The 72,089-nt window shown below is 44.1% G+C and overlaps 2 protein-coding genes and 1 long non-coding RNA gene across 3 annotated transcripts; 1 reads left to right on the top strand and 2 right to left on the bottom strand.

Moving 5' to 3' along the window:
• Window positions 1-3,914: 3,914 nt before the first annotated feature.
• Window positions 3,915-7,032, bottom strand: LOC141026070 (uncharacterized). Its single transcript, XM_073502026.1, has 3 exons — window positions 6,108-7,032; window positions 4,704-4,978; window positions 3,915-4,499 (listed from the first exon to the last, which is right to left on the bottom strand). The coding sequence occupies exons 1-3, from the start codon at window positions 7,030-7,032 to the stop codon at window positions 3,915-3,917; spliced, it is 1,785 nt and encodes a 594-aa protein (XP_073358127.1).
• Window positions 7,033-7,751: 719 nt separating this feature from the next.
• LOC120965855 (uncharacterized) lies at window positions 7,752-10,080 on the bottom strand. The gene is made up of 4 exons (XR_005758852.3): window positions 9,809-10,080; window positions 9,502-9,717; window positions 8,984-9,043; window positions 7,752-7,984 (listed from the first exon to the last, which is right to left on the bottom strand). It is a non-coding gene; the product is annotated as an uncharacterized lncRNA (long non-coding RNA).
• Window positions 10,081-29,751: 19,671 nt separating this feature from the next.
• LOC109753837 (uncharacterized) lies at window positions 29,752-32,473 on the top strand. The gene is made up of 3 exons (XM_020312761.4): window positions 29,752-30,073; window positions 30,352-30,481; window positions 31,624-32,473. Exons 1-3 carry the CDS (start codon window positions 29,767-29,769, stop codon window positions 32,243-32,245), a joined length of 1,059 nt encoding a protein of 352 aa, XP_020168350.2. The 5' UTR covers window positions 29,752-29,766; the 3' UTR covers window positions 32,246-32,473.
• Window positions 32,474-72,089: the final 39,616 nt, after the last annotated feature.

The raw sequence follows: 72,089 nt of genomic DNA on the forward strand, positions 1-72,089 counted from the left end.
AAACAGCGGAAAGTAGCAGAAAATAACAATGAGTCCCATCATAGCCCACTGGCGATGCTGAGTGCAGACTCGCGACCCTAACGGTACCTTACTCTTCGTCTGAATATCCTGCAACATGAGACGTTGCAGCCATATAGGTCAATACTTGGAATGTATTGGCAAGTTACACAGGAGTAATAATATAGCAGACCTACATGTGTATGCATAATATAACAAAAGGAAGGCCTGAGGGTTTATTTTTGCAGAAAGCTGATTTTGTCCTCATAACTACCTAATAGTCAAATTTTTATTTAGTTCTTTTATTACTACAATTATATACACAAGGTTGAGTTGGCAAAATCAACTCCAACCTACCCTTTATTAAGTTGCCCAACAAATTTATTAAGTGTCACATCTGTCAAGATCATCCAACAACTGTAATGGCATAGTCGCTCAAATTTACCCATAACCAGGGGCACGGCTAAGATTAGTTTTAATACTCTGCAAAGTTTAGTACGCTTTACCCACTGGACCCTATCCGAAGATTGAGACGAAGTCTTTCAGAAGAGGTTCCCTTAACCACCTGACGGCCACATCCCACCTATAAATGCTACATCTGTCGACACTGTCTGTGCCAGGGTTCCAACAACTGATCAACTAAGCCAGAGCCCATATAGCCAGTGGCCGCACATGGAAGCTCTAGTCACTAAGTCTGTCTGATCTTTTTGAACCTGGGCGGCATTCCACTTAGGGTGCACTCTCATGAGCGCATGGCCTTAGAAAAGGTGCAAGACCCCATGATGCCTTCCCTCAACACCAAGCAATACCACTTCCGCCCAGAGGTGAGTTAAATCCTGAGTTACTACTCAATTGATATATATAATCCTCACATAAACTCAATGAAAACACGAACCACCCCCCGTCTACAAAGCATAGCAAACTACAACTACCACGATTTGCAAAAGACGGGAAGATAGCTCAACAGCACAGCCAACATATATAATACTCCTATACAAGCATATATTCATAGTGTGATATAACTACATGCATAGAAAACAATAGGTAAAGGATGATCAACATGTAACTTGCCTTGGTTCTGGTTCAGAAAGTCACACTCCTGACAATAGCTCGTGTCGCACTCCGGACAATCTACACGTTTCACACAATTCAACAAATCAATCACCGGAACACGAAAAGAACCAAAACAAAACCAACAGCAAGGAAACCATTTTTAAAACTCAACAACAGAAGCTTAACAGCACCTAAATTGCACTACGGTCACAACGCAAAAAGAAACAATCGATTCCGATGAACGGTTTGAAAGTTACGGCCTCCGGAAGATTTGATTCAAATATGAACGAATCCAAATTTGAAAGGTGTAGACATGTGCAAAGTTGGTGCTGTGATAATGTGCTGATTTTTGTGAGTGCACAGGAAAAAGAATTACCTAAATTGGATTTATAGAATAGGAGTTATAGCTAATTGAAGTTAGAATTGAAAACTGAAAAAGAACAAAAAGAAACAGAATTCTCCTGGTCGGTTACTGTAGCAGCTCATGTAGCAACTGCCATGGGGCAGTTCTTGATTGGTCGGGCGTGTGTGCTCACCCAAATCAGAGCAAAACGATGGCGGTCTCGGGCGTTGGCGGCGGCGCTCCTCCGGTGGGTCTCCAGCGAAGGCGAGGTGACGGGCGGAGGCGGCGTGGAGTGGCGGAGGTGGTGGTGGTGCTCAACGGCGGCGGGGTGTCCTCTTCGGGCGGCGATGACGACGTGAACAACGGCTGTGCTTCGGCGGCGGCAGACGAGCTTGTCCCTCCCGCGATGCTGCGTTCTCGGCCACGAGAAAGTGTTAGACAAGAGAGGCTTTGAGAGGGGATTCGAACGGAGCAGGCGGCGTGCCTCTGCGAGTTCTTACGGCGACGGCAGCGTCCGGCGGACTTGGAGCTCCTCCGGCGAGATCCGTTTCGCCCTAGCTGCTCGTCTGGACGAGGAAAGGACGGAGAAGGGGCTGCGGTAGGGTTCTTCGGGGTCCTGGGCTCGCGCGTGATGTCCCTGGCTCGCACGGGATCGACCAGGCGCCGGATCGATCCGGGTCGGCCTCGGCGTGCGTGCGCGCGTGCGGCGCGCGGTGTCCGGCTCGGTGGAGGGGATGAGCAGGGCGCGGGACCCGCTATCGGCGGCTAGAGGCGAAGGGTGGATTGGGCGCGGGTCGGGTGCGAGCGAGCGGGCATACCGCTTCGCTAGGTTTAGCGGGCTGCGGCTGTTGCGCACTGGGCCGCGGGCGGTGGGCCGGTTGGCTGGTTGGCTGGCAGGCTGGCCGGCTGGCTCTGTTTTGTTTTTAATCAAAAACTACAGCAGCAGAACAAAATAAATAAAATAAAACACACAATATAAATTCTAAATAAAAATACCTAGACACACAGTCAAAAATAGCCCTACAGCTATAAACTACAGGAACACTTGTTCCAATACTAATGCAGTTTTTGTAAAATAATTTTGATGCAAAAGGCCACACAAACAGTAAAATAACACACAATTAAAATATTTTTGAGATTGCAAAAAAATTACCATAACATATTAGATGAACTGGAAATAATATTCTGCACATTATGAACATTTTTAAACAGGGGAGAAGTCACGTTATCTCCACTCCAATAAATTGCCTTTGTTGCATAATGATTTGAATATTGCAGAAAGACAAATAATGCAATAAAAATATGATATGCATATGAATGATCTAATAACATCCTAATTTAGGAAAATTGGGATGTTACAAACCTACCCCCCTTAAGATGAATCTCGCCCTCGAGATTCGGGCTGGCTAGCAAATAGGTGTGGGTGATCCTGCCTGAGATCTTCCTCTTGTTCCCAGGTAGCTTCCTCCTCTGTGTGATGATCCCACTGAACCTTGCATAACTTAATTGTCTTGGTGCGAGTAACTCTCTCTGCTATCTCCAGAATCTTACAAGGCTTCTCCTCATATGTCAAATCACTCTCCAACTGAATTGCCTCAAGTGGCACTGTGTCCCACAATGGAACATCCATCATCTCTGCATGGCACTTCTTCAACTGAGATACATGAAACACATCATGAACTCGTGACAAGGATTCTGGCAACTCCAGCTGATAAGCTACCTCTCCTCTACGCTCCAAGATCTTGTAAGGCCCCACAAAACGTGGTGCTAACTTACCTTTGATTCCAAACCTCTTAATTCCACGAAGTGGTGAAACTCGAAGATATGCACGGTCTCCTACCTCATATGTCACCTCCTTACGTTTTGCATCCGCATAACTCTTCTGCCTGGACTGTGCTATCTTCAGCCTGTAACGAATCAACTTGACCTTCTCCTCAGCATCCCTGATCAAGTGTGGTCCAAAGAATTGATGTTCTCCAACCTCATCCCACATCAACGGTGTCCTGCACTTTCTGCCATACAATACCTCAAACGGTGCCATCTTCAGACTAGCCTGATAACTGTTATTATATGAGAACTCTGCATAAGGTAAATTATCATCCCAACTGGACCCATAGTCCAAAGCACAAGCTCTCAACATATCCTCCAAAATCTGATTTACCCTCTCTGTCCGCCCATCTGTCTGTGGATGGAAAGTTGTACTGAACTCCATCCTGGTGCCCAAGGATTCATGCAACTGACGCCAAAATTTGGATGTGAACTGAGTACCTCTATCAGACACTACCTTCCTTGGAACTCCATGCAGACAAACAATTTTAGACATATAAATTTTTGCTAGCTGAGCACTGGTATAAGTAGTCTTTACCGGGATGAAGTGAGCAACTTTAGTCAAACGATCAACAACTACCCAAATAGAATCATAACCTGACCGATTCCTGGGTAAACATGTAATGAAGTCCATACCAATCTCATCCCACTTCCAATCAGGTATAGGCAATAGCTGTAACAAACCTGCTGGTCTCTAATGTTCTGCTTTAACTCTCTGGCACACATCACATGTTGCAATATATCCAGCAATTTCCCTCTTCAGGCTAGGCCACCAAAATCTTTCCCTCAAATCCAAATACATATTAGTATTACCTGGGTGAATAGAATAAGGTGAATCATGCACCTCCTGAAGAATTAACTTCCTGATATCCGCATCTTGAGGTACACAAATACGCTTCTCAAACCATATGGCTCCATGTTCATCCTCGTGGAAACCTTCTGCCTTACCTTTAACCATGTTCTCTTTTATCTCAGCGATCTCCTTATCACCCTTTTGAGCTCCTCTGATCCTGTCAAGCAAAGTAGGCTTTACCTCAACTATTGCTAAATATCCCTTAGGAACCATCTCCAACCTGAGATTCCTGAACTGTTCACATAACTCGGGTGGCATATTATCAATATTAATTGCATTAGCATGGCTCCTACGACTCAATGCATCAGCAACAACATTAGCCTTACCAGGATGATACTGCACATTCAAATCATAATCTTTAATAAGCTCCAACCATCTCCTCTGCCTGAGGTTCAAATCCTTCTGAGTAAAAATATACTTCAAGCTCTAATGATCAGTAAATATATCACAATGATTACCAATAAGATATGGCCTCCAAGTTTTCAATGCATGCACAACTGAGGCTAACTCCAAATCATGTGTAGGATAATTATGCTCATGATTCTTAAGCTGACGTGAAGCATATGAAACAACTTTACCTTCCTGCATCAAAACACTCCCAAGTCCTTGACGAGAAGCATCACAATATACCTGGAAGTCCTTATGTATATCCGGCAGAGTTAAGACTGGTGTTGTAACCAACCGCTGCTTCAATTCCTGAAAGCTGGCTTCACATTCATCAGTCCAAACAAACTTCTTCTCCTTCAACAATTCAGTCATAGGCTTTGCAATCTTAGAAAAGTTCTCAATAAACCTCCTGTAATAACCTGCAAGGCCCAAAAAGCTGCAAATCTCTCCAACTGTCGTGGGTGTCTCCCACTCTGTAACTGCAGCAACCTTAGATGGATCAACTGCAACTCCATTACCTGACACAACATGTCCAAGGAATGCTACCTCATCCACCCAAAACTCACATTTGCTAAACTGGTGTACAGCTGATGTTCCCTCAATTTCTCCAATACCAAACGCAGATGCACCTCATGCTCTTTCGTATTCTTGGAGAACACCAATATATCATCAATGAAAACAACCACAAATTTATCCAAGAACTCCATAAACACCTTGTTCATCATATTCATGAAGTATGCAGGAGCGTTAGTCAATCCAAATGACATAACAGTATATTCATTCAACCCATACCTCGTAGTAAAAGCAGTCTTGAGAATATCTTGCTCACGAATCTTTAATTGATGATAACCAGAACGAAGATCAATCTTAGAAAACACAGTAGCTCCTTCCAACTGGTCAAACAGATCATTTATCATAGGCAAAGGATACTTATTCTTAATGGTTACCTCATTCAGAGAACGATAATCAACACACATCCTCAAGGTTCCATCCTTTTTCTCCACAAAACAAACTGGAGCTCCCCAAGGTGATGAACTTGGGCGAATAAATCCTTGTGCCTGCAATTCTCTATCTGCTTCTTCAATTCCTCCAACTCTTGAGGAGGCATTCTATACGGTCTCTTTGCAATAGGTCTAGTGTTTGGTATTAAATCAATAAGAAACTCAATATCTCTATCTGGTGGCATACCTGGCAACTCCTCTGGAAACACATCTGGATAATCTCTCACAACTGGCACCTCTTCCAGGCTACCCCCCTTAAGAGAGTTCACCTGCACCTGATTACGCTTATACTTACACACATATTAGATCCTCTTCCCTCCTGGTGCACTGAGAGTGATAGACCGACTGCCACAATCAATACGACCTTTATATAACTGCAACCAATCCATACCCAAAATAATATCCAGACCTTGTGACTTTAATATAATCAAATCTGTAGGAAACTCATGCTTCCCAATAGACAACGTCAACTGATGACAACCAACACCTGCTATCATCTCAGCCCCTGGGGAACTCACTCTAATAGGCATACTAAGTGTTTTGGTTGGCAATCCATGTTTATCAACAAATACCCTCGAAATGAATGAATGCGATGCACCAGTATCAAAAAGAACAACTAGAGGTACTGAATTAATCAAGAACTTACCAATCACTGCATCAGGTTCATTGTAAACCTCCTCCACATTAACATGATTTACATGACCCTTTTGGAAGGGGTTTGGCTTGCTGGATCCTGAGTTCTTCGCCCCTGGGCAATCTGTGGCATAGTGCCCCATAGCCTTACACCTGAAGCACTGCACCTGACTCAAATCCCTTGGCGCACGTGTAACCTGGTGGTTCTGGTTATTGTTCCCTCCATTGCCATTACCATTACCTCTGCCATTGCCATTGTTACTCTTGTGCCCATTATGATGATGGTGGCCATTATGGTTGTGGCCATTCCCTCCATGATGATTATGATCATTACCTCCATTACCATGATATGAAGTGCGTGGCATCTGCTGTGGTCCTGAATTATACATGTTATTGTTGTTGTACTTCCTCTTGCGATTCTCTATGGCCTGTTGCTTTCCCTCCAGCACAATAGCCTTATCAATCAGCTCCTGACAATTCCTAAAAGTGGCCACTATCAACTGAAGGCTCAACTCATCATTAAGGCCCTCCAAGAATTTCTCCTGCCTAGCTGCATCAGTGTTAACATCATTAGGAGCATAACGTGCAAGATTATTAAATTCCTCCACATACGCATTAACTATGCGACCTCCCTGGCGCAAACTGCGGAACTCCTTCTTTTTCAGACTCATAGCACCAGCAGACACATGTGCAGCACGAAAAGCATCCTGAAACTGAGGCCATGCGATAGTAGCAATGGGATAAGTGACCAAGTAGTTGTCCCACCAAGCTGCAGCAGGACCCTCCAACAAATGTGAGGCAAACCTCACCCTCTCTGCATCTGTGCATCCAACCGTCTCCAGGTTCCTATTGACTGCACGGAGCCAGTCATCAGCCACAATAGGTTCAGGGGAACTGGAGAACCTCTGAGGATTCAACCTCAAGAACCCGGTAAGCATATCCACAGGTGGCGGTGGCGGTGGATTGTTGTTGTTATTGTTGTTGTTATTGTTGTTGTTCTGGTTCTGGACAAGCAACTGGATCAACTGAGCCTGTCCCTGAAGCAACTGCTGCATCTATGGCGGTACATCATTGCCATTGTTGTCTCCTCCTGCAGCATTACGCCTATTATCACGCCTCGGCGGCATCTGGTGGGCAAGCATAGAAGAGTTATAGATATAATAGGGCCAAACGCTATGTATATATAAATATATTCTACCCATATGCATAATATGATCAAGCCAACAAAACACAACAACGAATAACACCAACAAACAAACAAACAACAAACAACATAATATAGTATTATATATATAGTTGAATATTTTCGACAAGATGTAATTTAACAAACAACTAACAATCAAGCAAACAATCTAGTATCTTCATACCACGAAAGTGGGGATAATCAGATACGCTAACATGATAACGTTGCAATATAAAACAAACATGAATGGTGGTCTCAACACTAGTTCCTACTTAACTATTCAAGATACTTGAGGGGTTAACTAATAAACAGTAAGAAGTATACCTAGTTTATAAAATAATTTTCACTCCTATGGTTTTCTAATCCATTTTCTAGGGTCACGTCCTACAGTCAACACACTGCTCTGATACCATCTGTAATGACCAAACCTTGAAGGATTTGAGTCTCTGTGCTTACCGTGCTAGTCCCTGGATCGAACTCGCTAGCACACATAGAATAGATGAATACCAGAATAGCAAGTGCATCATTTATTACAACGTATGATCCAGAATGTATAAAATAAAACAATCTGCATAGCACTTGGCTAGCTTTATTCAATCAAACAGTGGAAAGTAGCAGAAAATAACAATGAGTCCCATCATAGCCCACTGGCGATGCTGAGTGCAGACTCGCGACCCTAACGGTACCTTACTCTTCGTCTGAATATCCTGCAACATGAGACGTTGCAGCCATATAGGTCAATACTTGGAATGTATTGGCAAGTTACACAGGAGTAATAATATAGCAGACCTACATGTGTATGCATAATATAACAAAAGGAAGACTTGAGGGTTTATTTTTGCAGAAAGCTGATTTTGTCCTCATAACTACCTAATAGTCAAATTTTTATTTAGTTCTTTTATTACTACAATTATATACACAAGGTTGAGTTGGCAAAATCAACTCCAACCTACCCTTTATTAAGTTGCCCAACAAATTTATTAAGTGTCACATCTGTCAAGACCATCCAACAACTGTAATGGCATAGTCGCTCAAATTTACCCATAACCGGGGGCACGGTAATCATGATTAGTTTTAATACTTTGCAGAGTTTAGTACGCTTTACCCACTGGACCCAATCCGAAGATTGAGACGAAGTCTTGCAGAAGAGGTTCCTTAACCACCTGACGGCCACATCCCACCTATAAATGCTACATCTGTCAACACTGTTTGGGCCAGGGTTCCAACAACTGATCAACTAAGCCAGAGCCCATATAGCCAGTGGCCGCACATGGAAGCTACTAGTCACTAAGTCTGTCTGATCTTTTTGAACCTGGGCGGCATTCCACTTAGGGTGCACTCTCATGAGCGCATGGCTTTAGAAAAGGTGCAAGACCCCATGATGCCTTCCCTCAACACCAAGCAATACCACTTCCGCCCAGAGGTGAGTTAAATCCTGAGTTACTACTCAATTGATATATATATATATATATATATATATATATATATATATATATATAATCCTCACATAAACTCAATGAAAACATGAACCACCCCTCATCTACAAAGCATAGCAAACTATAACTACCACGATTTGCAAAAGACAGGAAGATAGCTCAACAGCATGGCCAACATATATAATACTCCTATACATGCATATATTCATAGTGTGATATAACTACATGCATAGAAAACAATAGGTAAAGGATGATCAACATGTAACTTGCCTTGGTTCTGGTTCAGAAAGTCACACTCCTGACAATAGCTCGTGTCGCACTCCGGACAATCTACACGTTTCACACAATTCAAAAAATCAATCACCGGAACACGAAAAGAACCAAAACAAAACCAACAGCAAGGAAACCATTTTTAAAACTCAACAACAGAAGCTTAACAGCACCTAAATTGCACTACGGTCACAACGCAAAAAGAAACAATCGATTCCGATGAACGGTTTGAAAGTTACGGCCTCCGGAAGATTTGATTCAAATCCGAACGAATCCAAATTTGAAAGGTGTAGACATGTGCAAAGTTGGTGCTGTGATAATGTGCTGATTTTTGTGAGTGCACATGAAAAAGAATTACCTGAATTGGATTTATAGAATATGAGTTATAGCTAATTGAAGTTAGAATTGAAAACTGAAAAAGAACAAAAAGAAACAAAATTCTCCTGGTCGGTTACTGTAGCAGCTCATGTAGCAACTGCCACATGGCAGTTCTTGATTGGCCGGGCGTGTGTGCTCACCCAAAACAGAGGAAAACGACGGTGGTCTCGGGCGTTGGCGGCGGCGCTCCTCCGGTGGGTCTCCGGCGAAGGCGAGGTGACGGGCGGAGGCGGCGTGGAGTGGCGGAGGTGGTGGTGGTGCTCAACGGCGGCGGGGCGTCCTCTGCGGGCGGTGATGACGACGTGAACAGCGGCTGTGCTCCGGCGGCGGCGGACGAGCTTGTCCCTCCTGCGATGCTGCGTTCTCGGCCACGAGAAAGTGTCAGACGAGAGAGGCTTTGAGAGGGGATTCGAACGAAGCAGGCGGCGTGGCTCTGCAAGTTCTTACGGCGACGGCAGCGTCCGGCGGACTTGGAGCTCCTCCGGCGAGATCCGTTTCGCCCTAGCTGCTGCGGACGAGGAAAGGACGGAGAAGGGGCTGCGGTAGGGTTCTTCGGGGTCCTGGGCTCGCGCATGATGTCCCTGGCTCGCACGGGATCGACCAGGCGCCGGATCGATCCGGGTCGGCCTCGGCGTGCGTGCGCGCGTGCGACGCGCGGTGTCCAGCTCGGTGGAGGGGATGAGCAGGGCGCGGGACCCGCTATCGGCGGCTTGAGGCGAAGGGTGGATCGGGCGCGGGTCGGGTGCGAGCGAGCGGGCGTACCGCTTCGCTAGGTTTAGCGGGCTGCGGCTGTTGCGCACTGGGCCGCGGGCGGTGGGCCGGTTGGCTGGCTAGCCGGCTGGCTCTGTTTTGTTTTTAATCAAAAACTACAGCAGTAGAACAAAATAAATAAAATAAAACACACAATATAAATTCTAAATAAAAATACCTAGACACACAGTCAAAAATAGCCCTACAGCTATAAACTACAGGAACACTTGTTCCAATACTAATGCAGTTTTTGTAAAATAATTTTGATGCAAAAGGCCACACAAACAGTAAAATAACACACAATTAAAATATTTTTGAGATTGCAAAAAAATTACCATAACATATTAGATGAACTGGAAATAATATTCTGCACATTATGAACATTTTTAAACAGGGGAGAAGTCACGTTATCTCCACTCCAATAAATTGCCTTTGTTGCATAATGATTTGAATATTGCAGAAAGACAAATAATGCAATAAAAATATGATATGCATATGAATGATCTAATAACATCCTAATTTAGGAAAATTGGGATGTTACAGCCTTGTTGATTTAGACAGAGCTGGGGGGCGTTGTTGCCAATGAAAGCATGAATCAATTTTAATTTAACACCTTCTCACAACTTTGTCTTCAGTTGTGATGTAAATATTAGCTCTGATCTGCTAATCATTGAGATGCATTAGCAAGGAAGTTAGTTTTTTATTGTTTCCGAAAGAGTATCGATGGCAAGACACACGAAACAAAAGCTGAAAGCTCAGAGCATTGTACAATTTCATGTCGCTGGAAAATTATTTGTATAGTACATCAATTATGTAAACAAATGCTGGAAGCTTGATAGCATTGCCAGAAGCCTCTTCGGCATCGGGTCCATGTGCCATGCACAAAATTATACTCCTCCGTTCCAAAATATTTGTCTTTTTACAAATTTCAAATGGGCATATTTTAGAGTGTAGATTCACTCATTTTGCTTCGTATGGAGTTGAAATCTCTAGAAAGACAAATACTCCAGAGTATATTTAAGAACCGAGGGAGTAGTGCACAACCGCATGGGAGACTCAGCCCGGTCGTTGCGCCGCATTAATAGTGAGTAATGAGCAGCCAAATCATAAGCCCCACCTTTCCCACCGTAAGTTGCTCGGAAGAAGCAACCATCAATACGCTCTTCTTTGAATCTGCTCATACTACTCCATCCGTCACTGTTTATAGAGCGCGCTTCAAAAAAAATCTCTGGGACCAAGGCGACTAACGATCGGCGTGAAAAATAGCATTGGTAGTTATAGCACGGCGTCTATTACTAGAGGAAATAATGCGTACACACATGCATGCAGTGCTTCCACCCCGGGTACACACATGCATGCACTTACTCCACTCCGTAGTACATCGAGAGAAAATTGTGGACTTGATTGCGGTTACCACGCCCTAATTAATTGAGCATTAAACCAAACGCGTCTGAAGTCTCTCTGGTGGTGGAAATGCATGGAGAGAAATGCATCAGAATGAAGCGCGCCCTGTAAACTGTGACGGAGGGAGGAGTGTATGAAGGTGCAAAACCAAGTACGCATATGGCCAGTTGGTCAACGCACTTCCTCTTGGCATATCACTGACATGTGGGACCGGAGTGTGAGCAAACCGATCTCAATTGACGGCAAAATGGCCAACCCGTCGTTCCTTGAGATAGACGAGGAGCGAGAACACACAGACGGGCTCGCACGGAGGAAAAGATATATTCGAGCATGGTTGATCAATATCATCATTACATGTTCGATGTTTTTAATACTACTATTGGGCTGCCGTTTTCGGACCTTCTCCCGAATAAATGTGTACTTTATCAGAGATTATAATAAAATAAGAGTACAGACACTCCACCATGTGGTTCTAGTAGTAGTACTACTCGTACTACTAAACCTTGTGCTCGGCTCTTCGCCTCTTCGTGAAGTCGAACAATGATGGTACTCCGCATGTTGGGTACTACAGTGTATGCCTCTGGCAATCTGACACCGAATGAACTGATGCATGTCCACCGCCTGGGCGAGGGTAGGTTGCGTTAGTCAAAAGGCGTAAGCGAGCTTCACCTTGTCATGCAAGTTTCTCCTCATTCTGCGAGTTGACGAGACACACCAAAAAGTAGTCCTAGTCCATACTCCCTCCTTTCCGGTTAATATGGCTTAATCTTTTTTGCGGGTAAATGAGAGAGATTTATTCATATATATATAAGCATTTTTAGGACGATCATCCAAGAGACTGGTCACTAGGAAGCGAGGTACCCCACAAAAAAATAAGAAGGAAGCGAGGTGTTTCATCAAGCCGGCTCTCGGCCACATTCGGTTTATCACATTTTTAAAATATAATAAGAGTGCAGACGCTCCTCCATCCGGTTCCTAGTACAGCAGTATAGTACATACCTCTATAGTAGTAGTACTAGTACTAGTAAACTTTGCGCTTGGTTGTTCGCCTCTTCGGGAAGTCGAACAATAATAGTACTAGTATAGCTTCTGGCAATCTAACACCGAATTAACTGTTGCACGTCCACCGCCTAAGCGAGGGAGAGCTTGCATTAGTCAAAAGTTTCTCCTTGTCCTACGAGCCACTGCACGCAAGCTTCTCCCGTCCTGCAAGCTTCTCCTCGTTCGCCAAGTTGACGGGACACAGCAAAGTAATGCTAGTCCATACTGTCTCCTTTCCGGTTAATATGGCTTAATTTCAGACAAGATAAATACACTGTCTGTCACTGTATATTTGTAAACATATGGTCAGTGGACTTCATAATACGCTCATTGCGCTCAATATATACATTTTCCGGTGTTTATATGGTCACTAGCTCACCCTAGTTGAGTATGTGTGTGCATGCATGTGTAGGTTGAGCACTTGAGCGTGACCGTGTGTGTTCCATCGTGTGCTCGGACATGCATGCATTAGGGCGTCGCACGCGTTTTTGCGTCCATGTGTACGTGTGACTGTTGCATGCATGCACAAGGTTGTAGTCCCTCACATTCACATGTTCATAAGTCAATGCTTTGTCAAAACGTTGCATGCAAGGTTTGATCATTCGTTGTTCACGCATGCATTCCCGATATTAATACGTTGGTAAAACCAATTTCTTGAGGAAAACGAGCCCATGAATTGAGTATAAAGGGGACCAATAAGCCAGGACAGAGGGAGTACCAGTAGTGAACCGGAAGGAGGGAGTAGGTACTAGTAGTACTACGTAACAACGTGCAGTAACAAAATTCCTCTATGCGCATCCTGTCTACGTGTCATGCAAGAAAATAGAGACAAGTACAAGTGAGACTCAGGAATGATCATATATGTAGGGGCTGTACTGTAGGGGCCACTAAGGAGCAGTCAAATCACACAGTAAGTTAGTCGAAAGAAGCAACCATCATTTCACTCTTCAATGACACGTACGCAATATAAAATGGTTGATGTGGAGAGAAAAAGAAAACCACTATATATACACTAGCAGGATCCTAAGCTACAAGCCTGCTTGCTTGGGTTGCTCTCTTCACAAGCATAGAACGACGGTGGCCACACCGCTAGTCACATATCCGGCCTGACCCCGCCGACGGGGGAAGGGAACAATGTTCTGCATAGACGCGGTCGACATCGGCGAGGGAGAAAACCCACAGTCGGTGCATCCCAATCGAGGCTCCCCGCGGTATGGGCTGATGCCGCGTCCCAAACACCCTTCTAGCTATAGCCTGACATCCCAGGTAGTACATCTTCCTTTTGGAGCCGGCTTGCTCCACTGCCGCAGCTCCCCACGTAGCTCCATCTCCATGTCGATCTTTCTCTACTTCTACCGGCTTCTATTTGTGATGAGTTTATTCTCATGAACTAGTGCCAGTACTATTATTCTAATCACACTTCTTCAATATCTTTGCCATCAGGGATGCTCAGCTCGATTTTAGTGGAACTGCATAAAAGCATCGTATGATCCGAGGGTGCCAGCCGTCTGTCCTTCGACAGGTTCTACCTAGCCAGGAAATTAAATCATGTTTAGGGTTTAGGGTTTAAGTCATAGTGACCCCATCAGTAGTTTTTCTTTTGTACACGCTCTCACAACTTTTGTCTTTAGTTGTGAAGTAAATATTGGCTATGATCTGTGAATCATTGAGATGCATCAGCATGCGCGTTAGTTTTCCTTTGTATTTGATGGAATGTTGTAACGGGGAAACCTTGGAGTAGGAATGAAAATGGAGTGGAAAGTTTCCGTTTTCTCCGGAGAAAAAATGGAAACGGAGAGAAACCAACGTTTCGTTTCGTTGGATCGCACCATCGAGCAAAACCAACGTTTAAATCACGTCTGTCGCGTTCGTGTCTCACCCTCCTCCATGGCTCCACCCCACACGATTGCTCTGTATGCCACTCACCACAAAACGAGTATATGATAACTTTCTCGCCTGCTTGTCGATGGATCGTGCCATGGAGTACTAGCACTACTGGAAGAGATTGACGAGTTGGGGGAGGATAGCTAGCTGTAGCATGGACTCCCAAGAACTTTTTACATGCATGTTGTGGCTGGCTATTTCAACCTTTGAACGTGAAGCAGTCGCGTGCACCGGGAAGCGGCGCGGGCGACGCTCTCTCGTCCGGCGCGCCGCTTCAATGCCGGCGCCAGTGAGAGGTCACGTCCGCTCTGGCCGGGCATGAATGCGGCACTGACCATTTCGGGCGGGAAGCACACGCGGGTGATGAAGAGGGTTCGGGTTGGTCAGGAGCGGGCGTGGCAGTGATCCGAACGCCCGCAAACAAGAGATTATGTACGTTAATATTGTTGTGTGTATAATTAACAACGTAAATAATGTGCCAGTTGGACAAATATGATTGGAGATGGAGATGGAGATGGAGATGGAATTTCACGTAAACACGGATATGCATGTCTATGTCTATGTGTGTGTGCTCGACGACTCTCGCGACCTGGAAGCGGGGGTGTGTTTTTGATCGAGTTTTCTTTATTGGTACGTTAAAAAAAATTGTCCGCCAGTTTTCGTTTCTTTTTTCCGGGAACACGCGTATTCTATTTAAAACCACTGCTATGGAGAGATTTTTTTACTCCATTGTATATATAGCCTCTTGTTTGATAGGGTTTCTCGCCTCTCGCTCTCTCACCCTCTCCATATCAAAACAAGATGACAGTGTCCACTATATCTCTCTCCTCACCGATGGTCACAGATCCGGCCGAATCCTGTCCGCTGCGGGAGGTGAGGAGGTGCAGCGTTGACGTTGTCGCCGTCGGTGATGGAGGAAGCCGATGCGCACCGTCCTCTCGGGGTAGGCGCTGGCGTGGATGAAGGTCCTCCGCGCCCTTGTTCGCTGCCTTCGTGTGGGCAGATCCCGCCTTCCCGCCTAAGCGACATCTCGCCCACCTGAGGTATAACTTCTTGTACTGGTCCAGCTCCCCAGGTCGTTGCATGCGGGTTTTCTTCTATGCGACTACTCCCCAGCTTCCCATGTACAGTAGTTAGGGTTCTTCAGCTGGTCCAACATCACCTACTATTATAGAGGAAATGCCACTCGAAAAGTTGTCCTGGTTTATGCCTCGGTGGAGGTATATATGTTCTTTCAACAAAAAGTACATGGTGGTTGTGCGGTCATTGTCCATATGCTCCTATTGCTGCTGCTAATCTAATACTATCACTGGTTAAATGAAGAAATGCTTTTTTTCTCGGGTATCCTGGTTTAGTTCCCATCAAGATAATCATGATGCTTCTGTTTGTTGGTGTACTTTTCATTAATTCTTATTGACAATTGAGATGTCGCTATTAATCTTGTACCACTGCCAAAACAAAGTAACAACACTATATCCCTTTTTATATTTTTGCAAACAGCGATGTGTATCTCCATACCCGGGCATGTCTTCCTCAATTTTAGTGGAACTGCACAAAATTGGATGGCCATTGTTGTTCCGCCTCACTGTCCTCTGACACGTGGTTCTTCCTTCCTCGACCTTGATTACTGAGAAGAAACAGACCACGGTGAGGATTTGTCGAACTTCATAGGTGCCTTACCCAAACTTGATGCCAAATGGATGATGCATCACCACGATGACTTATCGATGCTCATGGTTGCACCTCATGGTTGCATCGGCTGGTGAAGCTGATCGTTTTCCACGAAAAACAAGTTGTCTTCCATCAGTGCTCTTTTCTTGTTACCCACAAAGATGATATCCTTCATCAGTTCACCTTGGTTGCGTTGGAGACGCAGTCGTCTTTCATGTTGGTGCAATTTTATCACACAATTGGCCATGAACCAAATGTTTCCTCGAAGAAGGATCTACGTTGGTACTAAGAGCATAAGTTTTGTATTGATTTCTAAGCCTTCTCACAACTTTGTCTTCAGCTCCCCTGTAATTTTATTTGTCCAGCTGTTAACTTTGATTAAGAAAATGGTGTGGACTAAAAACCCGGATGGACGTAGTAGCCATCCATTTTTATTTACTCTGCATATTAGATTTGACTGAAGTCAAACTTTGTAAAGTTTGACCAAGTTTAGGCCGAACACAACAAACCATAATTATTGAGAGAAGGCAAACTGTACATACTCTCAAACCTTTCTGATAATTGAAATTAAAATTCTTTATTTGTACACACTCTCACACATTTCCGATAATTTGGCGCATGTGTGGTTGTTCACTTAAGGGAGGGTAGTGTACCGCACGTGAAGGACAGGAAGTGCGACCAGGATGCGTGGATCGTTAGTTCATCGGAAGTAGTAGTTTTCTTCACTTTTTTTTAGAACAGTAGTTTTCTTCACTGGTACGTTAAATAAAGAGTTTCGTTTCATACTTACACAATTTAAAATGATTGTTATGGAGAGAATAAGAAAACCACTCCACTAGTATACACGAGTACTATATGGACGCAGCTTCATTGACTTAGTGCACCTGCCTTTGGGTGTGTGACAGGTGGGCCCAAAATGTGGCTGGCCCACCTGTCATACAGCCAAAGGCAGGTGCAGTTAAGGCACCGGAGCTCAGTCCATAATACAGTATATATGTAGTACACTATATAAGCTGGAGCCTCAGCGCTTGTTCGCTAGGGTTTGCACTCTCCACACTCTCGCGGCACTACATATATATATATATATACACGCTGGAGGCTCAGCGTTCCTTTGCTAGGGTTTGCTATATTCACAGTCTCTCACCCTCTTCACCAGATCTAAACAAGACTGCGTTGGCCTCTGTCTCTCTCTCCCCCCTCACAGCTGGTGAAGGAGGCGTCTGGATCCCGTCGCATCGGGAAGGGGAGGAGGTGCAGCGTTCACTCTATCGCCTTCGGTGAGGGAGGCAATCCACTGCCAGCTGCGCTGTTCTCTTTCACCCAACGCCTGTGTGGGAGGGCCACCGACCCCTTCTTCCTCGCTGTCGTATGTAGTGTGGGCAGATCCGGCCTCCCGCCGCATGCCTTGCCACATCCCGACGACCCTAAGGTATAAGTTTCTTTGAAACCGTCATTGCTCTAGCTGCATGCGGATCTTTTTCGATCCTGTAGTCGAATCTAGGTCTTGGTTCAAAGAGGAAAGAAGGGTGCGGTGGGGTGGAGCATGAATCTAGGACGTGGTTCAATGAGGAAAGGAGGGAGGGAAAGTAGTACAGACTGGCTATCTAGCCGCTTTGTTGGTTGAAAAGGGAAAAAGGGGGTAACCCAGTACACACATCTGTAAGGAACCGATATCTTTGTTGAAAAGGGAAAGAAACAGGGGGTCGGATAGTTTGTGCAGGACTAGATTTGCTGCCCTCACATAGGAAAAAGGTTCAAAGAGAAAAAATATGGGACCAACGCAGATATGCTGCTTGGCTACATACTCTGCATCACCCATTTATACGTGTGGACGCACATGGTGCTAGCATGTCCCATGTCCCATACAACTATTTTGCTGTTGTTAATCTAAGAATGCTACTGGAAAATTGAAGCAATGCCACTGTTAAAAGTAAATTACATTTTTAACGAATGTTGTTTTAAGAGAATGTCTCTGTTAATACAAATCAATGCAACCATTTTAGAAATGCTACTGTCCTACTTTGTTTTCCATCAAGATAAGTTAGATGCTTCTTTTTGTTGCCGTTTGTTTCATCCTCCTTTATTGGCCAGTAATTGTTTCCTTTTTTGCCTCTGTTGAAACAGGGATATCTATTCAACTTGTTGCTATAGCGAACTTAAATGTCACACCGGCGACTTTGCTTGATTTCAGTGAAACTGCACAAAACGAGATTGGATTTCCTATTTGTGTTGGTAGATTCATACGTGATCTTGTGTGCGTCATGACAGGTTGGTACTTGCCTTCATCCACATGATCGTGCAGTGTGCTTTGAGATGCTGTGCTACTTGTATTGGTACTGTTTTAAATAAATGTTGAATTGAAGCTATTGTATTGCTCTCTTTTCCCGTTAAGTAGTGAACAAAAATGGTACCAACCCAGACATGATGCTTGTTGCTTTGTTACAACAAACTCTGCATCACCCCCTTTATAAGTAGATGGAAGCACATGGTGTTGTTGCGACCACTCTCCCCTGGAACTGTTTATGCTTTTTGTTAATCTAATGCCGCTGGTAAAATTAAGCAATGCCACTCTCAAAATTAACTATTGAATCTTAGTTCAAAACTGCAACACTTGTTAGGGATTGGCGGAATTACCATTTTTGTGGCCGCATGTTTCATCCTCCTTTATTGGCCCGTAATTGATTCCTTTTTTGCCTCTGTTTAAATAGAGATATCTATTCAACTTGTTGCTATTGCGACATTTTGCTTCGCTACGCGAAATACTTTTGTTTTAAGAGTGTTTTGTGTAGTTCAACTTGAATGTCACACCGGCGACTTTGCTTAATTTTGGTGGAACTGCACAAAAGGAGATCATGGATTTTCACATATGTGTTGGGATTTCTTTCAAGTCCTCCTCGCGAGTTGTTTCAAATCTTGGTCAAGAAAGGTCAATGCCGACTTTCATCCACATGATGTTGCAGTGTGCTTTGAGATGTTGTGCTACTTGTATTGGTACTGTTTTGGATAAATGTTGAATTGAAGCTATTGAACTGTTGTCTTTTACCATTATGTGGGCAAAAATTGTTCCAACCCACACATGATGCATGTTTCTTTGTTATAACAAAACTCTGCATCACCCCCTTTATAAGTAGATGGAAGCACATGGTGTTGTTGCGCCCACTCTCCCTGGAACTGTTTATGCTTTTTGTTAATCTAATGCCGCTGGTAAAATTAAGCAATGCCACTCTCAGAATTAACTACTGAATCTTAGTTCAAAACTGCAACACTTGTTAGGGATTGGCGGGATTACCATTTTTGTGGCCGCATGTTTCATCCTCCTTTATTGGCCAGTAATTGATTCCTTTTTTGCCTCTGTTAAAACAGGGATATCTGTTCTACTTGTTGCTATTGCGACATTTTACTTTGCTTAATTTTGGTGGAACTGCACAAAATGAGACTGGATTTCCATATATGTGTTGAGATCTCTCTCAGGTCTTCCTCACGAGTTGTTTCAAATCTTGGTCTTGAAAGGTCAGTACCGACTTTCCTCAGAATTAACTACTGAATCTTAGTTCAAAACTGCAACACTTGTTAGGGATCGGCGAGAGTACCATTTCTGTTAGGGATCGGCCGGAGTACATGTTTAAGAAATGTATTGTTCAGATAATGTCTCTATTATTATATATCAGTTATAGTGTTTTACAAATGGTACTATCATGCTTTGTAGTTCTTTCTACATGTTTAACTAAGGTATTGTTAAGATAATGTCTCTGTTAAAATGAATCAGTCGCATTGTTTTAGGAATGGTACTTTCATGCTTTGTCGTTCTTTATACATGTCGAAACAAGGCATTGTTAAAATAATGTCTCAGATAATATGAATGAATCACACTGATTGATAGTTGCTACTCTCCTACTTTGTTTTCCATTAAGATAAGGTAGATCAGTAGATATTTTTCTTCTGGGAGTACAAGTCATCAACCGTTATTTCTCAGTAATTGTTTCCCTTATACCTATTGTTGCTTATAGGGATATCAAAATTAAAGCTCGATTTTATTCCGACTTTGATTTTAGTTGAACTGCACAAAAGGAGCCAATGTGTCTAAGGCAAACTGCTGCATTAGTGGGTCTAGTTGGTCTTACCACTTTGCAGAAAGAAGCAGTCGCTGTTTGCGCTACATTACAGAAGGAATGATCGAGAAGCTTTACAGAGTATTAGTAGACGCTGGTGACATGACTAGTCTGCAGAGAGCATAGGCAACTCTACAACACGTGGAGTGCACTGGGCAAAAAGTGCCCAAACAAGTACAAGAAGCCAGGACAGGACTCCAAGTCTGTCAATGTCATTCTAAGCAACAATGATGGGGCATCTGGATATGGTAATATGTTTACCGTACTTTCAGTTTGTTAGTCCACCGATTGGTGGGTTGACACTGGGGCCAATATTCATGTGTGTGTTGATGTGTCTTTGTTTTCTTGTAGCATATAAATATGAAATCCACAGGGATGCTCAGCTTGATTTTAGTGAAACTGCACAAAATGTTTAGATGGTTCGTGTCCTCCATAATACTTCATCATGCACAATACATCGAATGGTTCTCTAATCATTCGTTGTCACCTTGAGCCACCGGACTATCAGGTGACAAACTGATGACAAACCATGCCTGTTCCACAATCATAGGCATTACATATTTTGAATGGGAAAAGCTTGTCAAAGTTTAATCATTGATGTTAGCAAGAAGACACTAGTTTAATATATTGGAATTGGAAAACCTTGTCAAATTTTGCTCGTTGATGTTAGCTAGAAGACCTGCATTTGATATTTTTGAGTGGGGCGCCCTTTGCTGTGAGCAATGTCGATCGTTTTTTTTCCTATTCCTGTCTTCAGTTCAGAAATATTTACTCTGCTGAGATGCATAGTCACATGAATGTTGACTTATGTAAGGTACTTTAAGAGTTTATTCTGAATGTTGTCTATGTAATGCCAGGCCTTGTGAGTTTGATTGCAAAGTTGAGCTTGGAATGCTGTGGCATGAGGCATCACGAGCTGTTCACCGTGCCTCCGGAGAATAATGCTTCATATTGTTTTGCATGTTGAGCTAATGCCTGTGATTTGCATGTTATGAAGACCATCCTCTTCTGTTGTTTTTGTGCTTAAGAAGTTCATTATCTTATGTTTCATTCATATTCTATACGACAACTCGGGTAGGTTAGAGGTGAAACCATATGATCTTCCGACCAACTCATCATCTTAGGCCGTGATTGGATCGTCGTTTTGCAACCAAAACCGCTTGTAAAACCGACGCTTGTAAATTAAAGCAGATGGTCTCGGGCGAAGCGCATGGTTGGTCGATTTCGACTAGTAAAATATACAGTGGTCTCTCAAGTTACACGCGTAACACGCCGGTTTTCGTTACAGACCTCGGGCCCTCGGTTTCATTACGCTTGTATTTTATGCATTGTTTTCGATGACGATTAAATTACACTTGTATCTTAATACAGGTGTGAAATAAACCAGAGCTCCCAAGCGCGGCCTTACCGTTTCATGCCGTCTCAGTATCTCGAAGGTGCTCATAGGTGTCCGATGACCCTGGCTTCCTGAATGAGCAGTGGGCGGTGTATCAGACCATCCGTAGGGCCCGCGAGGCCCTCTTCGTCGTCCTTCGAGTTGTTGCGCTCGTCGTGGCGCCGCCGTCTCGCGTTGTCAACATGGTCAACGGACATGAGGAATGAGGAGATGACTTTACTTGGAGAGGATGACAGTGGGGACCCACCAGGGCCATAGCCGCACGTACGCAAGTGCCTCCTTATTATATACAACTGTAATTTTTTTGCTTCCTCCTGGTTTCCTGACATCACGGTCCCACGCCATTGTCAACCTATTTAGTCAATAAACGAGAGAATTGCACAAGGAGCGGCTGACAGCTTGGACCAAGCAGCTCGAGCAGTATTTGTGTTTTTGAGGTGTGAGCACTGCAGAGTTTTTCTTGAGCGATGTTTTCGTTGTTGTTCAGAGGAGAGCAGGGTTTAACTGGGCGGGTTGTGGCCCGTCTAGCACAGGCCAGATATCCAGCTCAGATATTAATTTTTTTCAAGCTAAACATGGCTAGCCCAACTATACTTTTTTTCGAGGAATACCCAGGCAAGGTCAACTTGTTATTCCAAGGAAATAGGTTTTAAGAAATAATAAATGAGATGTAATTATAAAAATTGGGCAGTAACTATAAAAAATGCACCAAACACGTAATTACTTTATAAAATATTATTTTTGGATTTAGAAAATTTTAATTTCATTAATTGTTGCGCGTGCAACGTTTTGTTGGATTTTTACATAATACAAATTTATATTGAAATTGTATTTAATCTGACTAGAAATTTCGGGATAAAAATATTTCGGATCCCATCAAAATGTGGGAAATTTTATTGAATTCTGTTTTGAACGTTTGGTTGAAATTAGTAATCGTTGTCCTAGCTAGAAAATGGGTTGTACGTTTAGCAAACTATAAATGGGTTGTAGTAAATTCCATTAGAATTCAAAAATGGGCTGTACATTCTTACAAATCGCAAATGGGCTATAAGTTCTCTGCCACACACTTGTGAGTCTACTAAGTTGACACATCCCCTAAAAAAATAAGTAAGTTGACGCGTATGCAAGGCTTTGTCAACTTATAGTCAACACACGGTTCTAGCAGCAGTGGCCGTTGGATGTTCATCCAACGGATGTCGTGCTTCTTCTTCAATCTCAGATATTCTAGCTTCAACCGCCCAAAAAATGATTCCTCCCCCTGACATCTGGGGCGCACCGTTTCGGAGGCAGACCTGTGGGCCTACTAAGTTGATGCGTACAAAGGGCTTTGTCAATTTAGTCAATATAAACGATTCTAGCTGCAGTGACCGTACGATGTCCATCCAACGGTCGTCGTGCTTCTTCAACCTTTGGTCTTCTTGCTTCAGCCGCCCAAAGCAGCGCCGGTTGTGCCGCCTGCTCCTGCCTTCCGTGGCCGGCTGTGCTGCTGCGGAGGCCTCACCACCCCCTACTACTCCCACCGCTGGCCAGGCCATCCCTCTGCTCTTCCTGCTCCAGCCGCTCAAACAAGCGCCGACGGGACTTCCTGCTCCCTCCTCCCGCGGTCGGCTGTGCTGCCGCACAGGCCTCACCGCCCCACCGTACTCCCATCGCTGGCCTAGCCATCCCTCTACTCACCCACACCTGCTGTTATTCTCCGGCGATGGCAGACGAACCATTAAACCCTCGTACTCCCCTCCGCGTGGGAAACAACTGCCGAGTCTTCCCTGGCTCCGTGTCGTTCCCTTCCTAGGCCTCGCCGTCGTCCACCGCCCTGGTGCTCTCGGCGCGGCGTGGTCAACGTGGTCAACGAACGACATCCATCGGAAGTGGACTATACGTGGAGATGCTGACAGCTGGGTCCACGGCCGCACGCAAGGAAATGCCTCCTTATTATGCGCAAAATAATGATTCCTCGACCTGACAGCTGGGACCCACCGGAAAGGCCTTTGTATTTCGAGAAACAAACGTTCCCCCCGCTAACAGGTCGGACCCACCAGCTATATCTTCGCACGCAAGGAAGTGCCTCCTTATTACGCACAAAAAATGAATACTCCTCCTGCTAGCTAGGACCCACCATAGTGGGAGGCTGACTTGTGGGCCTACTAAGTTGACGGGGACGAAGGGCTTTGTCAAGTTAGTCAATATGAACGATTCTAGCTCCAGTGACCGTACGATGTCCATCCAACGGCCGTAGTACTTCTTCAACCTCTGGTCTTCTTGCTCCAGTCGCCCAAAGCAGCGCCGGTCGTGCCGCATGCTCCTGTCTCCCGTGGCCGGCTGTACTGCCGCGGACGCCTCACCGCCCCCTACTATTCCCACCGCTGGCCAGGCCCTGCAGCGACGGCAGCCTCACACCACAGCCGAACCAGTGAACCCTCGTACTCCTCTCCAAGTGGGCATCCACTGCCGCATCTTCCCCGGCTCCGCGTCGTCCCCTTCCTAGGCCTCGCCGTCGTCAACCGCCCTGGTGCTCTCGGCGCGGCGTGGTCAACGTGGTCAAGGAACGACTTCCATCGGAAGAGTACTGTACGTGGAGAGGCTGACAGCTGGGTCCACGGCCGCAGCAAGGAAGTGCCTCCTTATTACATCGAAAATAATGATTCCTCCACCTGACAGTAGGGACCCACCAGACGGGCCACCGTATTTCGTGAAAAAAATGTTTCCCCCCTGACTGCTGGGACCCACCAGCTACATCTTCGCACGCAAGGAAGTGCCTGACAATCGGGACCACCTAGTCGAAGCGTATGTAGCGTTGTCATTCTGGTCGCGAACGTGTGCGTACATACGATCGGTCTGTCTGCAGGTTGCACCGATGAACCTTGGTCGTGTAAGGAAGGGCACGTGTCGTAGTAGAGGTGCACACGTAGCATGTACACGTACGTATAGCGGCCAGGGTGCAAGAAAGTAAATACGGCCACGTAAGTACATACGGGCAGGGTCTCGAACGCCTACTCGCGGATACATACGGCCAGGGCTCGTGTACATGGCTAGGTCAGAACGGAGAAACTGCGTCGTCGTCGTGTTCATGGGGAGGCAACGGAATGCGTCGTGTTCATCGGGAGGCAACGGAACGCGTGCTGTTCATCGGGAGCCAACCGGCTTGGACGGAACAGCCGATGGAAACGAGGCCTGGCGTACCGCAGAACGGAGGAAACGGCCTTGTGTTCGACCGGCCATGGTCGAAACGGGATCCTGTTCATTGGGAGGGGTCTGGCATACCACAAAACGGAGGAAAAGGACTTCTCTTGGACCTCCTACGGTCAAAACGGGGTCCTGTTGATCGGGAGGGGTGTGGCGTACCGCAAAACGGAAGAAACGGACTTGTGTTGGAGCGCTACGGTTGAAACGGGGGTCCTGTTCATCGGGAGGGGTGTGGCGTACCGCAAAACGGGACTCCACGGGATACTGTTCATCTCCACCGTCGACCTTCTCCAGCCTCCACGGGCTACTGTTCATCCACCATCGACCTCCTCCAGCCTCCACCTGCGACTGTTTATGCAGGGGCTCCTGTTCATCCAGCCTCCACCGCGCGCTCCTTCACCGGCTACTGTTCAACCAGCCCTCTCCGCGAGGTCCTGTTCAACCACCCCTCCACGGGCTACTGTTCATCCAGCCCTCCACCGGCTACTGTTCAACCAACCCTCCACGGGGTCGTCCTGTTCATCCAGCCCTCCACGGGGTCCTGTTCATCCGGCCCTCCACCGGCTCGATCGATCGGGGTCCTGTTCATCCAGCGGCAACGGCCTCTACTACCACGGGTTCCTGTTCATCCAGCGGCAACGGCCTCTACTACCACGGCTTCCTGTTCATCCAACCCCCACGGGGAACTGTTCATCCAAACCCCCAATAACGCTCATTGTATCAAGAGGCAGCAGGTTCGATCGGCTTCAGTTAGCAACAGTAGCAAAGGAATCGCTCGATCGGGTTCAGTTAACAGGCATCGATCGACCGCTCAGGTTCAGTAACGCGTAGCCTGCAGTACAATCGCTCGGGTTCAGTAGACGAACGCCTCGCTCGGGTTCAGTTAGAGCCCAACGCCTCGCACCCACACGCGTACGTGTGCGAGAGAAACGCGCATCGCTCGGCCCCCGACCACCCACCGTAACCGGGAACTCCCTGATATTTTCCTCGCCCTCGCTTCTACCATGGTTTTTTCCGTCATGGACGTCCCAAAGAATGTCATGCAGCTACGTCTCCGGCCCGCCCAGGATGAAAAGCCCATTTTCTATCATGATTTTTTGTCATAGAAGTAGGAGTCCACCACATCTATGATGATACCGGGTTTTGTCACAAATTATTGTCATAGAAGTGTCATAAGCATGACAGAAAAAAAATCGTTCGGCCCAAAATGTCATGGATGTGTCTTTTTTTGTAGTGAAAGTACTACTACGCATGCTCCTGGGGGGAGGTTGGTAAGAGTAAACCAGCGCGCGCCCCTGACCTTCAAACAAAGGAAGACAATCAAAGATAATTTGTGCTCCAACTTCACCACATAACAGGAAGACCATACGTGCATGCTATAGGAATAACAATCCTTAACGCAAATATTCTTACTATTCCACAATTTACTACTAGCATGACTCTAATATTATCATCTTTATATCTCAAAACAAATGCAACAAATCAAACTTCTCATATATTCAATGATCTTCATGAAAGTTTTTATTATATCCCTCTTGAATACCCATCATATTAGGACTAAATTCATAACTCAAGCAAATTGCCATACTATTTATAAGACTCTCAAAATAATATAAGTGAAGCATGAGAGTTCATCAATTTCTTTAAAATAACCACTGTCATGCTCTAAAAGATATAAGTGAAGCACTAGAGCAACTGCCTAGCTCAAAAGATAAAACTGAAGCTCAAAGAGTATTCTAATAAATTCATGATTAATGTGTGTCTCTCTCAAAAAGATATGTCCAGCAAAGATGATTGTGGCAAACTGAAAATCAAATAAAGCAAAGACTCATATAATACAGGACGCTCCAAGCAAAACACATATCATGTAGTGAATAAAAATATAACCTCAACTAATTTACCGATGGATTGTAGACAAAAGAGGGGATGCCATCCGGGGCATCCACAAGCTTAGACGCTTGGTTGTCCTTGAATGTTACCTTAGGGTGCCATGGGCATCCCCATCTTAGGCTCTTCCCACTCCTTATTCCTCAGCCCATCGAAACTTCACTCAAAACTTGAAAACTTCACAACACAAAACTTAACAGAAAACTCGTGAGATCAATTAGTATAATAAAGCAAATCATCACTTTTAGGTAATGTTGTAAACTCATTACAATTTTATATTTGCATTATATCTACTGTATTCTAACTTCACCATGGTTCATACTCCCCGATACAACTCATAGATTCATCAAAATAAGCGAACAACACAATAAAAACAGAATCTGTCAAAAACAGGATAATACGTATAATCTGGACATTAGCCAAACTTCTGTAACTCAAAAAATTCTGAAAAATTAGGACAACATGGGCAATTTGTATATCAATCTTTTGTAAAAAAATCAGAATTTTATCACACTCCAGCAAATTGTAACAATCTTCCAAATCATGCCAAATGTCTTCCAAATCAACAATCTTCTTGGCACAAACACTAATTGAAACACTAAAACTCCATCATAACTGAAGTATAATGGCATGAACACATAAAAACAGAAAAGAAACATATTGGGTTCTCTCTCAACAAGCGTTTTATTTAAAAACTTTTAGCTAAAAATGATGATTGTAACGATGCTCGCATGAAAGACAAGAATTGAAGCACAAAGAGAGCATCCTATAGTATGTAAAAATCAAATTTAAGTCTAACATACTTCCTATGCATAGGCATTTAATTTATAAGCAAACAAATTAGAAAGACAAAAAATATCTAGCATATGTAAAGAAAAGGAATAAAATATTGATAATCTTAACATGAAGAGAGGTAATTTAGTATGGCAACTCCGGTAGAGTTGGTCTTGCCCTGGCAATGCAATATCCACGAGAATCTTCCTTGGAGTGCGGTATGGACAAAGAAAATGAGAAGGGCGTTATCAAGAGGTTCCATCAATCAAAGGGGGAAAAGCCAATGCATGGCGGGACCACGCTACCATGACAGTGCACACTACTACATCATCGTCATGGCACGGCTTCTCATTTCCCCTGTCGTGCCGCATGCACGGCTTATAAAATTGTTACTACACCCGTCCGTTGGAATCAATCATGTCAAGCTTCCGTCCGCCTCGTGCCTAGACGTGCATGGTCACGTCGCAACGCACACGACGATGACACGAGGCATGCAGCTTAGTGCAGCCCCCCTAAACCGGCCGTCTAATTAATCTCGAGTTCGGTGAGACCCAGCCCACATGCACATACGTCCGTCACCCCAGTTAACCATTCCATACGTAGACATCGACTGTTAGCGCCTCTGTTGGGAGACTAAGACAAGTCACCGATTCTTAACCATTGATAAGAACCGGTCTCGTGACTAGTACACACTAGTACTATACTGCATGCATGCACGTCTGCCGGGTCGAATTTCTCGTCCCTGTTCGACCAGCTGGGCTGGGCAGCCCCCATGCCCGACGACGGGCGGTGGCCACGTCCACGTACGCCGCGCGCCGATTTCCCCCGGGATATGCATATGCCGCTGGCCGCCGATCGATCGAGGGGATAACCTTTCCCTGACAGCCAGGCACCAACTCTGCTCCGGGGCTAGCTACGGACAAACCCGGACGTCAAACACGCATGCGTATACACCCACGCACGCACGGATCATCAAATGACAAGGCCACCGGTTGCATATATGCCACCCATCTGACGACGTCCGTTCCCACTGACCGCCCGCGGCCGCGTCGTCGGTGCCCCGGAGCAGCGCCGCATGCGCCGAGGGCGCGTGGAAAACGCTGGAAGCCCCCGACGCTTTCGCCTTTTGCGGTGCCGGTGCATGCGGTGCGTGCGCGCGGGCACGGACGGGACGGACCGACGCGCGCACGCACGCACGCGGCCGTGCATGCTATTGCTGCGCCGTGGGTTAAGCTAGCCAGCCTAGACACGGTCGGTGCGGTACGAATTTACGGACACGCTTTGGTGATGGAGGGGCGCTAAATTGGGCAATGACACGCTGGGATCTTCTGGCCGACGGACAGCCAATATGATGGTTCCGTTCCGAGACCAACAGTCAAGTTTGACACTTTCAACTCTCATCATCATGGAGCGTTGATTGTATATAGCAGGGCTGCAGCTTGTTTCTTCTTTTGGGACTTTCTGCGCGTCTGTGTTGAATGGTGATAGATAGATAGTGCCTGCTCCGCTCTGCCCCGCTCCTTCATTCTTGGCTTCTATTACAAGCAAGTCTCTCTCTTTCTGGTTCAAAGGAAAAGGGCCAGTCATAAATAGTTTTGCTTTCTAGACCCTTGCCGCACTTTAGAACCAAGCCATAGTAATCAATCCAAGTAAATCAAATATGTCTTACTGATGTCTTGTTGCTGGCGCGGATGTTACCGTTTGATATCTGCCACTTCCGACCCGACGAGGCGTGTCCTCCATAATAGTTTGAAAAACATACACCAGACGAAAGCAATGGGTTTTCGAAAATCTGTCACGTCATCGCAGACGATTTGCCCGTTTTCTCCACTACTTGTACTCTCACCTTACTTATTTTCCACTTCATTGCCGATCGCAGCTGGCCTTGATTTTGATTAATTGTCACGCTTCGTGGTCTCCTGACGTTCTTTAAAACCTCACTCTCTCACACTCATGTATTTCATATTTCAATAATATACGCACCACAAACGTAAACCTTGGGGAAAATATCAGAGTATAGAATTAACTTTTTTTAGTAGAACGCATTAGACTTAACTTTTTTTAGTAGAACGCATTAGCCATCGTGAAGGGATTACAGTAGTTTTTCTTAGGCGGCAATTGCAGTAGATTATGCTACATAATTCCTATTGTTCACAATTATTGCTGGTTTCACTATTTGCTTAACCAAAATTTTCCTTTCTAAAATAAAGTCAGTACATTAATACCAGTAATCGCAAAATTGAGCTAGTGGTGATGATAACACGTAATTTGTTTATTTCCCAAACGACACAAAACACCCCCTTTCCATGGCTATAAAACTCCCACCTACTGCTCCCCTCTGGAAACGCCAGAACGCTCCTCCATCTCCATCCCAAGGCTTGAACCCGAAGCCTCTGCCGCCGCTGCTGCCTCCTGTAGACCTCTCTGAGGTTTCGTGCCGCGCTGCGCCGGTCGTCCGCCTGCAAGCAAGCAAAGCAATGGGGTGTAAGGCGTGCGACAAGCCCAGACCGAGCTACCGGAAGGGGCTGTGGTCGCCGGAGGAGGACCAGAAGCTCCGCGATTACATTCTCCGGCACGGCCACGGCTGCTGGAGCGCCCTTCCCGCCAAAGCCGGTAAGGCCGACCACCGCTCTTGCATCTGCATTTCTACGGGCACGAAAAGGGGGCATAATTGAGGAGAATTCGATGCATTGGGTCGAATATCAGGTGCTCAGGCACCTGTAATCGGCGCCTCTCGACTGAATTTCCTTCTCTCTCCGGCCAGCTCGTCTGAATCGGCCTCGATTTGTTCGTGGGAGTGATTAGTTTCATCTGTCCCGAAAGGGAAATGCACATTGGCTGGCTGGTTCTGACTTCTGACCATGATTGAAATTCTGCGGTGCGGCGCGCAGGGCTCCAGCGGAACGGCAAGAGCTGCAGGCTGCGGTGGATCAACTACCTGCGGCCGGGGCTGAAGCACGGCATGTTCTCGCCGGAGGAGGAGGAGACGGTTATGAGCCTCCACGCCGCCCTCGGCAACAAGTAAGCAGTCCAGCACACACTGTTTACCTACTTACTCTCTGAACTGTACTGTACGCAAATGATTGAGACGATCGATCGAAAGACACTTCTCCACGTTGTCTGTCTACTAGATGCCGCTGCCATGTTTTCCTTTTAGGTTTCCCCCCGCACACACTAGGCAGGTAGCACTCCTACTGTAGCCCACCGTTTGGACGTGAAAGGTACCAGTATAATTGTCCCTGCTCGGCTGGCGGCAATCCCGTTCTGGACCACGTTAATTCGAGTGAAGGAAGGAAGGAAGGAAAGAAAAGAGGGAACGGAAAAGGGCGACCGGTGATGGCAGCCACCGGGACCTTTTCCGTAGTGGAGTTGATGCTGACGCTCACGCTCCACGGACGCTCCAAATCCACGAGATTTTCTCCTCTGTCTGCCCTGTGCACATTGTGATGATTACACCTGCTTTTCGCTTCGATTATTAGCTTGTTAGTATAAAATATTGTGGGCTTGGTTGGACGGACGCTAAATGGCATACAGTGCAGTTGCGTCCTAGCGCAAGTTTGCTCAAAATCATTATCTATCTATCTTGGAAAGGAAAAAACATTCTTCTTTTTCAGAGTTTCTTTCTAGTATATCCTCTGGAAGTTGCTGCAGAGAACACCGCCGGCCCTGTTGAATTTAGCTGTACAGTAGAGCGGCGAGAACATGGCGTCGACTATTTGGACCAATCCGCGCTCACTTGCGAGTTAATGGAAACAGCTGCCTTGACGATCCCAACTGGCACGTAGCGTGGCCTCGCGAGGAGATTAGATTCTTTATTGGGCCTTGCAATTATGTCCCCCGAAAAATATCCAAGGATGATCGGTGGTCCACATGAATGAATAGACTACGTACACCACGCTCGTCCCTCTCACCCAAGTGACACATTTTGTTTTGTTTATAGTATATCTGAGCCACAAAAGGAGAAAAGAACGAGAAACTTAATAAAGGACGAAAGAAACGTCAAGTTGGCAATGCAAAAGCTGAAATCATTTTCCCACTAAGTGAACCCCGCCGACCGACAGAAACCGAAGCTTTTTTTTTATCTGATGACAGAAACCAAAGTTAAGTGAACCGCAAGTAACTCTCTGGCTGGCTTAATTATTGACGCGAAACTTGTACCGCAGGTGGTCGAGGATCGCACGGCATTTACCGGGGAGGACCGACAACGAGGTGAAGAACTACTGGAACTCGTACCTCAAGAAGAGGGTCGAGGGCGGCAAGGAGGCGCCCGGCTCGCCCGCACCGCCGGCGGCGAACTCCGCCGCGGAGTCAGACGGGTCCCAGAGCCCGAGCCAAGGGGAAGTCAGTACGGCGCAGGAACGGGCCGGCCGGCCGTCGAACTCCGGCTCGTCGGAGCCGCCGCACGAGTCGTCGTCGGCCGACTCGAGCTGTCTGACCGTGACCGAGCCTCCCGCCTGCAGGGCCCACGCGCCCGTGGCTCCCAAGGTGATGTTCGCAGATTGGCTCAACATGGACTACATCGGTGGCCAGGTGGCGGCGGCGGCACCTGGCCCGGAAGCCGCGGGGGTGGTTGGTGCAGGAGGCGGCGATCATCGTCAGGTGATGAGCCAGGGGTCCGCGCAGGTCGATGGGCCACCTGGCGTGGAGGATCCCCTGCACGGCGGCTTCGGCGACAACGGCACCTGCTGGGAGTTCCTGGAGCAGTTCGACAGCATGGATCAGATGCAGGCCGGCGGCGGGTTCTGCGACCTGCTCTCCATGACCGAGTTCTTCGGCCTCAACTAGAGCATCGCCAAGGGATAAGGAGGAATTATAGAGTTTCTTGAAATTTGTTAGACATTTCGTCAGGTTTAAAGGCGCGTTTGTAATGCTGCAGTGTAAATTATGGCCGTAATGTAATGTATGTATAGAGCAATCAATTTGAGAGCATGTATACAGGTGCATGTGCAATGTTGTCCGCTTTGGTTCGGAGAGTAGAGCACCGACAGTAAGATGGAAAGGGTTCAGGAAGAATGCACATGTTGTTGATTTGATATACTCCTACTAGTTAAGGGTTAATATTAGGAGGACGCCCGATAAGTGCCACACTTGTGGGCGTTAGGGGGACTGCCCACATATTTTGTGTGGTGTATAAGAGGAACAACCCACACACCCACGTGTAGGTAAAAAAATTAATGCCCGCGCATTTTTTCCTTTCCGACCCCTCTCACACGCGTGCGTGTGGGCGAAATAGATGACGCCCACACGCCTCGTACGTCAGGCCTCGTACCTCGTGGTCCCGCACGCCCGCGTGACTGTCACCGCGCGTCCCGCAGTTGCCATGGTCCAGACCCTCGTCCATGTTCGTTTAACTGCAGTTGCCATGTCGCTGAACTTCGGTTGCCATGTCGGAAAACTACAGTTGTCATGGTTGCCCAACTGCAGTTGCCATGTATGGTCTGATCTACTGCAGTTGCCATGATTTCAAAACTTTAAGAGTTGCCACCCACTAAACACTAGGCAGTTGCCATGTAGCACTACAAAAAGGCATGGCAAAAAAACATGTTCGGGTAAAAGAGAGAGTTGCCGTGTGCTCACAAGCACGCTAGGGCAGTTGCCATGTAAAAGAAAGAGTTGCCATATGCTTACGTGCACGCTGCGGCAGTTGCCATGTATCATGCAAAAACACATGGCAACTCGGGTAAAAAGAGTTGTCATCTGCTTACAAGCAAAGCTAGGGCAGTTGCCATATACCTGCAGAAACACATGGCAATTGCCAGCTTTGGGTGGGCTAGGAGACGGGCGTGTGGGCGAAGTGATAAACGCCCACACACCAGCCCCCTCTGCGTGCGTGAAACTAGTGTGTGGGCGAATTGCTAAACGCCCACACACCAGCCCCCGTGTGGTGAAAAAAGGACGTGTGGGCGACCAGATGAATGCCCACACACCAGCTTAGTCCTACGTGGCACAAAAAACTGCTAGAACGCGCCAAGATTCGTGCAGAATTGGTTGAATAAGGATCCATACGTGTGGATGAGTTGCCAGACGTTCACACGCGTGGGCGTTAGACTTTTGGTAATATTATCTTCCCAGATCTCGCTTTAATAGAGCACTGTGAAGGAAAGTGACAAGCTCTCTTCCACTTTAACAACTGTCAAGGGACCCTTGACCTTTCACGTTTTGGCTTTAAGCTGTGCCAGTGATTAGTTTAGTTTACAATTATTGAAGCCAGCCCAACTTGTGGTAAGAAATTCATGCATCGCCTTTCCTCCGAAAACCATACATCATGCTTGTGAGCCGTGGCTATTTATACTAGGCCAATGATTCCTTCCGGTCGACCGGCCAAAGAAGCTTCTTCGGCTCGTCGACTCGCTCGCTCGCTCGCGTGGCTCTCTCCTCTACATGAGCCATGTGTTTCATCTGGCCCACCTGCCGCTTAAGCTTTCCCCTTGTTAGAGATACGACACACAATCGAACACGATGAAGAACGAAAACAATCAAGGGATAACTGATCCGTACCCGGGGGGGGGGGGGGGGGGGGGGGGGGCAACACCCCTCGTCCTCTCACGCGCCTGCCACCTACCGCCGATCATTTCACATCTTTTTCCTCTGCTGCTGCATCCCATCGCCCAACATTTGGCTCTGTCGACCTAAACATGCACTCTCCCTTTAACCCTATCCCAAATCAGCTATAGCTGCATGCTGAGAGGCAAGCCAAACGGCGCGTAGACATCATACTTGGGAGGTCGAGCGGGGCCATGCGGGGTGACGCCATCGCGTGTTGGAACCCGGTCGACACCGATGTTTTTTTCACCGACGGTCGACTCGTGCTGCACAACGACGCTGCAAGCTGGAACTGGCGACACGCCGCGCTACAAGCTCCAGACGCATTGCTACAACTAGTCTCTACTTAGATCAAGAAGCGAAACCAAAACAAAGCTTTCTTTATTTTCATTTATGGATAGCCAATCCATTTTTCAATATAGTCTGGAAATTTTACCCACGAAATGGGTACACAAAATGACTCAAACGAGGTTAGGGAATAAGTGATTGTCTGATAATGAGCAAGGAATATACGTCTGTCTACAGTAGTAACAAACAGGTCCACTCCCCTCTTGGTTAAAGCATGAAAAGTATGCCCATCTCCTTACTAGAATCTAATGTGACAGAAGGAGTATCTCTAGCTTAAGCCTAAGTTGATCCTTACTTGCAGTTCAAGATGTCTAAAACACAATAAGGTAGACGAAGTCACTAGTTTAAGTAAGTGATCGAGAAACTTTATTCTTTGTTCGTCTTATCTATAAGAGGAGAGCATATGAAAAATGGCATCCATTCTTTCGGGGTTTTTAGCTCACTTGCAGTTTCGGGCTTAATACAGATATTTTAGTAGCAAAACTAACAAGTCGAATTGTAGAGAAACTTTGATTTTTTTTGTTTGTCTCGAACTTCATGAAGAACTCCATTCTATCTCTCCAGCAAAGTGGAGTTGCGCGCTAGTTGTACGATCTCTTCGCTCGGAGAACCCTTGTTGATTCTGACTCGCAAGGTAAGCGTCCTTTTAACGGGCCAGCCTCGCCAAGTGGCTTTATCAATTTGAGTTTAAAAATAGGGAAAAGGGTTGTCAAAAGTAGAAGTATCATATCTTGTTAAGAAGCCCAACTATAGCTAGATAATAAGATGATTAGGTTTTGGCAGGATGTGAGGTGCCAACTTATTAAGCACGAGAATTGTAAGATCTCGGTTATAGAAGAAGAGTAGTTGATAACCCACACGTATAGGGGATCACAACAGTTTTCGAGGGTAGAGTATCCAATCCAAATTTATTGATTCGACACAAGGGGAGCCAAAGAATATTCCCAAGTATTAGTAGTTGAGTTGTCAATTCAACCACACTTGAAAGACTTAAGATCTGCGGCAAAGTGTTTAGTAGCAAAGTAGTATGGAAGTAACAGTAACGGTGGCAAAGGTAATAGTAGCAATTTTGTAGCAATTGTAACAGTGGCAACGGCAAAGTAACATAGCAAAGATCAATATGTGAAAAGCTCGTAGGCAATGGACCAATGATGGATAATTATGTTGGATGGAATTCATCATGCAACAGTATAAACCTAGGGTGACACAGAACTTGCTCCAATTCATCAATATAATGCAGGCATGTATTTCGAATATAGTCATACGTGCTTATGGAAAAGAACTTGCATGACATTTTTTGTCCTACCCTCCTGTGGCAGTGGGGTCCTAATGGAAACTAAGAGATATTTAAGGCCTCCTTTTAATAGAGAACTGGACCAAAGCATTAGCACTTAGTGAATACATGAACTCCTCAAACTACGGTAATCACCGAAAAGAATCCCAATTATTGTCACCTTGGGGTATGCGGATCATAACTCGTAATAGATGTCTACAACTTGCAAGATAGGATCAAGAACACAAATATATTCATGAAAAACAATAGGTTCATATATGAAATCATGGCACTCGGGCCCTAGTGACAAGCATTAAGCATAGCAAAGTCATAGAAACATCAATCTCAGAACATAGTGGATACTAGAGATCAAACCCTAACAAAACTAACTCAATTACATGATAAATATCATCCAACCCATCACCGTCCAGCAAGCCTACGATGGAATTACTCACGCACGGCGGTGAGCATGATGAAATTGGTGATGGAGGAAGGTTGGTGATGATGATGGCGACGGATTCCCCTCTCCGGAGCCTTGAACAGACTCCAGATCAGCCCTCCCGATTAAGAACGGGAGGCGGCGGCAGCTCCGTATCATAAAACGCGTTGAATCCTTCTCTCTGATTTTTTCTCCCCGAAAGTGAATATATGGAGTTGGAGTTGAGGTCGATGGAGGTCCAGGGGGCCCACAAGGCAAGGGGCGCATCCTCCACCCTTGTGGAAGCCGGTGGGTCCCCTCTGGTAGATTCTTTCACCAATATTTTTTATTTATTCCAAAAATATTCTCCGTGAATTTTCAGGTCATTCCGAGAACTTTTATTTCTGCACAAAAATAACACCAAGGCAATTCTGCTGAAAACAGCGTCAGTCCGGGTTAGTTCCATTCAAATCATGCAAATTAGAGTCCAAAACAAGGGCAAAAGAGTTTGGACAAGTAGATACGATGGAGACGTATCAGTAGTCCAATCCGAAATCCTAGTAGAAGGATGTTTAGTAGAAGATAGGATGATTCATTTGATCCATACCATCATCTGATGGACTTCCTACTGACTTCGTCAATTGCGACTCATCGTGCTGGAATGCAGACGGGCGACCGGTGACGCTCGCATCCAAGGCTTTGCGGACCACAATGTGTTGCATCCCGTGATGCTAGATGCTGGGACCGGCTATGAGGAGTGCTACAACCGTGGCTTGCAGATGCTGGAACTGGCGGTTCACGGTGTTGCTATCAGGCGACTGGCGATGGAGACGATGGTATTTTTTCTTGGAACCAATTTGTTTATTGTTGGTATCAACCCCAAATTTTGCTACTACCGTATTCGGTTTTTGCTGGAACTAGCCAAGTTTTTGTTGGAAATATGCCCTAGAGGCAATAATAAAATGGTTATTATCATATTTCCCGTTCATGATAAATGTTTATTATTCATGCTAGAATTGTATTGATCGGAAACTTAAATACATGTGTGAATACATAAACTACATTGTGTCCCTAGTAAGCCTCTATCAGACTAGCTCATTGATCAAAGATGGTTATGGTTTCCTAACCATGGACATGAGTTGTCATTTGATAACGGGATCACATCATTAGGAGAATGATGTGATGCACAGACCCAACCATAAGCTTAGCATCAAATTGTTTAGTTATTTGCTATAACTTTCTTCATGTCAAGTATCAGTTCCTTAGACCATGAGATCATGCCACTCCCAGATATTATAGGAATGCCTTGTGTGCTATCAAACGTCACTTTGTAACTGGGTGATCATAAAGGTGCTCTACAGGTATCTCCGAAGGTGTCTGTTGGGTTGCATGGATCGAGACTGGGATTTGTCGCTCCGTATGATGGAGAGATATCTCTGGGCCCTCTCGGTAATACAACATCATAAGAAGCTTCATGTGACTAATGATTTTAGTCATAGGATCTTGTATTACGAAACGAGTAAAGATACTTGTCGGTAACGAGATTGAACTAGGTATGGGGATACCTACGATCGAATCTCGGACAAGTAACATATCGCCGGACAAAGGGAATTGCATAGGGGATTGACTGAATCCTTAACATCATGGTTCAATCAATAAAGATCATCGTTGAATTTGTAGGAACCGATATGGGCATCCAGGTCCCGCTGTTGGTTATTGATCGGAGAGGAGTCTCGGTCATGTCTGCATGTTCCGAACCCGTAGGGCCGCACGCTTAACGTTCGGTAGCGCTAGGGCAGTATTGAGATATTAATAGTGGAAAATCCAAAGGTTGTTCAGAGTCCTGGATGGGATCCGGGACATCATGAGGAGCTCTGAAATGGTTCGGAGGTAAAGATTTATATATGGGGAGTTGTTGTCGGGGTTCCGGGTAAAAGTCTGGTTTTTTCGGTATTGTACCGGGAAGCCACCGAATGGTTCCGGAGGGTCCGGAAGTCCTCGGAGGGTTCCACCACGTCACATACAGTAGCATGGCCTGTAAGGGTGGGGGCTGGCCTTAATGGGCCAGGGGCACCAACCCCTACAAGGCCCATGCGCATGGGGGAGGGGAAACCCTAAGGGGGAGTGCCTCCACTTGGCTTGGAGGGCACTCCCCCCCCTTGGCCGTCGACCCCTGCCTTGGGAGGGGGGCTAGGGATGCCACACCCTCCCATTACTACTCCTCCATGTTCTGTCAGCGCTTGGCGAAGCCCTGCCGGAGTTCCGCTGCCACCACCACCACCACGTTGTCGTCTTGGTTCCGATCTCATCTACCTCCTCTCCCTTGCTTGCTGGATGCATGGATCAAGAAGGAGAAGACGCCATGATACGTCCATTTTGCATCATGCTTTTATATTGATATTTATGACATTATGGGCTGTTATTACACATTATAGTACAATACTTATGCCTTTTCTCTCTTATTTTACAAGGTTTACATAAAAAGGATGATGTAGGGTAGAACCCTAGTGGCCCGATGTTTCACGATTGGAGGGGATCCTATGAAGAACACGAAGAACACGAGGAGGAAACATGAGGGGAAACACAAGAGAATCACTCAAACCAACAAGAACAATCACACATGTGCTAGATCCTCAAAACACAAAGAGATACACGATCCACGATCAACAAGGGACGATAAATAAGGTAACCGGTTCTTCTCCGTGAGGAGGTCTTGAAGATGGTCTTCTCCGCGAGGAGGTCTTGAATCCAACATGGATCTTCTCCAAAGAGGGGTCGCGGTCTCTCTCGAGGAGTAGATCCGTATGGATGAGCAAAACTCTGTCTCTAATATGAGCTATCACAATGCTAACCCTCAAAGGGTGGTGGAGGAGGAGTATATATAGGCTAGGGGGCGAAGGGGTACATGGGCTTCGGCCCAAGTCACGCACGCAGGCGGGGTCCGGATGATCCGGATGGTGGCCCCGATGATCCGGGTGTCGGGGGTCCGGATGATCCGGGCGGTCGTCCGGATGATCGGCTTCATCGAGCAAGCTTCGGGTGTCTTCAGGCACATTATCCGGATCGTCCGGGTCAGGGTCCGGATCATCCGGGATTGGTCGGATCGTCCGGCTGGGGATCCAGATGATCCGGGCAAGTCCAGTCTTGCTCCGATCTTCTTCTTCCTTCTCCTCTTCCATGCTTGGCCTTGGTCCTTGGATCCTCCATGGTCATCTCGGGAGTACCTGAGTATATGCAAGGTCCACGCATGAGGTAGTAACCATGTCTCATATGTGGAAAGTGACGGTTCGAAGAGGAGTGAGTTCACCTTGTGTCCAATGGCGTATGGTTGAGGTCTCATCATATGTCCTCTTAGGGCTTGGAGAGTAGTCAGAGTGTACATGGGGATGAATGTGGGATGCTCCGCATCAAAGGAGAATGCCGGCAACTGGAATTCTGGACCGAAAAGGAGCAAATATGAGAGACCTATTCTAAACAACTCCAAAAGCCCTAAAAATTTACGGAGAATTATTTTCGAATATATAAAAAATATTGGGCGAAGAAAATACCAAAGGGAACCCACCAGGAGGCCACAAGCCTGGGGGGCGCGCCCCTGTGGCTTATGGCCCCCCTGTCAGGTCTTCAATGCCCATCTTCTGCTATATGGAGGGTTTTAACCAGCAAAAATTCAGAAGGAAGCTTTCGGGACGAAGCGCCGCCGTCTCGAAGTGGAACCTGGGAAGAAGCAATCTAGGGCTCCGACGGAGCTGTTCTGCCGGGAAACTTGCCTCCCGAAGGGGGAAATCGAAGCCATCGTCATCACCAACGATCCTCTCATCGAGAGGGGGTCAATCTCCATCAACATCTTCAGCAGCACCATCTCCTCTCAAACCCTAGTTCAACTCTTGTATCCAATCTTTGTCTCAAAACCTTAGATTGGTACCTGTGGATTGCTAGTAGTGTTGATTGCTACTTGTAGTTGATGCTAGTTGGTCTATTCGCTGGAAGATCATATGTTCAGATCCTTAATGATATTTATTACTCCTCTAATTATGAATATGAATATGCTTTGTGAGTAGTTACATTTGTTCCTGAGGACATGGGAGAAGTCTTGTTATAAGTAATCATGTGAATTAGGTATTCGTTCGATATTTCGATGAGATGTACGTTGTCTTTCCTCTAGTGGTGTTATGTGAACATCGCCTACATGATACTTCACCATTGTTTGGGCCTAGGGGAAGGCATTGGGAAGTAATAAGTAGATGATGGGTTGCTAGAGTGACACAAGCTTAAACCCTAGTTTATGCGTTGCTTCGTAAGGGGCTTATTTGGATCCACATGTTTCATGCTATGGTTAGATTTATCTTAATTCTTCTTTCGTAGTTGCGGATGCTTTTGAGAGGGGTTAATCATAAGTGGGAGGCTTGTCCAAGTAAGGACAACACCCAAGCACCGGTCCACCCACATATCAAATTATCAAAGTAACGAACGCGAATCATATGAGCATGATGAAAACTAACTTGACAACAACACCCATGTGTCCTCGGGAGCGCTTTGCTTTATATAAGAGTTTGTGCAGGCTTGCCCTTTGCTACAAAAAGGATTGGGCCACCTTGCTGCACCTTAGTTACATTTGTTACTTGTTACCCGTTACGAATTATCCTACCACACAACTATCTATTACCGATAATTCCAGTGCTTGCAGAGAATACCTTGCTGAAAACCGCTTGTCATTTCCTTCTGCTCCTCGTTGGGTTCAACACTCTTAATTATCAAAAGGACTATGATAGATCCCCTATACTTGTGGGTCATCAAGAATCTTTTCTGGCGCCGTTGCCGGGGAGTGAAGCGCCTTTGGTGAGTGGACTTTGGTAAGGCAACATTTATATAGTGTGCTGAAATTTACTGGCACTTGTTACTATGGAAAATAATCCTTTGAGGGGTTTGTTAGGGGTATCTTCACCCTAACCGGAAGAACAAAGAGTTGCTCCTCAGCCTACCTCTCCTACTGAAAATATTTATTATGAAATTCCTTCGGGTATGATAGTGAAACTGCTAGCTAATCCTCATGCAGGAGATGGAACCTTACATCCTGATATGCATCTAATCTATGTGGATGAAGTTTGTGGATTATTTAAGCTTGCAGGTTTGCTCGAGGATGAAGTCAAGAAGAAGGTCTTCCCTTTAGCTTTGAAGGAGAAGGAATTGACATGGTATATACTATGCGGCGATATTGGGACTTGGAATTACAACCGATTGAAATTGGAATTTCATCAGAAGTTTTATCATATGCATCTAGTTCATCATGATTGGAATTATATTTATAATTTTTGGCCTCGTGAAGGAGAAAGTATCGCTCAAGCTTGGGAGAGTCTTAAGTCAATGTTATATTCATGCCCCAATCATGAGCTCTCAAGAGAAATTATTATTCATAATTTTTATGCTTGGCTTTCTCGTAATGATCAATCCATGCCCGATACTTCTTGTACTGGTTCTTTTATGAAGAAGACTATTGAATTCAAATGGGATTTGTTGGAAAGAATTAAATGAAACTCTAAAGATTGGGAACTTGACGAAGGTAAGGAGTCAGGTATAAACCTCAAGTTTGATTGTGTTAAATCTTTTATGGATACCGATCCTTTTCGTGAATTTAGCACTAAATATGGACTTGACTCTGAGATAGTAGCTTCTTTCTATGAATCATTTGCTACTCATGTTGATCTCCCTAAGGAGAAGTGGTATAAATATCATCCTCCCATTGAAATAGAAGTAGTAGAACCTATTAAAGCTGAAGAAGAAACTATTACTTATAGTGTTGACCCTGTTATTCCTACTACTTATATTGAGAAACCACCTTTCCCTGTTAGAATAAAGGAACATGCTAAAGCTTCAGCCGTGGTTCGTAAGAGTCATACTAGAACACCTACACCCCCTGAACAAATTAAGGTTGAACCTAGTGTTTCTATGGTTAAATATCTCTTGGTCGATAATATTGATGGGCATGTTATTTATTTCTGTGATGAAGCTGCTAAAATTGCTAGACCCGATACTAAAGATAAACATAGACCTATTGTTGGCATACCTGTTGTTTCTGTTAAAGTAGGAGATCATTGTTATCATGGCTTATGTGATGTGGGTGCTAGTGTGAGTGCAATTCCCTTTACTTTATACCAAGAAATTATGAATGATATTGCACCTGCTGAAATAGAAGATATTGATGTCACTATTAAGCTTGCTAATAGAGATACTATATCACCGATTGGAATTGTTAGAGATGTTGAAGTCTTATGGGGGGAAATAAAATACCCTACTGATTTTCTTGTTCGTGGTTCCCCACAAGATGATTTTTGTCCCATTATATTTGGTAGACCTTTCTTGAACACTGTTAATGCTAAAATAGATTACGAGAAAGAAATTGTTATTGTAAGTTTTGGGGATATGTCTCATGATTTTAATTTCTCTAAATTTTGTAGACAACCCCATGATAAAGAATTGCCTAGTAAAGATGAAATTATTGGTCTTGCTTCTATATCTGTGCCTCCTATTGATCCTTTAGAACAATATTTGCTAGACCATGAAAATGTTATGTTCATGAATGAAAGGAAGGAATTAGATGAAATATTCTTTAACCAAATGCCTGTTTTGAAACATAACTTGCCTGTTGAGATTCTTGGGGACCCTCCTCCACCCAAGGGTGATCCCGTGTTTGAGCTTAAAAAATTACCCGACACTCTGAAATATGCTTATCTTGATGAAAATAAGATATATCATGTTATTATTAGTGCTAACCTTTCAGAGAATGAAGAAAAGAAATTATTGAAAACTCTGAAGAAGCACCGTGCTGCTATTGGATATACTCTTGATGATCTTAAGGGCATTAGTCCCACTCTATGTCAGCATAAAATTAATATGGAGCCTGATGCTAAACCAGTTGTTGATCACCAACGACGGTTAAATCCTGAGATGAAAGAAGTGGTAAGAAATGAAATACTAAAGCTTCTGGAGGCAGGTATAATTTATCCTATTGCTGATAGTAGATGGGTAAGTCCTGTTCATTGTGTCCTTAAGAAGGGAGGTATTACTGTTGTTCCTAATGAAAAGAATGAATTGATTCCACGAACAATTGTTACAGGTTATAGAATGGTTATTGATTTTAGAAAGTCGAATAAAGCTACTAGGAAAGATCATTATACTCTACCTTTTATTGATCAAATGCTAGAAAGACTACCAAAACATATACACCTTTGCTTTCTAGATGGTTATTCTGGTTTCTCTCAAATACTTGTGTCAAAAGAGGATCAAGAAAACACTACTTTTACTTGCCCTTTTGGTAATTTTGCTTATAGACGTATGCCTTTTGGTTCATGCAATGCTCCTGCTATCTTTCAAAGATGTATGACTGATATATTCTCTGACTTTTGTGAAAAGATTGTCGAGGTTTTCATGGATGATTTCTCCCTTTACGAAACTTCTTTTGATGATTGCTTAAGCAACCTTGATCGAGTTTTGCAGAGATGTGAATAAAATAATGTTGTCTTGAACTGGGAGAAGTGTCACTTTATGGTTAATGAATGTATTGTCTTGGGCCATAAAATTTCTGAAAGAGGTATTGAAGTTGATAAAGCTAAAGTAGATGATATTGGAAAGATGTTGTGTCCTAAAGATATCAAAGGTATAAGAACTTTCCTCGGTCATGCTGGTTTCTATAGGAGGTTTATTAAAGACTTCTCTAAAATTTCTAGGCCTCTCACTAATCTCCTGCAAAAAAGATGTTCTATTTGTTTTTGATGATGATTGTGTAGAAGCATTTGAAATTCTTAAGAAAGCCTTGATTTCTGCACCTATTGTTCAACCACCTGATTGGAATCTACCCTTTGAAATTATGTGTGATGCTAGTGATTATGTTGTTGGTGTTGTTCTAGGACAAAGAGTTGATAAGAAATTAAATGTTATCCATTATGCTAGTAAAACCCTGGACAGTGCTCAAAGAAATTATGCTACTACCGAAAAAAAATTAGCAGTTGTATTTGCTTGTGATAAGTTCAGATCTTATATTGTTGATTCTAAAGTAACTGTTCACACTGATCATGCTGCTATTAAATATCTTATGGAAAAGAAAGATGCTAAACCTAGACTTATTAGTTGGGTTCTCTTGCTACAAGAATTTGATTTGCATATTATTGATAGAAAGGGAGCTGAGAACCCCGTAGCAGACAACTTGTCTAGGTTAGAAAATATTCTTGATGACCCACTACCTATTGATGATAGTTTTCCTGATGAACAATTAGTTGTCATAAATTCTTCTCATAGTGCTCCTTGGTATGCTGATTATGCTAATTATATTGTTGCTAAATTTATGCCACCTAGTTTCACATACCAGCAAAAGAAAAAGTTTTTCTATGATTTAAGACATTACTTTTGGGATGACCCACACCTTTACAAAGAAGGAGTAGATGGTGTTATTTGACATTGTGTACCTGAGCATGAATAGGGACAGATCCTACACAAGTGTCACTCTGAGGCCTATGGAGGACACCATGCTGGAGATAGAACTGCAAACAAGGTATTACAATCTGCTTTTTGTTGGCCTACTCTCTTCAAGGATGCTCGTAAGTATGTCTTGTCTTGTGATGAATGTCAGGGAATTGGTAATATTAGTAGACGTCGGGAAATGCCTATGAATTATTCACTTGTTATTGAACCATTTGATGTTTGGGGATTTGATTATATGGGACCCTTTCCTTCCTCTAATGGGTATACTCATATTATGGTTGTTGTTGATTATGTTACTAAGTGGGTAGAAGCTATTCCAACTAGTAGTGCTGATCATAACACCTCCATTAAAATGCTTAAAGAAGTTATTTTCCCGAGGTTTGGGGTCCCTAGATATTTGATGAATGATGGTGGTTCACACTTTATTCATGGTGCTTTCCGCAAATTCCTTGCTAAGTATGATGTTAACCATAGAATTGAATCTCCTTATCATCCTTGGTCTAGTGGTCAAGTAGAATTGAGCAATCGAGAAATAAAGTTGATCTTGCAAAAGACTACTAATAGATCTAGAAAAAAATGGTCTAAGAAACTTGATGATGCAATATGGGCTTATAGAACTACTTATAAAAATCCTATGGGTATGTCTCCATATAAAATGGTTTATGGAAAAGCATGTCACTTACCCCTTGAACTAGAACATAAAGCTTATTGGGCAATTAAAGAGCTCAACTATGATTTCAAACTTGCCGGTGAAAAGAGGTTATTTGACATAGGCTCACATGATGAATGGAGAACCCAACCCTATGAGAATGCTAAGTTGTTTAAAGAAAAAGATAAAAGATGGCATGACAAAAGGATACAAAAGCATGAATTCAATGTAGGTGACCTTGTCTTGCTATACAACTCTCGTTTAAGATTTTTTGCAGGAAAGCTTCTCTCTAAATGGGAAGGTCCTTATATTATCGAGGAGGTTTACCGCTCCGGTGCCATAAAAATTAACAACGCTGAAGGCACCAACCCGAAGGTGGTAAACGGGCAAAGAATCAAACATTATATTTCAGGTACTCCCATAAATGTTGAAACCAATATTATTAACACCATAACACCGGAGGAGTACATAAGGGAGACTCTCCAGAATGTTTCAGACTCCGAAAAGGTATAGGTATGTGGTATGGTAAGTAAACCGACTCCAAAACTTTTCCAATGGCAATTTTACTCTGTTTTGTAATATTTAAAAAATTAGGAAAATAAAAAGTAGTTTGAAAAGTGCATGAGGAGGCGACAAGCCTTGGGGGCGCGTCCTACCCCCTGGGCGTGCCTCCCTGGCTTGTGGCCACCTCGCGTGCCCTCCGGACTCCGTTCTCTTGTAGTACACTTCTTTTGGTTGGTAAAAATTCATTATATAATCTCCCAAAGGATTTGACCACCATACCACGGCAATATCTCCCGTTTTCGTTTTGAGCTGTTTTCTGCCAGAGCTTTCAAGGCCAGGCATCATGTCTTCCACGTCCTCCAACAATGTGGACGACGATTCTTGGTTGATGCAGATGGAACTCGGGAGGGCAGAGGCCAAGGAAGTCACGATGAAAGAAGATCAAGGGGGATTCGCTTGAGGTCCACCCTCCTGCTTCGGAGAGAGGCACCCTGGCTGGCATCTCCACTATTCCCAATCCCCATCAAGCAGTAGGGACTACAAGCAACCATGAAGGCCAACAGATACAAGAAGGGCTTCCCCTAGGAGGCCCTTACAGAGGTTACATTGGAACAACTTTCATAATTTGGTTCATAATTATGGAGTGGAGAATACTCCTCGCACATACCCTCCAATTGGGATATATCCCATCCAAGTGAAAGTGGTGCAGGGGAAAGCTCACGGTGGCCAGAAAACAAGCATCTTTTAGAGGAGATTCAGAAGAATCCAATTATGCTTCAACGTGTACTCCAAGAGTTGCGGGATTTGAAGAGTAGCTTAACTAAGCTTCTTTCAACATCAATAACTCCATCATGACCACCTCCGAAGAAAGAGATCTAAATACATGGGTATGTGCACTCCCCTTGGCAACCGCCAAGCTTGGGGAAGGTGCCCCAGTATCATTTGACCATCACATCTTTACCTTTATTGTTTTTCTTAGTTTGATCCTTTTGGTTATATCTTGGTTTAGTAGAATAAAGTTTTAGTATGATCTAGCTTTGAGTTTTTGCTTTGTGTTCCCTCTATGTAATCGAGTTCGAGAGTTATATAATAAAGATTAGTTTTGAGTTGAGGGCTTTACTTTCTTGCTATGATCTTGAGAAAAAGAAATAAAGAATAAAAGAAATAGAAAGATTATATAATGATCTTGTGGGAAGTGACGACTTCACATATAAGAAGTATGTCGCATGAAATTTGTTGGGAGTTGTCAAACATAGTTTTGGACATTGTTGCAATTAATGGGAAGTAATAAAGGAAGAGAGGTTTCACATATAAATATATTATCTTGGACATCTTTTGTGATTGTGAGCACTCATTAACATATTACATGCTAAAAAGTTGATGTTGGACAAGGAAGACAACATAATGGGTTATGTTTTCTTATATCCGAATAGAAGTTATATTGTCATGGATCCTCCAACATGTTGAGCTTGCTTCTCACCCCATGCTAGCCAAATCTTTTGCACCAAGTAGAGATACTACTTGTGCATCAAACATCCCTTAAACCAGTTTTGCCATGAGAGTCCACCATACCTACCTATGGATTGAGTAAGATCCTCCAAGTAAGTTGTCATCGGTGCAAGCAATAAAAATTGCTCTCTAAATATGTATGATCTTTTAGTGTGAGTAAAATAAGCTTTATAAGAACTTGTGATATGAAAGAAATAAAAGCGACGGACTGCATAATGAAGTTCTTTATCACAAGCGGCAATATAAAGTGACGTTCTTTTGCCTTAAGATTTTGTGCATCCAACCCTAAAAGCGCATGACAACCTCTGCTTCCCTCTGCGAAGGGCCTATCTTTTACTTTCATCTTCTACCCTTATACAAGAGTCATGGTGATCTTCGATACATCTCCGTCGTATCTAATTTTCCTAACGCTTTTCCTCTTGTTTTGGACTCTAATTTGCATGATTTGAATGAAACTAACCCGGACTGGCGCTGTTTCAGCAGAACTACCATGGTGTTATTTTTTGTGCAGAAATAAAAGTTCACAGAATGGAATGAAACTTTGCGGGGATTTTTATACAATAAAAGAGAATTTCTGGAGCCAAGAACAACCGGAGGGGGGCACCTGGGTGGGCGCAACCCACCAGGACACGCCACCCCCTCCAAGCGCACCGTTGTGGGTTGTCCCCACCTGGTGGCCCCGCAGACTCTGAAACCGACGCTATAAAAATCCTATTTTCCAGAAAAAAATCAGGGAGAAAGAATTATCGCGTTCCACGAGATGGAGCCGCTGTCGTCTCCTGTTTTTCCTCGGGAGGCCAGATCTGGAGTTCGTTTGGGGATCCGAAGAGGGGGATCTTCGATCTTCGTCATCACCAACCCTTCTCCATCGCCAATTCCATGATGCTCCCCACCGGGAGTGAGTAATTCCTTCGTAGGCTCGCTAGTCGGTGAGGAGTTGGATGAGATTCATCATGTAATCGAGTTAGTTTTGTTAGGGCTTGATCCCTAGTATCCACTATGTTCTGAGATTGATGTTGCGATGCAAGTTCTTTCCATAAGCACGTATGACTATTTACGGAATACATGCCTACATTATATTTATGAACTGGAGCTAGTGCCGTATCGCCCTAGGTTATAACTGTCACATGATGAATATCATCCAACAAATTGCCGGTCAAATGCCGATTTTCCTACATATTGTTCTTGCTAAGTTACTACTACTATCGTTACTATTGCACTTCCTACAAAACTATTGCCATCACTGTTACCGTTACTATTGCTGCTGCTACTATTATCAAAACTATCATACTACCTTTCTACTGATCACTTTGCTGCAGATAATTAATCTCCAGGTGTGGTTGAATTGACAACTCAGCTGTTAGTACTTACAAATTTTCTTTGGCTCGCCTTTTGTCGAATCTATAAATTTGGGTTGAATACTCTACCCTCAAAAACTGTTGCGATCCCCTATACTTGTGGGTTATCAATCTTCACCTTTCCTTTTTACACTTTTTATTTTTGGCAAGCACTATGTGTTGGAGAAAGATCCAGATATATATATCCACTTGGATGTAGGTTATCATAAAGCATTATTGATTGACATTACCCTTGAGGTAAAAGGTTGGGAGGCGAAACTATAAGCCCCTATCTTTCTCTGTGTCCGATTGAGGCTTTGAACTCATAAGTATCGCATGAGTGTTAGCAATTATAAAAGACTAAAAGATGGTTGAGTATGTGAACTTGCGACACAAAAGCTCTTACATTGACTCTTTCCGATATTATGATAAATTGCAATTGCTTCAATGACTGAGATCGTAGTTTGTTAGTTTTCAATGAAGTTTCCAATTCATACTTCACCTTGTGAACGAATTGTTACTTTAGCATAAGAAATTATATGAAAAAATGTGTTGTTGTTCTAAAGATGATCATGATGCCCTCATGTCCATATTTTATTTTATCGACACCTCTATCTCTAAACATGTGGACATATTTATTGATTTCGGCTTTCGCTTGAGGACAAGCGAGGTCTAAGCTTGGGGGAGTTGATACATCCATTTTGCATCATGCTTTTATATTGATATTTATTGCATTATGGGCTGTTATTACACATTATAGTTTAAATACTTATGCCTTTTCTCTCTTATTTTACAAGGTTTACATAAATAGGGGGAATGCCGGCAGCTAGAATTCTGGACCGGAAAGGAGCAAATCTGAGAGACCTATTCTCCACAACTCTGAAAGCCCTGAAAATTTACGGAGAATTATTTTGGAATATATAAAAAATATTGGGCGAAGAAAATACCAGAGGGGACCCACCAGGAGGCCACAAGCCTGGGGGGCGTGCCCCACCCCCTAGGCGCGCCCCTGTGGCTTGTGGGCCCCCTGTCAGGTCTCCAGTGCCCATCTTCTGCTATATGGAGGGTTTTGACCTGGAAAAAATCAGAAGGAAGCTTTCGGGATGAAGCACCGCCGTCTCGAGGCGGAACCTGGGCAGAAGCAATCTAGGGCTCCGGTGGAGATGTTCTGCCGAGGAAACTTCCCTCCCGGAGTGGGAAATCAAAGCCATCGTCATCACCAACGATCCTCTCATCGAGAGGGGGTCAATCTCCATCAACATCTTCACTAGCACCATCTCCTCTCAAACCCTAGTTCATCTCTTGTATCCGATCTTTGTCTCAAAACCTCAGATTGGTACCTGTAGGTTGCTAGTAGTGTTGATTACTACTTGTAGTTGATGCTAGTTGGTTTATTCGGTGGAAGATCATATGTTCAGATCCTTAATGATATTTATTACTCCTCTGATTATGAACATGAATATGCTTCGTGAGTAGTTACGTTTGTTCCTGAGGACATGGGAGAAGCCTTCACTACAAAAAAATACACTTTCGTGATGATACGTGTTTGTCATAGTAGGTCATGTTTTCTGTCATGCATGTACATCCATGACGATTTTATGACAAAATCAGGATAGTCATACCTGTGCTGTCGTAGAAGTGTTCCATGACATTACCAAAATTATCATCATGGAAGTGTCCACTTCCATGACGATAAATCGCGCGTCATCTGGGCCGTCCAATTTGATTCCAGCCCGTTTTAACTTCCGGCCCATGTATGGCCCATGAAGTCTTTCGGCCCATATGAGGCCCTTTGTAACTCTTGGCCCATTAACGACCCGTGGTGAAACTGGCCCGTAATGAATAGTGTATCACTTTATACCCATTAACGGTCCATTATTCCATTGGGCCATTTCCAGACCATGTTATCTTTCGGCCTTCTCAGGGCCCATTTATTCTTGGGCTCATTTCCAGCATTCGGTTACTTACGGCCAGTTACTATCATTTTCTGCTTGTGGGCCTGATACGTCTCCAACGTATCTATAATTTTTGATTGTTCCATGCTATTATATTATCTGTTTTGGATGTTTAATGGGCTTTGTTATGCACTTTTATATTATTTTTGGGACTAACCTACTAACCGGAGGCCCAGTGCACAACCAAATTACCCAATATGGATCTAAGGTAGGAGTTACTCTGAATTTTTTAAGGAAAAGGACCCATAGTTAATGAAAAGATAGATCAAGATTCTGAGGATATTATTACCAACTTAGGGTCTGCGTTTTATTCCGTAAGAAATACTCCAAATCCTCCTACTACGAAAGTTGCTAAATCGATGTATGTTCCTAAAAATAAGGGTGAATCTTCTAGTAAGGAAAATGCGGATCTCAAATCAATAAGTGTTCACCCCAATTTTTTTGCTATCATTAAGGAACCTTTTGCTACAAATGAATTCCTCAATTTCTTGCCTAGGAGTTTGATCATTAATAAAAAGAAGGAAACTCCTAAGGGTTATAAGTGTTCGATTGAAGAATTGCATACCAAAGATGATAATACCTACATCTATCCTTGTTTTTATGCCTAGCTAGGTGCGTTAAACGATAGCGCTTGTTGGGAGGCAACCCAATTTTATTTTTGTTCCTTGCTTTTTGTTACTGTTTAGTAATAAATATTTCAGCCTCTGGTTAGATGTGGTTTTGTGTTTTAATTAGTGTTTGTGCCAAGTAGAACCTTTAGGATAACCTATGGTGATAGTTAATTTGATCTTGCTGAAAAACAGAAACTTTTGCGCGCACGAGAATAGTTTTAATAAATCACAGGAACGCGCTTTTCAGTTGATTCTTTCTGACGAAGATTAATAAACAAATTTATTAGGACTTCCTAATTTCTCAGGATTTTTGGAGTTACAGAAGTATTCAAAAGTTACAGATTGCTACAGACTGTTCTGTTTTTGACAGATTCTGTTTTTTGTGTGTTGTTTGCTTATTTTGATGAATCTATGGCTAATATCGGGGGGTATGAACCATAGAGAAGTTGGAATACAGTAGGTTTAACACCAACATAAATAAATAATGAGTTCATTACAGTACCTTGAAGTGGTGGTTTGTTTTATTTCGCTAACGGAGCTCATGAGATTTTCGGTTGAGTTTTGTGTTGTGAAGTTTTCAAGTTTTTGGGTAAAGATTTGATGGATTTTGGAACAAGGAGTGGCAAGAGCCTAAGCTTGGGGGTGCCCAAGGCACCCCAAGGTAAAATTCAAGGACAACCAAAAGCCTAAGCTTGGGGATACCCCGGAAGGCATCCCCTCTTTCGTCTTCGTCCATCGGTAACTTTACTTGAGGCTATATTTTTATTCACCACATGATATGTGTTTTTCTTGGAGCGTCTTGTATGATTCGAGTATTTGATTTTTAGTTTACCACAATCATATTTGCTGTACACACCTTTTGGAGAGACACACATGAATCGGAATTTATTAGAATACTCTATGTGCTTCACTTATATCTTTTGAGCTAGATAGTTTTGCTCTAGTGCTTCACTTATACCTTTTTAGAGCATGGTGGTGGTTTTATTTTATAGAAATTATTGATCTCTCATGCTTCACTTATATTATTTTGAGAGTCTTTTAGAACAGCATGGTAATTTGCTTTGGTTAAAATTTTACTCCTAAAGCGATGAGCATCCAAGATAGGTATAATAAAAACTATCATATAAGGTGCATTGAATACTATGAGAAGTTTAATTCTTTATGATTGTTTTGAGATATGAGGATGGTGATATTAGAGTCATGCTAATGGAGTAGTTGTGAATTTGAGAGATACTTGTGTTAAAGTTTGTGATTCCCGTAGCATGCACGTATGGTGAACCGTTATGTGATGAAGTTGGAGCATGATTTATTTATTGATTGTCTTCCTTATGTGTGGAGGTCGGGATCGCGCGATGGTTAACTCCTACCAACCCTTCCCCTAGGAGCATGCGTGTAGTACTTTGTTTTGATGACTTGTAGATTTTTGCAATAAGTATGTGAGTTCTTTATGACTAATGTTGAGTCCATGGATTATATGCACTCTCATCCTTCCACCATTGCTAGCCTCTCTAATACCGCGCACCTTTCGCCGGTATCATACACCCACCATGTACTTTCCTCAAAACAGCCACCATACCTACCTATTATGGCATTTCCATAGCCATTCCGAGATATATTGCCATGCAACTTTCCACCGTTCCGTTTATTATGGCACGCTCCATCGTTGTCATATTGCTTTGCATGATCATGTATTTGACATCGTATTTGTGGCAATGCCACCTTTATAATTCTTTCATACATGTCACTCTCGATTGACTGCATATCCCGGTACACCGCCGGAGGCATTCACATAAAGTCATATTTTGTTCTAAGTATTGAGTTGTAAGTAAATAAAAGTGTGATGATCATCATTATTAGAGCATTATCCCAAGTGAGGATAGGATGATGGAGACTATGATTCCCCCACAAGTCAGGATGAGACTCCGGACTAAAAAAATAAAAATAAAAGAGAAAGAAAAGAGGCCATAAAAAGGCGCAAATAAAAAAATGAGAGAAAAAGAGAGAAGGGACAATGTTACTATCCTTTTACCACACTTGTGCTTCAAAGTAGCACCATGATCTTCATGATAGAGAGTCCCCTATGTTATCACTTTCATATACTAGTGGAAATTTTACATTATAGAACTTGGCTTGTATATTCCAATGATGGGCTTCCTCAAATTGCCCTAGGTCTTCGTGAGTAAGCAAGTTGGATGCACACCCACTTAGTTTCTTTTGTTGAGCTTTCATACACTTATAGCTCTTGTGCATCAGTTGCATGGCAATCCCTACCCACTCGCATTGATATCTATTGATGGGCATCTCCATAGCCCATTGATACGCCTAGTTGATGTGAGACTATGTTTCTCCTTTTTGTCTTCTCCACAACCACCATATTCCATTCCACATATAGTGCTATGTCCATGGCTCATGCTCATGTATTGCGTGAAAGTTGAAAAAGTTTGAGAATACTAAAGTATGAAACAATTGCTTGGCTGAAAATGGGGTTGTGCATGATTCAAATATTTTGTGTGATGAAGATAGAGCATAGCCAGACTATATGATTTTGTAGGGATAACTTTCTTTGGCCATGTTATTTTGAGAAGACATGATTGCTTTATTAGCATGCTTGAAGTATTATGATTCTTATGTCAATATTAAACTTTTGTCTTGAATCTTTCGGATCTGATTATTCATGCCACAATAAAGAAAATTACATTGAGAATTATGCTAGGTAGCATACCACATCAAAATTCTGTTTTTATCATTTACCTACTCGAGGACGAGCAGGAATTAAGCATGGGGATGCTTGATACGTCTCCAACGTATCTATAATTTTTTATTGTTCCATGCTATTATGTTATCTGTTTTGGATGTTAAATGGGCTTTATTATGCACTTTTATATTATTTTTGGGACTAACCTACTAACTGGAGGCCCAATGCAAATTGCTGTTTTTTTGCCTATTTCAGTGTTTCGCAGAAAAGGAATATCAAATGGAGTCCAAACAGAATGAAACCTTCGGGAGAATCATTTTTGGAACAAACACAATCCAGGAGACTTGCAGTGGATGTCAAGGAAGCAACGAGGCGGCCACGAGGTAGGAGGGCGCGCCTAGGGGGGTAGGCGCGCCCCCCACCCTCATGGGCCCCTCGTGGCTCTACCGACCTACTTCCTTCGCCTATATATACTCTTATACCCTGAAAACATCCAGGAGCACCACGAAACACTTTTTCCACTGCCGCAACCTTCTGTACCCGTGAGATCCCATCTTGGGGCCTTTTCCGGCGCTCCGCCGGAGGGGGAATCCATCACGGAGGGCTTCTACATCAACACCATAGGCTCTCCGATGATGTGTGAGTAGTTTACCATAGACCTTCGGGTCCATAGTTATTAGCTAGATGGCTTCGTCTCTCTCTTTGGATCTCAATACAAAGTTCTCCTTGATCTTCTTGGAGATCTATTCAATGTAATACTTTTTGCGGTGTATTTGTCGAGATCCGATGAATTGTGGGTTTATGATCAAGATTATCTATGAACAGTATTTGATTCTTCTCTGAATTCTTATATGTATGATTTGATATCTTTGCAAGTCTCTTCGAATTATCAGTTTGGTTTGGCCTACTAGATTGATCTTTCTTGCAATGGGAGAAGTGCTTAGCTTTGGGTTCAATCTTGCGGTGTCCTTTCCCAGTGACAGCAGGGGCAGCAAGGCACGTATTGTATTGTTGCCATCGAGGATAAAAAGATGGGGTTTATATCATATTGCTTGAGTTTATCCCTCTAAATCATGTCATCTTGCCTAATGCGTTACTCTGTTCTTATGAACTTAATACTCTAGATGCATGCTGGATAGCGGTCGATGTGTGGAGTAATAGTAGTAGATGTAGAATCATTTCGGTCTACTTGTCACGGACGTGATGCCTATATACATGATCATGCCTAGATATTCTCATAACTATGCGCTTTTCTATCAATTGCTCGATAGTAATTTGTTCACCCACCGTAGAATATGCTATCTTGAGAGAAGCCACTAGTGAAACCTATGGCCCCCGGATCTATTTTCCATCATATTAATCTCCCGTCAACTAGCTATTTCTGTTGCCGTTCTTTTATTTTGCAATCTTTACTTTCCAATCTATACCATAAAAATACCAAAAATATTTATCTTATTATCTTTATTAGATCTCACTTTTGCAAGTGGCCGTGAAGGGATTGACAACCCCTTTATCGCGTTGGTTGCAAGGTTCTTATTTGTTTGTGCAGGTACGAGGGATTTGCGTGTAGTCTTCTACTGGATTGATACCTTGGTTCTCAAAAACTGAGGGAAATACTTACGCTACTTTGCTGCATGACCCTTTCCTCTTCAAGGGAAAACCAACGCATGCTCAAGAGGTAGCAGGGCCAAATTCGGCCCGTGGTTACAGTCGGCCCATTTGTGGCCCGTTAATAAGTTGGGCCGTTTTCATAGCGTCATCAAATATGGCCGATTAGCGACGGTCCGTTATGGTCGGCCCATGAACGGACGATTCCAACTCTAGCCCATTTACGACCATAATGCGGTCTGTTATTGGCCCATGTTTGGCCAATCGATCATACGGCCCGTAGAAGGCCCATTGATGATACGGCCCGTAGAAGGCCCATTGTCTACGGCCCGTAGAAGGCCCATTGTTTCTACGGACCGTAAGAGGCCCAGGGTCACTACATTAAATATGTAGCCCATGGTTATTGTGGCCTACTTTTAAAAAATAGGTTATTGCGGCCACTAGCAAACCGCGGAAAAAGAACTGCACTGACTACAAGCAAACAAATAAACAAGACAACAAGGAAAGAAATAAGCAAGCAACTTATGCTAGGCTATCACGGCTATTACACATATTACATCCACTGGGCATCAAAGTTCGCCACCAGTGCAAATATAGGGAAGAAAGCAGCATATCACATACACTGGTTGTCAAAGTTGGCAACCAGTGCAAATAAACGCCGCAGCAAAACAAGTCTAGAACTGAAACCACTTCAGAAGAGCTCAAGAAAAAATATCCTGGGTACTCATAATGCTGGGAAGATGCTTAGCAAGCTTATTAACTTTCTCTTGTTTGGCGCTTAAATCCTCCAGCGCTTGCTGTTGCACCAGAAAGTATGCATATGAATTCTGCAGTCTCAGTCCTTCGGCTTCCTGTCGAAGAACATCTGATCGATGTCTTTCAACTTGAAGTTGAGACTCAATAAGCCGAACTGATTCAGGCAGCGAGTTCGAAGAGCTGGTGCCAGCAGTAGTAGCCAGTAACTCGAACACTACATCAAGATAGGACTTTGGGGTTGTCTCAGTGTCTTCGATATAGTTTTTATCAGCTTTCGTGGAGACCAGCAAGGATGTCTCACTATCTTGAACCTTATCTGCATTACTTCCTTTACCATTGCATAACAGGGTACTCTTCTCCATTATTTTATCCGCATTCTCAAAGAGAAACAAACATACACATCACAGGTTTACCATGTTGTATATGAAACTCATTTTGGTAAACCAGTTCAGTAGTAAGGTGAACAGGATAACAGCATGAAACAAACATATATCTATGTAGTATGGTCACTGTATGGTCTATATCATTCTAGTTTATGTTGCCAAATCAAGATAGAGACAGTTCAAATCATATATATTTAAGACAAAGCAACATAGACAGAATATAAGTGTGGGGAACTACACAGCAATAACAACACTTGTAATGTGCATGGCATGCGAACATAACTGTTTATTCAATTGAAATTGAAATCAACATAGAGCAAGTTACAACAGCAAACACATTAAAGAAACAGGTTTAAAACATACCTGTTACGCCATTGGAGTTTCAATTGCATCCTTCAAATTTGAAATTAGTTGGTATGAGTAAATACAGTGATGCAAGAGCAAAGGAGTATGAACCATAGCTACGGAACCTGACCTGAGAACAATTCTTCTTCTGCTTTAAGCGTTGACTTGGGGTTCAGAGTGGTGATCCTCGTGCTTTGGGCACTGCAGTTGCCTTACTAAATGCTCGTGTTTGGGTGCTCTGTGGTGGAGACGGTGCTGTGTCAAATGGAACTGGGTTACTATCTGCAGGGGTTGGGGTTAGAAGGGGTGTAGCTGGTTCTCTGTCCAACTGGGTAGGGTACAATCTGCGCGAGTCTAGGTTATGTGTGGTGGGGCTGGTTCTTGGGCAAGTACAACCGTGGTTCTATCTGCATCGACAGGTAGCACGATCTTTTCTGAAGATTGTGTTTTTACTCCCACAGATACTGCCATCACCCCCTCCAATTCAAATGGCTGATAAACAAGAAAAGTAATTGAATGTACAGACACTGTAAGATAGACAGGTGCAATGGATAGTAGGGAAGAAAACAGGGTATGAAATAATTCACATTTATGTTGTCTAACCAAACAGAATAGCATGACATAATTTCAAATATATGATGGCTAATTAAACAAGAGCATGACACAATTTCACATGTATGATGGCTAACTAAACAGGATAGAATGACATACTTCAAAATATGATGACTATGTAAACAGGATGACATGATATAACTATACGATGTGTCTCTTAAGTGGTTGGCATGCCATAATTCACAAACATGCCGTCGATGGAAACATGATGGCATGATATAATTCACGGATAGAATGACATAATTCAAAATATGATGACTATGTAAACAGGATGAGATGATATAACTATATTATGTCTTTAGAAAATGGGTTGGCATGCCATAATTCAGATACATGTTGTCTATGTAAACATCATGGCATGATATAATTCAAATATATGATTTATATACTAAGCAAGTGAGCATAGGGCAATCTCATATATGATGTGTCAACTAAGGAGATGGCATTCAATATTGTGTATATGATGTAAAAACTAAGCATTGCAATACAACATATGCATGATATGAGTAATATAACCCTGCCAAGTTTGAGCACACACCTCAGGGGGATAATAGGACTGGTCATCTGCCTCTGAATCCTCCTCTGAGGAGCTATCTGTAACCAGCAAGATATCTGCTTCAGCATGTAGCATTGTTTGCTCTGAAGACCTTGTTTTCACTCCAGATTTCTCCATCACCAATTCAAATGGCTGATGCACAGGAAGAGCGGTTGAATATGCAAACATTGTCGACAAATGCAATGAGAAGTACAAAAAAGGATGGCATGATATAATTCACATATATGACGCTTGGCTAAACAGCATGGCATTGCATAATTCACATATAAAATGCCTTGCAACAAGATAACATTGCATAATTCACATATATAATGTCTTGCAATAAGATGGCATTGCATAATTCACATATATAATGCCTTGCAACAAGATAGCATTGCATAATTCACATATGTAATGTCTTGCAACAAGATGGCACTGCATAATTCACATATATGGTAATTAGTCACTAAACAGGTGGCATTCACACAAAGCATGTCTAAACTAAGCAAATGACATAGCAATGCAAGACACAATACGCACGATATGAGCAACATAACCCTGCCAAGTTAGAGCATGCACCTCGAGGGGGGGGGGATAGGACTGGTCATCTGTCTCTAAATCCTCCTCTGAGGAGCTATCCGTAACCAGCAAGACATGCGCTTCGTCAGATAGCATTGTCTGCTCCGAAGACCTTGTTTCCACTCCAGATTTTTCCATGACTGTGTCGAATGGCTGATGCACAGGAAGAGTAATTGAATGTACTAAAATTGTTGACAAATTTAATACGTAATAAAAAAATGATGGCATGATATAATTCACATATAAGATGACTAGCTAACCGGGGTGGCATTGCAAAATTCACATATATGATGCCTGGCTAAACAAGATGGCATTGCATGATTCACATATACGATAAAGAAACTGAACAGTTGTCATTCACACAAAGCATGTCTAAACTAAGAAGATGTCATATTTGATGTATAAAGTAAGCAATGCAAGGCACCATATGCATGATATTACCAACATCAGCATGCCAAGTTAGAGCAAAGACCTCAGGGGGTAAATAGGAGTGGTCTTCTCCTTTTGAATCCCCCTCAGAACAGTTATCTTCCTCTTGATTACAATCCAAAATGGGTGGATGGGGGCTGCCTTTGCGCCCACCATGGAGCGACGTCTGCATGAAATTTTATTGCCACGCAAGGCTCGTCTCTTTAGCTCTACATGTTCAGTTCCATTGTGTACAATAACTGACATGCATAGGAATAAAACATAGTGAGATTATGCAAGGAGTGCATGCACAAATCCAGAGTGATGGTAGAAAACTGTGGATAGACCCAAAACCAATGATAGCAGGCAGATAATAGCTTTAGTTAGAAAATACAGATAATGGCTCCTTTAATGTTTGTTTGCACCCAACATGAAACTCATAGTAGACACCCGAGATTAACCAGATAGTAGACAGATAGTACTGATTGCTGCCCCAATATGTACCCCCCAACCATTTAAAAACTCAAGTTTCAGCATTAGTTTGGACCTGACTCGGAGTCTAATAGGTGAACAGGAAGAAAAAGTAGCATGTCGTCATATTAAGCGATGCATAACGTAAGCAGACACGGAAGAGTGCGACCTCTCTTGCGGACCTGTGTAGTCCTCAAGGTCATCTGCTCAGTTGATGATGGTAATGCAGTTGTCGTGGCTGCCGGTGGCGGGGAAGAAGATCTGAGGCGGTGGAAGACAGTCTTGAGAGCGGATCCCTGCTGTGGTGAACCCTTCCGTCGTTGGAGCAGCTGAGCTGGGGTGGAACACAACGCAGTAGGAGCGGGACAAACCACACAAGGTTTTCTTTGACACATATATGTAACATAAGTAATTGTGTAAGGGCTTGTTGAATTTGAGGATTCTAACAATGCAGGGATAGGAAATACACAGGAATAGGATAGGAATACACGTGCAAAACAAAGAATTAAAAAACACAGGATTTCTGCCAATCTGGGTGTTTGGTTTACAAGAATTGGAAGATCACAGGACGCAAAGAAGCATGGTGAGATTAAGTCAAACCACAAGAAAATGTACGGTTATAATGTTATTATGCTACTATCTCTTAGTCTTGTGCTTCATGAATAGGAATTTGAAAAGGAGGACAAGTGGATATTAAAATTCCTACGGTTTTTCTTTCAAGGAGACACTAAAGGAACAAATCCTACAGTTTTCCTTTGCTCCATTCCTTTGAACCAAATGCATGAATAGTAGTACCATAGGAAACTTCCCAATTCCTATGTTTTTCCTTCACTTTTCCTTTCAAGCACTGGCGATTCTAGTAGGCAGGCTTGACACGGAAAAGCCTACACTAAAAAAATGTTTTTGTGCTACTTCTACTACTTTGGACCCAGGCCACTGCCCTACTAGCTCAACTCCCAGTCCCATCTACAAATGCACAGCTCAAACGCGCAGAGATACATAATGACGGCGTTCAAGAGAGTCCATCAGGGATAGCTAAGTTGCCTGGTACCTCACTACTTGTCATATAGTAGGAGAAAGTAATCGTATTTCACGTTACTACGTGTGCTCAGTGGATAATATATATAACATGTAGAGTAAAAAAGAGATGCAACAAGTGTGCAACCTCTTTGGCAAAGCCATGTCGATCTCAGCGTGATTGGGTTGGTCGGTGAGGATGCTCCGGCTGATTTGGCTGTTGGATGATGGGAAGAAGATCTTAGGCGTCTGGAGATGGAGCCCGGGGTACCGCTCCGCTGTGATGTAGGGTTTCTTCGTTGGAGCAGCTCCGGTGAGTTGTACGACGGCGAGGCTGAAGCAGGACAAGAGAGACAACGTTAACCTGAGTGGAATTCTAATAGCATCTCCAATAGATGACGTAAAATACATAACCACAAAGTGCTAGATGTAAAATACATCAGCCGCTCATCTCTGAACTTAACTATCGAAACTGAATTTAACTGTCGAAACTGAATTTGACTGTCGAAACTGAATTTTATTGTCGAAACTGAACGCACTAGTAGCAGAAAAGCAGTGGCAGCAGCAACAGCGCGTGCGAGAGCCGGGGCAGCTGGTCGTGTAGCAGCATCTCGGGTAGCAGCTGCAGGGGCTCGAGAGAGAGCAGTATCTGCTGCTCGTGCAGTAGCAACGCGCGCAAGAGTAGAGCAGCTGACAGGGTGAGGCTGGCTTTTCCATCTCTGGTCAGTCAATTTTCCAGCCGTTGGATACGAAATCAAGGGCCTGCAGTTCATCTTCAATCTCCACCCCCGCGCCGAGCTTTTTCTCCGGCGATCCCCACGCCAACGCCCCACCACCGCCGGCGACCATCGCCCCACCCTGAACCCTAAGATAGATAGTAGGGTACCTCTCCGGCAAGCCCCCCTCCCCGCTGTGGCTGGTTCTTCCTTAACTCCAGCGAGCCCCACCACCCCCTAAAAATCGACTGGCCCAAAAGTCGATTCAGTCGACTGAAGTGTAGCTAAATCGGAGCAGCAGCGCAAGCAAGAGCGAGAGCAGCAGCATGAGCAAGAGCAGACCAGGCAGGGGACTGAGAGCAAGAGCAGAGCAACATCACGAGCGAGAGCCAAAGCAGTAGCAGGTCCTACTGATGTGGACGTCACCATCGAGGGAGCGACGCCGTGGAGGAAGTGGCCGGCGATGCCGCCGTGGATGGAGCCGCGCCATGTCGGCTCGGAACCGAGCGCCGACAGCACCGTGAGATCGAATCAAGTAGAAAATGCGGCGATTAGTGTAGAACCTCTTTGGTGGTGCCGATTAGGCCTTAGCTTCATCCGAGGAAACGGTGATGATGCGGCTCTTCCGGTGGTGCAGGTGAAGATGGCGGTGTGGGAATGGAGGTGGCGTGAAAGACGAGGGGAACGTTGGGCAACTCCTTGGAGGTGGAGGATGGGGTGGCTGAACCGACGGGACGACGAGATCGACGACGGATCCTCATCCGGTGCGGTGTATGAGGGACGTCGAGGTGTTGCTGTGGATGACGTCGTCGGGGAAGAGGCTCCGCCTGGGTGGCGGACAGAGGAGGCTGTGGGGCTTCATAGGTTTTCGCGGCCTCGGTGTATGAATTGGTGGGCTTGGTAGGGGGAACCATGGCTTAGGGACGCACTTGTCCAAAATGTGGGGTAAGTTACGAAAGTACCCCCACCGATTTGAGCTAGCCTCTTTTGGTTCAGGGGTATCAAGGGCATTTCGCGTGTCAGGATTTCGCAGGAGGTGGGAGTTTTCGCGCGCGTTGTAATTTTGGTTTAGCAAGGCGCGGGTTGAGATGGAGGGAGTTTTCGGAGCACAACGAGACAAAGATATATCTTAAATATTTCGGGGTAACAAGGCGCGGGTTGAAGAGGCGGGAGTTTCGCTGCACGATAGACAAAGATGCTAGCTTGAAATTTCGGCATAACAAGGCGCGGCTTGAAATTTCGGGAGAACAAGCTTAACGTGTACAAAAAAGACAATTTGCACCTCATCACTAGAGAGAGCCATGTCCCGTTTTACTATATTACTAGAAATGCATTCAAATACAACAACAAAGAAACTAAAAATATCGGGATAACAAACATAACGTGTACAGTACCAAATCAATTTGCACTTCCCTCAACAATAAAAAAACAATTCGTATTGTCTAGCATATGGACTAAATTTGAGTACATTTTCCCTGTTTGAATGGGATTGTACTCGGGTTAGTTATACAACCATCTAAATATTATCTTCACAACACATGCATGAATATAGGAGTAGTAAATTCCTATATACATACGAACTACATGTACATACGATCTCAAATTCAAATATATGTATCCATTTTATGTTGAATTCAAATCATAGTACATGTATGCTCCAGCTAGATGTTCGGAATCTAAACCATGTATGATACTACGTACAATGTGTTTAACACGCACAACACACACACAAACACCATTTAGACTAGTAAGGTACACGTGCATTGCGAGCATGAGATTTGGCAACCAAAATATGAATAAATACCAAATTATATCATGTAAGCTTTGAGTCATATATGCATGATGTAGATGTTCGTTTAATTCCTATAGTTCATCTCATTCAAAATCATCTAGTTTTTTTTAAGAAAGCTAATCTATTTTAAGATTCATGGAATTGTGCGTTGTAAAGCATAAAGTAAAAACAAATAATGGCAAATCATGTAGAAAAACATTTGGGCAATTATGATACGAAAGATTCTAGAACAAAGAAGAAGTGCTTGTGTTTTGATGTTTGTGCATTATACTTAAGTCCAACCATGGAGTCTTCTAGATTGTACATGTGGCAAAATCTGGTGGAATGTAGATGATATCCAACGACCATTAGTACTCGAATTTTCCATCTCTGCACCGTTGGATTGGCTTCATCCAACGACCATCTTTCAAAGTTAAAGTTATTCGCACACTATATAAAATATAATTTATAGGGGTATCTCTACTCTTATAAAAAACAGAGTTGGTGATGATGGTGTGCCTGCCATCCTGCAATATAGGTCGTCCGATTTATATGTGATGGATAGGAAGGAAACTATGGCAATTTTGCAAAAAGATACCCACACCCCTCTCCACATTTGTAAATAAGGCCTTCTCTTGTTCATCCTTTTCTCCCACAACATAAACTACTCATACAAATGCATCTTGATTTTCCGTGCAACGCATGGCAATCTTGCTAGTAGATATAGATATGTGATGCGAAAGCCACCCATCATCTCCAATTAGGATAGTGTGTCCATGCACAGATGCAATGTGGCCAAACGATATCTGCCATCGGTATCTCAAATTCAAATCAGTCTGACCATGTTCAATGTGTATAAAGTATAGCATGCTCATTTCCAAACCACACAACGCATATCCTAGTTATATTCATGCATGCATGGGTTTCAAACATATCATGATCTCTTATTAAAATATTTGAATTCAACTTTACATTGATTATGACCTCACCTAGTCTTGTACACCCACACAGTCGTCTTGTCTTTATAATTGTACCACTAACTTTCTCTCGTGCATGCATGCACACACACTACCACTCGCATTATCTATCACACACATGCAATCTTTTTCTTTGGGTCGGTCTCCCATGCATGCACACACACACACACACCTCCCCGGCCCTCTTCATCATATCGGGCATTCTTTATCTCTCACGTGCATGCGCAACGATCGATGTTCCTCTATGTGTGTGTATATATAGCTAGGTATTTCCCAGTTTTTCACACAAACCGATCAATCTATATATCTAGTGAGGTCTCACCCTCTTTCCCACGTACACATTGATCAATCTATACCTCTCTATATAGGATTACATAGCTAATACACCCACATTAATTATATATCCAACATCCTCCTCTCATCATCCATGCCTTCCGCTTCATCTCTCAGGCGCGCGCACAGTGGCGAAGACAGGGGCAGCAAGGGCCCTGCCCCCCCTAACATCACTATATATTGAGGCTAATATGAATGTGATCAGTAGATCAATTGCTGGTAAAATGGTTTAAGTTGATGAATTGGCCCTCCTCGTAAAGGATTAGCAATGCTTGGCCCCCTAGCTCATTTATTTTTCATGGCTCCGCCACTGCGCGCAACAGCGCACGTTCTCGCCCCTCTCTTTAAATATCGATCTCGCACTTGTGCACTCCTTCAGAGTCTCCCTCCACTTGGCCCCTGGCACCATCTTCTAGCCCCCACTGGATTTTGCCACATGTACAATCTAGCAGACTCCATGGTTGAACTTAAGCATAATGCACAAACCTCAAAACACAAGTGCTTCTCCTTTGTTCTAGAATCTTCCGTATCATAACTGCCCAAACTTTTTTTCTAGTTGAATTGTATTTGTTTATTCTTTTTGCTTTACAACGCACAATTCCATGAATCATAAAATAGATTAACTTTTTTATAAAAACTAATTGATTTTTAATGAGATGAACTATAAGAATTAAACGAACGTCTACATCATGCATATATGACTCAAAGCTTACATGCTATAGTGTGGTATTTAGGGGATGTTTGGTTTCTAGCCACACTTTAGGGATATTTGGTTTGTAACTACTTTTCCAAAGATTGCCACACCTAAGGTTAGGCAAGTTTGTGAGTGTTTGGTTCAAGCCACACCTTAGGCAAGCCACACTTGGGCCCACATGGCATACACACAAAAAGTGTGGCAAGATTCCCTTAGGCTTGCCAACTTGTGGCTCTCATTTTTGTGTGTATGCCATGTGGGCCACAAGTTGGCAAGCCTAAGGGAATCTTGCTTTTGTGTGTATGCCATGTGGGCCCAAGTGTGGCTTGAACCAAACACTCATCTAAGTTGGTCAAACTTGCCTAACCTTAGGTGTGGCAATCTTTGGCAAAGTTAGTCACAAACCAAACAGACCTTAACCTTAGGCAAGCTTGTCAAAAATGTGTGGCAAAGTGTGAACATTATATTTTTTGCCACACTTGACTAACTTGGGTTGCTCAAATTGTTAGCCACACTTTGGCTTGCCTAAGGGAATCTTGCCACACTTTTTGTGTCTATGACATGTGGGGTTTCTGCTCATAAAAATATCTTGCCTTAGGTGTGGCTAGAACCAAACACCCACTTAACTTGGTCAAACTTGCCTAAGATGAGGTGTGGCAAAGTGTGGCAACGTGCCTGGAAACCAAACAGCCCCATAATGTGGCAATATAAGGCAAACATAGTCACAATCCAAACAGCCCATATTCATAATTTGGTTGCCAAATCTCATGCGTGCAATGCACGTGTACCTTACTAGTACTTCCTTTTTTAGTTAATATATTATGATTAAAATGATGTGGGGGTATCCATGAAGCCACGTGGCACATGTGGAGGAGTTGTCGCGACCTCCTTGTGTGGATTGATCACAGTGACGTGCTGCTGGTTCCAAAAGAATGTACTCGTCCTCTCTCATGCACACTGGCAGTACATGCACAAAGCGAAGATGTGCACGCACACACTCATTCCCTCGCACGCACACGTCGGTACACGGTGGGACGCATTTTTGTACGAAGATCCACCCCATGTGATAATTTGATGCGTGTAAAGTCGTTCACTTCATTGATGGCCAATTAATATAGTGCATGCAAATTGGAGTGGACGTGAGGGATGAAGTAGTTGAGAAAGACATTACTACTCCACTGCGTGCATGCAAGTAGTTAAATCATGGGTTGCTACTTCCATTGGTCTCCTTCGTATTTTGTGCCAATTTTTGACCATAATTTTAAGTAACACAATATTTATGCATGTCATAAAAATTAATGTCATCGAAAACTACTTTCAAATGTGATTCCGATGATATAATTTTTGGTGACATGCATTAACATTTTGTTAGTTCAATTTTTGGTCAAATATTGGCACAAAATAAAAAGGGGGCCAATAAACCAGGACGCAGGCAGGATGATCAATTTTTGCCCGGGTTACTGTTGATGACCTTTGTATTTCAATATGGACGGAGTGGAGTAGTACTATCTTTATCTTAGCCTCGTAGGGCTCTCCCAGCGCCTACGCTCGCCTCCCCGCCTCGCCCACCGGATCCCGCCATGGAGGATCCTGCCATGGATAATCCCTTAGATCCCAGGATCCCGCGGGTTGCCCTCTCGCTGCGGCCTGCAGCACTGCTGCCTTTGAGCGAAACCCACATGTGTTTCAGAGGGGATCCATTGCTCTGGAATCACAGATCGGTGGCGCCGGAGGACATGCCAGGGCTGCATTTTAGGTGGTGGGCAGCAAGGGCAAATCGGATCGAGGAAGCGTCGCATCAATTGAAGACAGGTTCGAAGGAGCTGCGCCTGACGAAGCACAGGGTGGAGGTGCAAGTCGATCTCAGGGGAGAGATGCCGAGGGATGTCAGCATCTGGCAGCGTCGCGTTGATTTCGAGCTGGGGCTAATGGCAGAGATCATATTCATGGAGTCGACTGCGGAGGAAAGAACACGCATGCCTGCGCAATGGCATGAGCAGCCGGTGCAACTGTTCAAATGGGCGGTAGGAGAAGCCAAATCCCGGGACCAGTTGCGGCGGCGCCGCTGGGCATGCATCATAGGCGAGGTGAGCTACCCTCCTTCCCCGCCAGCGATGCAGTGACCTAGTCGGTTGCTGCTGCAGTGAACTTGCAACGCCATGTCGGTTTGCAACCTTGACAATCACTCCATCTATATGTATTTTATTCCTATGAAAATACTTGGTCGTTTGGAAAAAGATGGTAATTGATTTATCACTAGTTTTTGAATGCTTGGTCATGACAATCAACCGAAGCCACAACCAGAAGTCTCCATCGCGTAATACTTTACGGTCGGTCGCACCAACAGACGGTCGGTTGCACCCGCATCTCACCGAAGGGACACGCATCGGCTTGGTCTGACATGTACGACCAGTTACATCACTGACTTGTGCGACCGCATTTGAGGAGTCTAGTACTCCCTCTATCTCAATTTACAAGTCTTGCACGTGTACCTAGGTTTTTAATTTGACCAACTTAATAAGAGGCATACATTACAAAAAATATATCATTACAAACCTCAAATATTCTTTTTTTAATGATATATTTTTATGTTAAAAAATTTATTTTATATAAGTTAAATTGATGACCTAGATACACGTGCAAGCCTTGTAAACTGAGATGGAGGGAGTACTTGAAATTTATGTTCCACTAAACTCATCGGGAGCCGTTTCGGGCCTCGAAACCAAAACCATCAATTAATCTTTACCTTGTTCCCACCACATTCCAAAGTACTAGTGCTACAATTAAGTGCAAGCCTGCTCACACCTACTAGTACGTACCAAACCTAAATGTGTTCCCACTATGCAGGTTTTAGTACTAGTGCTAGTACTTAGGTTATAAAAAGGGGAACTACCTAGCCGAAAATTACTCTACCTTCCTCCTCATAAGTCCTTCTTCTTCGTCCGTCCTTGCCATGGTCGGTGTGCAGAGCTCTAGGTTGAGAACTACTCGTAACAAGGGAGCGGCAACCAAGGCCGCGGAAAAAAAGAGGGCTCACCGCCTCGCAGAGACCTCGAAATATCTCTCACGGGCAGGCGATGGCTCCCAGGAGCGCCCTAGCCGCAGAGGCGAACATGCCGAGCTGGCGGCGCTGGAGTCGTTATCCCTCGACGACATGCCCGATCAGCTCAATAAGCAGAAGGAGTTCATCCACGGCTTGGTGGAGCTGCTGAAGGAGAGCCTCGACGACATGCCCGCTGAGCCCAATGAGAAGGGGGAATTGACCGCCGGCTTGGTGATGCTGCTGAAGAAGAGCATTGCCTCGGAGAAGAAGGCGACCGGCGGAAGCTCTGCCACGAGCTCGACCTGCTGAAGGAGGAGAACACCGGCTAGAAGAAGCTGCATGAGAAGAGTAGTTCCTCGGTGAAGTTGCTGAAGGTCCTCGTCATGGAATAGAAGGAGGAGTTGGCGAAGGTCCGCATCGAGCACCCGGCTGCTGTCAAGGTACATAATGCGGCCGTGGAGCAGATGATGAAGGCTCGCGTCGAGAAATCCCGCGTCATGGACAGAATGAAGAAGATGGCGGAGGAGACGCGCAAGGAGATGGAGGTCGTGGAGGCGATGAAGAAGCAGTTACAACTCCTCGGCCAGCAACCCTTCATGTAGTAGAGAGCAGCGCCCCAGACTTGTGTGTGCGTCTTCCTTCTTTTTTTGGGGTGATAATCTTCCTTCTTATTTTGCTCCTGTGTTTCTTCTTTTGCATCGGTTGTTTCGCCGCACGTGTCATGTTCTCTGTGAGGCATGAATAGAACAATGCTAACAATGAGATGACTAGAAAATTAGATCATTTTTATCGCCATATGGCACTGGGCTGCCGTGTTTCGTGCTCCTCTGTCGTACTAGTACTCCAGTGGAAAACTTGAGCATGCCACATGGTTCTTTGCTCCTCCTCAGGTCGTCGGCACATTTGTACGAGCAGTCAAATCACAAGGCCCCGCCTTCCAGCAGTAATGAGCCGTCAAATCACAAAGGCCCTCGCCTCTCGTGAAACCGACTAAGCGAGACTGCCCCGCCCTCTAGCCTTTTAAAAATGTATACTTTTGTACAATAGTAGTATCGATGGATTGCGAAATGGAGCAAAACTAACAAGAAGAAATTAAAGAAAAAAGGTGGTACATATAGAGAGCGCTCGTCGCCAAATTATGCATATAGTACTATTAAAAAAGCTAGTACGTGCTTAAATGGGGTGCTAAATTCTATTAAAGAAATTAGCATACCTATTTAATTCTTGGGTTCTTATTATTTATGCCACTAGTTGTGTATCACTACTCAGTTTTTCCATTAGAAGTTACAACTACTCAAAAATGCCATCGATCTGTGAGATGCCTGCTAAAAAATGCAATTAGATATCTCAAAAATGCCATCGTTAAGTTAGATGTTTGCTCAAGAATGCCATTAGACATTGTTATTTTCACGTTAAACCCGTTGACCATGTTATATGACAAAAATAAGCCGATTCTCACAATGATAAGTGTGGCTCCGCTTGTCAGGAATAACCAAGCGAATAATTTTACAGGAAAATAAGACCGTTGTTGGGATCAAGTAGGCCCCACACTTTATTTTACTGTAGTGAGATAGAGGGAGAGCTGGCATGTTGGTCCATCGGTATTTATGTCATTATAACATGGCAAAAGAGATTTGAGTCACAATAATGGTGTCTAGCACAACACACCCCTCAAATAAAACTAAGCACCCTGAATTTTTTTGACAAAACTAAGCACCCTGAAATTCTTTGACAACTAAACTGCTGGCTATATGATGTTGGCCATATATATTGTACGTATATAATGTGAAGAAACGAGTGGTAGTACTATACCAACTAAAAGATGAACTGTATACTAGTATGTACGTATTGAAGAGTTAAAGTAACAAGAAGGAACATAACATAGTTCTGCTGGGGGCTCAGCACAACACACCCCTCAAATAAAACTAAGCACACCTAAAATTAAACTAAGCAACTAATCCGGTAATCACTGCATTAGAACCACCATGATCAGCGACATTGCCACCTTACTCGGACTCCTCGTCCACGTGGTCGACTTCGTCCTTGTCCCTCTTCCTCTTGGCCGATACTTCTTTGCTTGAACCACACACTTGGCTCTTGCTGTTCATCCAACCCTTGTAGATATTGAAACAAAGGTAGGCATCCATTGCAGCGTAGTGGATGTGGTCTATATCTAGTACATTCCACTGCCATGCACGATGAAACTTGGGTGGAGGTTTCTTCAGTTTACCGTACGAAGGATGAACTATGGCTCGTGCCAGGGTCAGCATTGAAGGCTGATCACGGGAGGGCACCATCCCATTCTTCTGGAGGTCGAAGGGCTTGCCTACAACGAGGCCTATCTGACCCAGGACTGTTCTGTCGTTCGTAAAGTCTACAGTAACGAATTTGACTAGTCCACCCTTGAGGAAGTTCTTAAATTCCTCGCAATCAACGTCAACATGGCATATGTGGTAGACCAAGCATAAGTCATGCACGCAAACGTGGATCACGGCGGGCTTCATCTTCTCTTCCTCCTTTAGATTCTTCTCTTTGTCCAAGGTTGTAGTGTATTCAACATCTAGCCCAGCGACCCACTCATCATTTGAGTTTTCGAACATGCGTCTGAAGCGAGCAAGGCATCCTTTCACCGTCGCGGAAGAATGGGTGTAGATGACGTCGAAGTCATCGCTGGTGATAGTTCTAACCTTGTACTCACCGCCGATCATGGAGATTTGGGACGCCATGGATTTGGGAGGAGGGTTAGGATTTGTGGAACTGCTGTAATGTGAAAGGACGGGACGACTAGGAGAGAACTACCGTAATGTTAAAGGACGGCCGGGGACGAGTAGGAGCGAACTGCTAGCGGTTTTCCAATTGTAAAATGTTGAGTGGGGGCAGCCGAACGGCAGGGTAGTGGCTTGCCCGTTGGATAAATGGATTCATGCACAGTACTATGGGGGCCCAATTAGATGTCATGTCTACTAGACGCCCAATTAAATGGCTTCATGCATCTGCGTGTTCGCACGTCAAGCGTCGGGAAAATTACAGGTGATACGAAGCTTTCCATGCTCCCATGATACGGGCTTCCGAGAGCCCTTGGATCTGAGATCGAACGGTTGCATGGCATGATTCTAGACCTATGGGTGAATATCCTATCCCAGAGGGTTATTCTGCAAAGTTTCAGCAACTTAGCATGCGACCGTTCGATCTCAGATCCAAGGGCTACCAGCAGCCCGTATCATGGTCGCGCCTACCACGACCATCGCCTCACTCACGCGATCGCGCCCTTGGAGATTTCACACGGCGCGTTAGTCTATCTGATGTTGGCATGTCATACATAGTCATCACTTAGTCACTCATACAACAAGGTTAGCTATAAGGTTGGCTATAAGAGTATTTTTTTACTTCTCTCTATCTCTTTCTTCGTAGTATTTATTGCATTTGCCAAGGAGTGACCTCTTCCAATGAAATGGTGCTTAGATGAGGTGTTAAGGGCATTAAATGGCTTAGCAACTTAAGTCCCCAATGCATAGGTGCTTAGTTTTTTGTTGCTAAGCTTGCTTCATTTAATTAGCTATAGACTCAAAATTGTCTTTTCACCTAGGTACACGCGCTTATCACTGTTTCTTCCTGGGGTCACCAAACTAGTCTCTCTCTTCTTAATTAACTTGCCACATCAGACTTTTATGCCTATGTGGCAGGCTTACCTTTATGGGCAAGTACAATAGTGGGCTATAAGCCTGCTTACTTGACATTTTTGCATATGTGGAGGAGAGAGGCAAGGAAAAAGTGGAGGAGTGGGCTCTCATGCAAGAGCCAGCCTCTACACGTGCTCATAGACAAAAGCATTTAATACAAGTAGAGAGATAGTGAGAAAAACCTTATAGCCAACCATATAGCCAACCTTATTGTATGACTAATAAAGAATACTACTAACTTTGGATGGCATGGCATGTTTATATACTCATGCAGCACCAGCAGCTGGCTATACTAGTATTAACCATGATCCACATGGTGGAGCGTTGGGAGAGGCACCTGTATACCATGGAGGTGGTCAGGAATCAGGAGGCTCACGCTGGTCGTAG

The sequence above is a fragment of the Aegilops tauschii genome, chromosome 6 (assembly GCF_002575655.3).
Source record: "Aegilops tauschii subsp. strangulata cultivar AL8/78 chromosome 6, Aet v6.0, whole genome shotgun sequence".
Lineage (NCBI taxonomy): Eukaryota > Viridiplantae > Streptophyta > Magnoliopsida > Poales > Poaceae > Aegilops > Aegilops tauschii.

Excerpts from the sequence above, each read along its gene's own strand:
- LOC109753837 (XM_020312761.4), top strand. The coding sequence starts at position 29,767 with ATGGCTATAAAACTCCCACCTACTGCTCCCCTCTGGAAACGCCAGAAC. Across the intron at positions 30,074-30,351 it reads CGCCCTTCCCGCCAAAGCCG|GGCTCCAGCGGAACGGCAAG; the intron begins GTAAGGCCGACC and ends TGCGGCGCGCAG. Across the intron at positions 30,482-31,623 it reads CACGCCGCCCTCGGCAACAA|GTGGTCGAGGATCGCACGGC; the intron begins GTAAGCAGTCCA and ends CTTGTACCGCAG.
- LOC141026070 (XM_073502026.1), bottom strand. The coding sequence starts at position 7,032 with ATGCTTACCGGGTTCTTGAGGTTGAATCCTCAGAGGTTCTCCAGTTCC. Across the intron at positions 4,979-6,107 it reads TGAACCTGATGCAGTGATTG|GTAATGGAGTTGCAGTTGAT; the intron begins GTAAGTTCTTGA and ends ATGTTGTGTCAG. Across the intron at positions 4,500-4,703 it reads ATATACATAAGGACTTCCAG|AGCTTGAAGTATATTTTTAC; the intron begins GTATATTGTGAT and ends ACTGATCATTAG.